General features: G+C 16.6%; 1 protein-coding gene, 1 non-coding gene and 1 pseudogene across 2 annotated transcripts; 1 reads left to right on the top strand and 2 right to left on the bottom strand.

Annotated features, from left to right (window-relative positions):
* Nucleotides 1-18,275: 18,275 nt before the first annotated feature.
* LOC125290245 (myosin IA heavy chain-like) lies at nucleotides 18,276-19,354 on the bottom strand. The gene is given in 2 exon segments (XM_048237143.1): nucleotides 18,276-18,914; nucleotides 19,349-19,354. Coding segments are annotated over 2 exon segments (645 nt in total).
* Nucleotides 19,355-49,802: 30,448 nt separating this feature from the next.
* Nucleotides 49,803-52,358, top strand: LOC125290244 (annotated as a pseudogene).
* Nucleotides 52,359-55,606: 3,248 nt separating this feature from the next.
* Nucleotides 55,607-55,687, bottom strand: trnas-uga. The gene has a single exon. It is a non-coding gene; the product is annotated as a tRNA-Ser (tRNA).
* Nucleotides 55,688-71,979: the final 16,292 nt, after the last annotated feature.

Raw genomic sequence — 71,979 nt, 5'->3', positions numbered from 1 at the left:
ATATAATGTTCAGATATAGTTTCTGGTTTAATATTTTTAATAAATATTCTTCTCATATAAACTTAAGACCTACTTTTCAATATATAGATAATTCATCTTTATATACAGAAAAATTGAATTCAAGATAATTTATTTTTTCTCTATTAATATAATAGATAGTTATTGATGAATTTTCATTATCTATTATTTTATATTTCTTTTATTGTATAAAAATACTTTTAGACTTTCATCCAAATATAATATTAACTATATTAACAATTTTTATAGAAGTATTAAATATTCTTTTATTACAGTCATATCAATATAGATATCGTTGATCAAAACTCCATTTCTAAAATATATTTAGTAGGTATATGATTTAAAGTATATATAGTAACACCCATACCTTTTCTTTTAATATTGTATATATATTAATTCCATATGATTGATTATCATTATATCAACAATATATTACTCTATCAAGAATAGCTACTCTACGTTTCTCTAATCTTTCTTTATCACGTTCAGTACTATGATTCAATGTCATGAATTTTGTTAGTCACTATAATTCTTTATTTGTTAAACTGTTGTAGATTTTTTGATTCTTATCTTTTTTATACATTTAAATTTATGTAAACTACATATAGTGTTTTCATAAATATAAATTTATGTATAAAAAATTATATTTTTGCACAGAATCAAAAACTAGACAAAAATTAATATTAAAAGAATTAAAGCATAAATATGATATTAATTTTTAATAGATTTCATTTATAAAAAATATTTCTTTAATTTAATTCTAAATTTCGCAATATTAATAATATTAAGAATTTTTATAAATAAAAAAATTAACTTTCTTAATTATTAAAAGATATATGTAATAATTTTGACCTAATATATTATAGAAAATAGTAAAGAAGAAAAATTAGAATTTGTTTTTAAAAAATAAAATATTTAAAATTAATAAATATTTAATCATAAAATTTTATAATAAGATATAATGGATATAACAAATTTAATATACTAATATTTAATTAAAAAGAAAATACTATTTAAAAAGATATAAAATTATAATTTAAGATTTATTTATTAATTATTATAACCCTAATAATATAAGTAGAAAATAACTATAAAATTCTATATTAATTAAAAATAAAATATTAAAATAAAAATACTTATAAGTATTGTTATTATAGTTTATAATTAATTAAATTAAAATAATAACAAATATAAATTAATAGCTAATAGTTAAGAATAAAATAAATATATAATTATATTTTTTATATTTATCTATAATCATTCCAATTTTTTTAAAACAATGTTAATACATAAGATAAAATTTTTATAATAAAATACTTTATATTTTTATCATAAATAATAATGAAATTAATATAGCTACTTGTATATTTAAAACTTTTAATATATAATATAATAATAAAATCATATATAATAGCATTGATTTTTATATGCTTTTTATCCTATTATTTATATTTATTTAGATACTTCTCAATATTAAATATAGATAGTTTATTTAGTTTTCCAATCAATGGTATGAAATTATAGAAAGAGAATATATATAAAACAGAAGTAAAATTAATTAGTCAAACTATAAAGAATGACAATTTACCTGATAATAATGTATTTTTTATTTTTATATTATAAAAATAGTATAGACTATAATTATTATAAAGATAATGAATTAGACTAGTCTAATTTAAAAGAAATAAATAATCAAATAAAACGTGATAATTGATTTATAATAAATAAAAATAAAAAAGAAAAAATTATAAATTTATATATTGAATAGTTGTTTAATAATCATGATATTCCATTAAAAAAATTAAATATTGCATTAGAATAGCATGATTTATGAGAATTGTTTTCTAATAATATTCATGTTAGTTTATAGATATAGATAGAAAAAATTTTATATATAAAATAGAATTTATTAATATCTTATAATGCATTATCTATTTGAAATATATATAATAATTCATATTATAGTAAAATAAAAAATGAAAAAAATAATTCTATATTATTTAAAAGTAATGCAGATGTATATTTACATTATAGAAAATAGACAATGAAAATTTTACAATTTCAAGATTTAGAGTAGAATAAAAATATAGATGATATAAGACAATTTTGATATACACAATACTCTTTAATATTTTTTTTATCACTTTATTCTATATATAGTATTTATAAATATGTAAATATAATTTATTGATCATATTTTATAAATAATTTAAAAAAATACAAGATTTTAGATTATTTAGTATCAATAGGAGTACCTTTAATATATGGTATATATTCATTATTATTTTTATTATTTTTATATTCATTGATAATATTAATAATATTAATAATATTAATAAATATATCAATTAAATCAGATATACAAATATCTTACTCTTTTTTCTTATTTATTATTTTATTTATTTATTATATTATATAGAATTATTATATTATATTATATTTTTTATGTAAAAAATCATATACAATGTTTTTTATTTAGTTATTATATTTTTTACCAATTATAAATTATTTTAAATAGATTAAATGTTTATCATTAATATTAGATTGAATAATTCCCGAATCATCTATATATTATATTTTTTATTATGTTTTAAAATAATATATGAAATAAATCATTTATCAAAAATAAATAATAAAAAGTTATATGTTAGTTTAAAATGAATATTTTTATCTATAGATGGATTTTCTTTAAGTATATTTGATTATATAATTAAATATATAGTATCAGTAATAATATTTTCATTATCTATATTATTATTAGATGATTATGAAGGTACGAAATTATATTTTGAATATATTTATTTTATATTAAAAAGAAAATATAAAAAATTATTTTTAGAAAAAAATACAGAAATATAGGAAAAATTAATTAATGAAGAATCATTATTTAAAATTAATAAAATAAGTAAAATATATTATACAGGTTGATATAATAAAATTGTAGCATTAGATAATGTATCACTTAATATAGAAAATAATACTATATGTATATTATCAGGATTTAATGGAGCTGGAAAAACTACTTTAATGGAATTAATAAATGGATCACAATGATAGAGTAGCGGAGATATTTATATTAAAGGGAAAAATATATTATATCATAAAGATCATATGTTATCAGTAGTTGGATATGCTCCATAGTTTTCAAAATATATACCTGGATGATCATTTTTAGATCATGTAAAATTATTAGCATCTTTTAAAGATTATTCATATTCTTTAGCTTTAAAAAATATTATAGAATTAGCGTATAGATTAGATATGGGAGATAAATTGAATTCACCTTTAAATAAAGTATCAGAAGGATAGTTAAAGAAGATGGCATTTATGTTAGCATATGCATGTGATCCATCAGTTGTTATATTAGATGAAGTAACTGCACCATTAGATTTAGAAACTAAAAGAAAAATAATAAATATTATTAAAGAAAAAAGTATAGATAAGGTAACTATAATAACTACTCATATAATGTCTGAGATAGAAGAATACAATGATAGTATCGCATTGATGTCAAATGGAAAATTAATAAATTATGGAAAGATACATGATGTTAAGGCTGAATATAATTTTGGTTATGATATTTTATTATATATTAACACAGAAGAAGCACGTAATAAAATAAATAATGATATAGGTAATAGTTTCAAAGATTTTATGAAATTTGATAAATATGAAGAAAATATAGATAATAAAAAAACATTTGTTTTAAAATTTGAAATACCTTTAAATATACAAGAAACAATAAAAGATTTATTTAAACTTTTAAATGAAAAATATAAAAATAATATAATAGATTGAGATATGAAAATATTAGGATTTGATAGTATATTATCGCATTTAGAATTTAATATAGAAAAACATTAGGAAAAAGAAGAATCTAAAAAATTATTAATGGATATGTTAGAAAATACTAAAAAAGAGCCTATACCTTTATGGTTATATGTTTTAAAAATTAGGTTATAGAATTGATTATATTATTTGATTATAATATTAGTAATTGGATGTTATATATTAATTTCATATCTTACATATCCTGGTAAATTAGAATTAGGTCAAATAATAAATATTATTAATAATAAAAATAATGAAATAAAAACCTATAATGAAATAAAAACCTATAATGAATTAATATCATTATTAAATAATAGATATATTGATATATATAACCCTGAAAATATTTTTAAAGAGAAAAATAATTTTTATTGTTTAATTACAATCAAAGAAGTTGGAGTTGAAATAGAAAATATTGTAGAAGATTTTAAAAAATTATTATTAAATGAAAATATATGTAAAATATATAATAAAAATTTAGACAATAAAGATTTAACTGGTGATTTATTTATATTAGATTTTATAAAATATAAAGATATTAATTTAGATTAGGATATGTGAAAATTAAATATTAAAGTACCTTTTTATTTACCTTATTCATTTGTACATATTTTTAATATTTATAAAGAATTTTTAGATAATTATAAACCTAGATAGAATATAAAATATAAAATACCTAAATTAAAAATTCATAAAAAATTAAAATATAAACAAAAATTATTTTCAGAATTATTTTATATATCTATTAATATAAATTTAATTCTTTTATGTAGTATAATAATTTCATTATAGTCATAGATTTATACAAATATACTTAAAGATAGATTAATAGATATAGCGTTAATGAATTATGGTAATATAGTATTATTTTGAATTTATAATATAATATGAGAATTTTTTATATCACTTTTGGTATTTATAGTAATAATGAATATATTTAGAATACAATATAAATATATTCCTAATTTAAAAAATACTGTTTTAATTTTTAATTATATAATATGACCTAATAATTAGTAGTTAGTTTCTAAAAAATACGAAAGGCTATCATTAGGAACAATTTTTGAATTTCAAATAAAAAAAATACCAGAAATATTAATAAATTTAATTTCTTATGTAATATGAGTACCTTTATTAGGAATATTATTTAAAAATTTATATAATAAAATATTAATTTTTTATAGTAGTATTGTTATATATTTTATTTTTTCATTTTTATATAAATTATATTATATTTTATTTTATTATGAATGAATTTTAAAAAATTATAATAAATTTTTGACATTGTTAAATAATGTATTAGTACAATTTTATAAAATACCCATATTAAATTTTATTGGATAGTTATAGATTTAGGATGAAAAAATGAATATAAATGGATGAGTTTTTTATTTTTTTAACATTTCATTTTTAATAATACAAATATTATTCTTTTATTATAAAATATTTTTTAATGATCTTTATGATTACATATTATCATATATATATAAAAATAGATTATAGAATATTATTAAAGAAAAAAATGAAAAAATGAAAAATGATAATATAATTTAGAAAATTAGAAAAGAATATTATAGAAATAAAAACGATGAAATAGAATATAATTTATAGAATAACGATATTAATAAAGGATATGTAAATATATTTGGAACATGTAAGCCAATATTAATTAATAATAATATCGGTATTGAAAAAAATAAATGTACAGTTTTATTAGGTAATAATGGTGCAGGTAAGTCAACATTAATGAATATAATAGCATCGAAATTAAATGCAACATCTGGTAGTTATAGTTATAATAATATAGATTATACAAATAGTTTAGAAATATATAATTATTTGTTTTATTTATTATAGACAGATTAGTGTTTATTAAATTTAACATGTAAAGAAATATTTATGTTTGTATCTGAATTGTTAGGATATGATTTTAAACAATAGAAAGAATTAACAAGATTATTAATAAATATATTAGATTTAGAAAAATATAAAGATAACAAAGTAAAGACATATTCAGGAGGTAATAAGCGTAAAACAAATATAGCTTTATTTCTTTTATTTAATAAAGATTTAGGTATATTAGATGAACCAACATCAAACATAGATCCATAGGGAAGAAGTACAATATGAAATTTATTAAAATTATATAAAGGAAAAGGAAAAGAAATATTATTATCAACTCATATACCAAATGAAATAGATGATTTAGTAGATAATTTGGTTATTATAGATAATGGATATACTTTAGTTAATATGAGTTTAGATAAACTAAAAATAAAATTAAGATAGAAATTATAGTTAAAGATAAAATTTAATAGTAATAAAAATAATAAGAAAATACAAAAATTAATTCGAAATAAATATAATAAGTTATTTGAAGATTATGAAATTATATTAAATACAAAATTAGAAATGATTATTATTTTTAATAAAATGAAAGTAAAATTATATGATTTATTTTTATTTTTAAATGATATATATTAGAACAATAAAATAGTTAATTATACAATTTAGAGTACTATGTTAAATTAGATATTTTATAATGTAACAAAAAGAGAAAAAGAATATAACAATAAAGAAGATTAATTAATAATATATTTTTAGAGATTTTTTAATTTTTTTCTTAAATTTAAATTTCTACTTTTCAACTATTTTTAGATTATATAGTATAATAGTATAAAATCTAATATAAAATAATTATAGATATATAGTAACAATAAATTTATATCTATATTTATTATTCTATTAATTAACAATAATATTTGTATTTTCAATTATAAAGTTATATTTAAGATATATTAGTATTATAGAATATATCAATTAATATAGATAAGTATTGTTATATATATTTGATATCTTAACAATAAAAATTTATTCAATAGTGTAAATATTTTAGAATAAATTAAAAAAAGATGAATAAAAAAATAAAGATGGAATTTGTAGAAATAGATAATATATCTATATAGTTAATATTAATAAATATAAATTTAATTTAATTAAGGTAATTCTTTTATAAAATTATTAATTGATTCCGATATTATTTTTATATTCATTATATGATTCAATTTATATTTTATATCTAATTTTTTATAACCTAAATATTTTCTATATAATCCAATACCGTTAACATAATTCACTACTATATCATTATAACCATGTATAATTAATAATTTATTATTTCCTTTCTATAATAATAAATTTGTATTAAACCAATATTTTAAATAAAAATATTTAAAATTTATTCTTTTCTATATTATATTTTCTATATTATAAATAGGTCCTATTAATACTAAAATAAAAAATTTATATCTATTTAAATATGAAGCAAAAACAGATCCTAATGAAAATCCCATTATAATAACACTATTTTCATTTATTTTTAAATTATTTTTAACATATTTAAATACTTTATCTACGGTTTTTATAATATTACTTTGACTAAAATTTTTATTTTTATATAATCCATAACCAGGATATTCTGGTATAATTAAATTCATATTCATTTCTTTTACTAATTTCTACATATAATAATTAGTTTTTTTGATACTACCATTTATTCCATAAAAAAATATAATAGTATATTTATATTTTTTATCTATTTGTATTCATAAAGGTATTTCTTTCTCAATTATATATATATTTTTATTTTCAAAATAATCTACATCTCTTATTCTCTAAAATATTTTCTAAAATATTATACTTATTATAAAAGGTAATATTACATAATATAAAAGATTATATATAGTTAATAGTATAAATATTTTTTTTATTATCATATAAAAGCACAAAATTTATAATGTTAAATGATGAAATGAATATAAAAATAAATAATATAATTAAAAAAGAAAAAGAAAATGAATTAATATTAAGATAGATATTATTAAATACCAAACAATATAAAGAAGAATTTAAAAAAGAAACCATTACTCCTCTATTTTTATTTTATATTACATGAAATAATATAAAAAATTTTAATAATTTATCAGAAGAAATTAAAAAAATTAAACCAAAATTAGATATAAATATTATAAAAACTTATATTCTTAATCAATGTGAAAGAATAAATTACGGTAATAAAATAAAAAAATCAAATCTTTTATATTTAGAAACAGAAGATGAAAAATATTTTCTTAGATGGAAAATGCTGGATTTTAATATAAATTATATAGAAGATATAGATATTATAAATAAAGTAAATACATTTATGCTTAATAGAAAAAATAATTTTAAAATTTTAAATTTATATAAAAAACAATTAATATCTAAAAATAAAAATGAATTAAATAAAATAACTAAAAAAATTTCTGAAATTGAAAATAAAATAACTAAAATATCATATTTTAAATTTAGAAAAATAAATATAAATAATAATAGTAATTGATTACATTATCAATATAAAAATATAAATTACAATATAAATAAAATACATACAGGTATAAAATTAATATAGTTTTCTACAGATAAACACCCACCGTTTTATGGTAAATATAATTTTATTAAAAAAGAATTATTTTGTAATCCATTTCTTATTATAGAAGATATAAATATTAATTATCAAGTAGATTCAAATGATGAATGAGAAGAATTAGAAGGTGAATCTTGTTTATCTTCATATGAATCAGAAAATATTTCATATACAGATTCATTAGGTAGTTTTATAACATCAGATTTTGGTACTAATAAATATGAATATCTTGATTCAACTAATACAGATCCTGTTATAATAAATAATCTTCATAATAATAAATTTATATAGAATTTTCATATTAAAAAAATTTAATTTTAATTTTTATAAAAATATCATAATGTTAAATAAAAACAAAAAAATTAATATAAAACTTTTTATAATATTCTTTTTAATATTTTTAGTACTTGTTATTGGATTAGTATGTTTATATTTATATAAAAATATTAAAAAAGGCAGTTGTGGTAGAAGTGTTCATACTTGTCCATTAATAAATAATTATGGAGGTTGTGCAAATTGTCCAAATAATGGTTGTTCATCTTCTTAGGCTGAAAATGATGGAGATAATGTTGTATTAAATCCTGAAGATGATTTACAAAATTCTAGTAATAATTTTTCATCTTCTTATATTACTAAATCTGATAGTACTACTAATAAATAGAATAAAAAAAGATGTAGTATTAAAGTTAATTCAAATAATTGTACTAACGATATAGAGGATTTTATAGGATTAAATATTTCAAATTGTACAAGTTGTCCACTTAATAATAATTGTTCCAAATCTAATACTATCACTACTAATAATAAAAATACGAAAAAATATAGAAAAATTACAATTAATAAAGATTAAATAATTAATAAGTTTTTATTTATTTTTAAAAATTTATAAATATAAAATTTAGTTTAGTTTATTTAGTTTATTTATTAATGACTAGTAAATATTTGATTTTAAAAATTCAGAATATTTTTGATCGAACTAATTATCTAACTCCTATTTTATATTACTAAACAATGATAATGAAGCATGTTTTGAATTTATAGATTTATTTATTTTTTCTAAATATTTATTAAATTTTTCTATTTTTTCTATTTCATCTAAAATATCTTCTGCTAATTCTATTCTAGATTCTTTATTGTTCAATTCATTATATTTTAATATATTTTTATATACTGATCATGATATCTATAATTCTTCATCATTATTTTCTTTTATATAATTTATAAAATATTGTTTAATAAATAAAAATGTAGTTGAATTCATTATTTCAAAAAAATTATTACTATTTTTTATTTTTTCTATATATTCATTCATATGTTCTTTACATTTTTTACTTAAACCAAGTTCCTTTATAATCTAACCCTATTCTGTTATATACTTATTAAAATCTTCGATCCAAAATATCTAAATAATATTTTTACAAAAATTTCCTCCAATTTTTTCATTACATTTAGGTAATATAAAATCTGTCTATTCATATTTTATAATATTTAATATTTCTAAAAATTCCACTTCATATTTATTATTAAAAAATATATTAATAATAAAATCTTTATTATTAAAAAATGAATTAATAAAATCAATTCTTTCTATTGTTGATTTTTTATTTAACTATTCTAATATTTTTAAAATACAATTTTTAATTGATTGAATTTGATCTAATAAATATTGTATAATTTCATCTCTTCTTTCTATTATATCTTTTGTAATATAATTCTTTTTTATCTAATCTAGTAAAATAAATAGATATGAAAAAATTAAAAAATTCCTTTTTATTTGATATATATTATCTTTCTATTCATCTAATTTTATTTTTTTCTCATCTATTCCTATTTTTAAATCTAATCCTATTTTTAATATTTTTCTTTTAATATCTTTTGCCTTTTCTTTATTATATTCTTTTGTAATAATTTCTTTTATTAACTATATAGCTTTAGTACCTTCAGTACCAATAAAATTTAATATCATTTTTCTACCAAGTTTTGTATTTACAGAAGTTTTTATTAACTTATTTGTTAATTTTGATAACATCCTTTTATTGTTTTTATTTTCTGTGTTTTTATTTTATATATAGATATTTTTTATTTACACATAAAATTATGTTAGAAGAATATGATAAATGAAAATTAAATTATATAAATAATATTAAAAATTAGTATTTATTTAAGAAAAAAATAGAAAATAATACATCAAATAATATTTATATTTAGATTAATAAATTTTTTTATTTTTATATAATAAAAATATATAAAAACTTATTTATTGAAGAAATAGAAATAGAAATAAATAATACTATAATAGAAAATAAAAAAATCATTATATTTCTATATAATACAACAAGTTTAATAAAAAGAATATATAAATTTAAAAATATAGAATTAATTTCTATTATAATATTTGATAATGATGAAATTATAAATACATATATAGATTTACTTATTAATAAACAAATAATTAAAAATAAACCAAAAATAAACAATGAAATAATTAAAAATTCTTTAAATAAACATATTAATATTTCTGAAGAAAAAATTATAGATTTTTAAAAATTCTTTTCCAAATAAAAATTTATATGAATTATTAAAAGAAATAAATACATCTAATGATAAAATACCTAAAAAATTTAAAAATTTATTATCTTATATATTTAATAATTAATATAATATAATATAATATTTATTTATTATTCTAATAATTTAATATATTTAATATGTATTGTATTTACAATACAGTTTTGATATAAATTATTTTTATAATTAATATTTGTCATATATAAATTAAAATAAACATCTGTATTATTTAATATTCCTATTATAACTTCTTCATCCTATATATTAATCTATATTTTTTTATTTATTCATTTCTATAATAATTCTAATGGTTTTAATTTTTCTTGTTCCATTTTTAATTTTTTAAACACAAATGAAATTCTATTTAATATCACTTGGCATGGGAGATATAAATCATATATCTGAAAAAAGTATTAATATTATGAAAAATAATTGCGATAAATTATATATAGATTATTATACATGTATTATTTATTTTAATATTAATGAATTAGAAGAAAAAATAAATAAAAAAATTATTATAACTGATAGAAATACTTTAGAATCATTTGAAAATATTATTATAAATGATAATATTAATATAGGTCTTTTAATTATAGGAGATGCATTTGTATCTACTACACATATTTCAATAATAAATGAATTATTATTAAAAAATATAAATTTTGAAATAATAAATAATTCATCAATTTTATCCACATTAGGATAGTTAGGATTATTAACAAATAAAATAGGTCAATATACTTCTTTAGTATTATTTAAAATAAAAAATAATTTATTAGAATCAATATATAATAAAATAGAAAATAATATAAAGAATAATTTACATACATTATTATTATTAGATTTAGAAGTTAAATCAAATATGTTTCTTTCTGTAAAAGAATCATTAAATATATTAACAAAGTTAGAAGAAAAATATAAAAGAAATATAATCCATCCAAATTTAAATATATTGATAATAAGTCAATATACATGTAAAAATTAGAAAATTATATTTGATACATTTTATAATTTAAAATAGAAAATAGATGAAATAGAAATTTTACCACTAGCTTCTATAATCATATGTAGTGATTTAGATTCAATAGAAAAAATTATATTATAGCATCAATTAAAAAATAATATAATATAATTAATTAGGTATTATAGGTATATTTACTCAATCTTTAATATCGAAAGTTAACTACTTGCAAAAATTATCTATATTTTCTTTACCTAATTTTGTTATTTTTCTACTATTGTTTTCTTGTTTTCTTGCTAAAAATCCTATTTTTTCTAAATTCTATAATATTTTTCTTATATGTCCTCTAGCTGCATTTTTCTTATGTTCACTACCTATCGTTTTTTTGTTTTTACCACCATAATATTTTGCTAATTTCTATATACTAATAATTTTTTTTAAATAACATTGTCTAATTATAGATGCTGCTCTAATATAATACCAATCTTCATCAGTAGGTGAATCTTCTTTAAAACATCCTGTTTTTATTATATCCATATTAGCTATTGGTGTAATTTTATTTGAAAGTTTCAAATATTTTCCATATTCTTTTACAAATAGATCTTGTGGAACATCATATAAAGACTATATTTTATATTTTCTTATCATGATAAAAATATTAATAAAATCAAAAATAATAATTTATTTAAGCTTATTGTTTTTCTTTAAAAGTATTATTTTTTTATCAATTTCATCCTATATTTCTTTATTTATATTTCAACTTTTAGGATAACCTAAAATTTTTCTTTTTTTCTATGTGACAATACCCTTCTTTTTATTCATTATTTTTAATTTTTTATTCTATCTTATTTTTCTTTTTTCTTTTGTTTTATTTTTTTCTTTATTAATTCTTATATATTTTCTTTCTTTCTTTTTTATATGTTTTTTCATTTATTTTTATTATGATAAAAATAATAAAATATACAAGTAATGTTTTATTCTTTTAAAAATTTTTTCATAAATTCTAATAATCTAATTTTGTATTTTTTTGGACAAATAGAACTTATTAAACTTTTTTTATATTTAAAAGTTTTAAAAAATGTTTCTATTTTTTTACTTAATGTATATTCAGATAGAATATCTATAATTCCGATATAAAAATTACATTCTTCTAATTTATCATTCCTATAAAAATTAACTTCTATTCCATTTCCTTTTAAATTAAATATAGAATTAATTATAGGTTTAAAATTAAAAGTATTATTTATATCTAATTCTTTCATAAATATTTTTACATCTCCAAATTTTTTTGTTATTTTATTTTTTTTACTTAATCCATAATTTTCTTGCTAATATTCATTGTTATCAATATCATTATTTTTAGATTCAAAATTTATTCCTATAACTAAAGAATAATCCATTAAATTACATTTTTGTAAAAATTTTGTATCATTATCTAACTATTCAATAAATTTTTTATTAAATATTTCCTTATCATTTATAAATTCTAATAAAAAATTTTCTTTTTTTGCATCTATATCTTTAAATATAGGGCATGTCTATTTTTTTTCTTCTTCCTCTGTTTCTCTACCTATTATAGATCCTTTAAAATCATATACACAATGTATAATCTAATTAGTATAAAAAACATTTGACATTATTGTAAAATAACAACTAGAATAATTCTAAATAGAAACAGAATGTAAACCTAAAAATTTTAATAAAAAACTATCAGGAGTATTCTTTAAATATTCAATATAACTAGGTAATATTTCTCTCAATTTATACGCTTCTTTTCTAGATATAGTTTTAATTATATATTTTTTATCAAACGAATAAAAAAAGAACTACCCACTTTTAGAATTTGTAATAAATTTAATATATCCAAAATCACCACATAAATTCATTAAATAATCAGATGGATCTATATTATATAAATGTCTTATTTCTTTAAACTAAAGAGTATAATAATCTCTAAATTGAAAATATCTCATATAATGAGCAGGTGTTGTTTGTGAACCTTCAGGTGGAAAATATAATTCAATTTTATTAGTTTTTTTATTATAATTTTCATCAAAAAACTAACCATTTGACATAGACACAACTGTTCTTATTCCAAGCATCATATCATATGTTAATTCAAATTCAGAATGTTTTTTTGTTACATGTGATTCTCTAGTTTTACTTAAATTATTATCCATATATAAAAAAATTTTTTTTTTTTATTTGTGTTTATAATATAATTTTTATTTAATTAATATTAAATTCATATTTTATTTTATAAAATTTCTAAAACATATTTTTCATTCATATTAAATTTATTTTTCTTTTATAAAATTCAATATTTTTAATAAAATTATAAATATTGAATTTTGCCATAAATAAAATATCATGATTTTTATATATATTTTTATATTTTTTTATATATATTTAACATTGTATTTTTATTTATATTTTTATATAATTGTTTTTATCATTTAATAATATATTCGATTCTTTTATTAATACATAAATTATTATATTATATTGTAATTCTTCTAATATTCTACTATCATAATTTCCTAATAAAATATAATAATCATATAATAATCTTAAAATTAATTCTAAATTATATATATTTTTATTTAAAATATCATTTAATAAAAATTTTAAACCATTTATCTAATTATCTAAGTATAAATATTTTTTACTATATAACATATAATAATTTAAAATATTAGAAAATGATCTATTCTCTATATATTTTTTAAAATTAATATTTAAAACTATATTATTCGCCATTAAATTTATTTATTAATTAATAAAATAAACACTAATATTAATATAAATGGAAGAAGAATAGACAACAGAACAACAAATAAAAACATATTTTTATGAAAATAAAATCGATGGTAAGTTAGAAAAAATTTTAAATATAATGGAAAATGTTAGGCCAATGAATCCTGTAGAATGGTTAGGGTATAAACTTATAGAAATACATTATATTGATATTATAAAAGAAACAACTCCATAGGATATAGAAGAAAAAATAAAAAATTGAAAATATACTGATTCTACAGAAGATACAATGAATAATTAGACAATAAGATCATATTTTGAAACAACTATAAGTCAAATATTAATTGAAAAATTAACTAAAATATTTTTAGAAAAACCATAGGATCCAATAAAAATATTGGGTGAAAAATTAATAAAACATAATAAGAAATTACAAAGCGAAAATAAAATATAAAATATAATTTTTTATTTTTTATAATTAAAAAATAATTATTTTTCTTCTTCTGATCCAGATATATCTTCTATTTTTGGTAACTGTATGTTTGTAGCTGCTTCTCCTGTATTTAGATTTGGATTTATTGGCATTTTTTGTTTTATATAATTTAAAGGTATTGTTGCATCTGACTAAGATATATTATAATGTTCTTCTTCTATCTACTAATAGATTAAATTTATAGAAGTTGATAATAAATTCTCATTACAATTAAACATATTAGGACTAGGTTCACATACATCAGATTCATATTCCTATTTTATTATTTTATTAAAATCAGATTCTTTTGGTATTTTATATGTTTGCTATTCTCTATGCGTATCTTCTACTATTTCTTTATATTGACTAGTATAATGTAATAAATAAAGATAAGTTGTTAATTCTTTGTTTTTAAACATATTTCTAATATATGCTTCTAAATATGACTAAAATTCTACACTAGGTGGAAATGTACTAATACAAATTTTTAATCCTTCTTTTGTTTTATTAAATGAATTATTATTTGGATTTTCAGTCATGTGTTTTAAAAATTGTATATATATTTCATCACGTAATTCTATATTATTTATTGCAGTAACTAAAATAAAATTCATAGCATCTATCTCCCTTACTTTTTTTACTTCTTTATCTCCTGTTCATATTCTAAGCATTTTATTACAAATAATAGCTAATTTAAAAAGATTCTTTTTTAATTTATCCTCTGTTAATAATGTTAATGATCTATGTATTGTAGATTTCTATCATTTTAAATACATCTATTGGTATGTTGATCTTCAAAAAAGTTTATATTTACTTCATTTAATAGGTCCATATAACTATTTAAAATTTGATACTTCTAACTAACTAAGTTTATTCTAAATTTCATTATTTTTAATTAATACAGTTAATCAAAATTCTCTTTTTTTATCTTTTACAGCTTTTGCTTTTTTATTCTATTCTATATGTAATATATCTTTTGGCTAATTCATTATTACGTTTATATCATCTATCAATTTACTCTAATAACTTATTTCCTATGAAGCATTAATAACCACTTCCATTACACCTTCATATAAATGCTATAATCCTAATGCACCAGTATATTCTATTTGTTTTATTCTTTCAGATAATTTTTCTAATTTTTTTGTTTCTATACAAATAAACTATATTTTTTTAGATTGTTCTAATAAATCACATATTCTTGCATTTAAATCAGTTGTATAATATTTAGAAAATATTTTTTCACTGTTTTTCTTAATCTAATCCATTGTTATATATATGTTATATCCCTCTTTTCATATAGCATTCTCCGTATAATTATATTTTTGACATTCAATTATAGCATTATATAATTCTTCATACTATCTATTTTTTATAGCATATTCTAATTCTTTATGTAAATGTTTAATTTTCTAATATAATTTCCTTAATTTATTACATTGTTTTGTTCTATATTTTTTAGCATCTATTATTTTAATAGTATCTTCCATTGTTTTTATATTTTTTGTTTCTAATGATACTTTTATCATAACTTTTGTTTCAGAATCCATTCTTTTTTCAACCGCAGATTCATATATTTCAAATGCTTTATTTATAGTATCTGATTCTATATTTAATTCTTCAGATCTTATTAAATATTTTGTCATATCTAATAATTCTTCATCTGTTGTTGGTAAAACTTTACAAAACTATTCTAATTTTTCTAATATATACTATTTTTCCATTATAACAGAATATTTTAATTCCATTATTCTATATTCATTAGATTTATAAAATACTTTTGTTAATCCTATTTTTATATTATTATTTGATAGATTAAAAAGTTTAATTAATTTTTCTACTAATGATTTATTATTAGTCTAATTAATAGTTTCATCAAAACATATTTTATATCTTGAACAGAATATATCTATTTTAAGATTAAATGGAAATCCTTTCTATCTTATATATGTTGCTTCCATTACACCTGAATATATTAACTATTCATTAATTTTTCTTTTATCAAAAATATTTGGTTTTTTCTCTTCATTTGTTTTTATACATTTAATATAATGAGGCTATGTTTTTCATAAATCATCCATTAATTGATTTACATTATTATTAAATCCTTTTATTAAATTTCTGTTACTACTTAATTTATTCTATTCTAATAATATTTTTTCTTCATTTATTAATTTCTATATTAAATTAGATTTAGATTCTGATAATAATTTTATTAAACTAGGAGCAATTCTATCTTTATTTTTTTCTATAAATCCTAAAATACAATAAGTAACTTTTCCAGCATAATGAACTATCTAAAAATTATTATATTCTTTTATAACAATATTATAAGAATTTGATTTTTTTAATTGATTATTTAATTTCTATAATAAAACAGTATCTGTACCTTTTGGTAATATAGTTTCTTCATTAACATAATAAAATATTGAATTCTATGGATTTTCTAATATATTTAATATTTCTTTATTATCATTATATCTAATTTCTATACAATCTATATTTTCCTATTTATATAAATTTATTTCTTCTTCAAATACAGTTTTATTAAATAATTTCTATAATTTTTCATTTGTATAATTTATTAATAATTGTTCTAATGAATTTAAATCAAAAATTTCAAATCCAAAAATATCTAATATTCCTATATAATTTTTATCTGTAGAATTTATTTCTTTTTCTAAATCTTTATTTAATATAGTTATTAGATAGTTGAATAAAGAATTATATAAATATTTTGCTAATGAATCTCTAAATACTACAGCTTCTTCTTTTCTTAATCCCTTTTTAAAATTATCCATACCTATTTTCTACTATATTACTGTTAATGTTTCTATTAAACTCTACTTATCAATTTGTAACAACTTAGAACACATTTCCATATCACTATCACACTATGCATTTATTTCTACTGCATCACTCTATTCACTTTTTATATTAAATTCGGCCTATCCTAAAAACAAAATACCGAATATTATAGAATAAATAGAAATTATTTCTTCTTCTGATAATCCCATATTTATAAATACACAATAGTGATCATAAAATTCTTCATCATCATTAATACCAGATACATTATATACGCTTTTATCAGATAAATAATTAAAATGCTCTTTTTTATAATCTTTATCAAATTTACATTTTGTTTTAATATTTTTTAATATTTCATCTATTTTTTTATTTTTTGAAGATGAGAATAACTAGTAAAATATATGAAAATTTCTTTCGTGATTATTTTGTTTACAGACTCTCATTTTTTCTAATAAATAGTTGAATATTTTTGCTCCTCTAATATTTAAATTATCATCAAAATATATCTTTAAATATTTACCAAATCTACTAGAATTATTATTTCTTAATGTTTTTGCATTACCAAAAGTTTCTAAAACTGGATTAGTATTTAATATTTTTTTATCTATATTTTTTGTAATATTTTTATTATCACCGTATACTTCTAAATCATTATTAGTTATATATGTTATATATTTTAATATATGTTTTGTTGTTTCTGTTTTTCCACTACCAGAATCTCCACTTATAACAACACTTTGATTTTTCTAATTTTTTCTTTCTAATGATTTCTATAAATGTCTATATGAAGAATCTGCTATAACAAATGAATGTGGATTTACATTCTCATAATTTCTTAATTTACTATAATAATCTAATATTGTTTCATCATCATATATAGGTAATTCTTTAAATGGATTTAATACTATTAATATATTACCTATATTAGTATAAATTTCATTTTTTAAAAATCTTATTCTTAAATTGTTTAAAATAAGTGGTGGATAAAGTTCATCCAATAAAACCAAATCTGATACTTCTCTTTCTAACTAATAATCTTTATACGGATAAATTTCCGTGCTTTTATCAATATTTACTATCATACCATTATATGATTCAAACTATATAATATTTTTTTCTCTTTTATTAATTCAGCTTTAATAAATCCTTCATGTTCATCAGGAATCCAATAATATTCATCTTTCTATGATGTTGCCTTCAATTCATCTGGGCATTCTCATGTTGATTCTTTAGTGTCTCTATTATAATAATAAATAAGTCCTTGTGGGGTTTTTAATTTTTGTCATTTACTATGCTATATTTTATTTCTATCATATCAATCAAAACCTTGTTCCATCTTTTATATAAAAAAATAATATTGTGATGTAGTTCTAAATAAATGCTAATTATTTATTTATTTAAAATTTTCATAATAATTCTTTACCTGCGATTAAATGAACATGTAAATATGCAACTGACTAACCACCATCTTTTCCATCATTTAATATTAATCTAAATCCATTTAAATTTTTTTCTTTTGCTATTTTTTTAGCTATATATATTAAATGGCCTATTATATCTATATCTTTTATTTCTATTGCAGATGGTCTTCATATTTTTTTCTTTGGTATAATAAGATAATGTATAGGAGCCTATGGAGAAATATCTTTAAATACTAAACATTTATCATCTTCATATATAATGTCAGTAGATATTTCTTTATTTAGTATTTTTTCAAATATAGTATATTCATCTGGTGATAACATATTATAATTATTTTTATTTTTATGTATAATATTTGAAGTTAATCAATTTTTAATATTTTTAATATTTTTATTATAAAAATTAATATTAATATCTATTTTTTCAATTGTACAACTAAATGTATTTTTATATTCATTTTTAAAATATTTATTCTATAAATTAATAATTTTATTTTTTATATTAGATGTTGATGCAATATTTAATATTTCTATAAACATTCTTAAAATAAAAATACTAACAGTATATTTTTTTTTAATTTTTGCTAATAAATTTTCTAATTCTTCATATAAATTATTTATTATATACATATTAGAAAACATTGTAAGTAATAAAATACCGAGATCAGCATATTCACATACATTAAAAGAAAACATTAAAACATCATTTATAAATTCAACATTCTAAATATTTCCTATAGCAGATAATATAAATTTTTTTTTTTATATATTAGAAGTTGTATTTGAATATTTCTAAAACATTAAATTTAAATTTTCTTTATTATTAATTACTAGCGAATTATAAATAATATATGTTAAATTTAAATTATTTTCAATATTAGTATATAATTTATTTGCTTTTTCTATAGATTTTTTATTTCCTAATTTTATTAAATAAAAAAATAAAATTTCTTTATATAAATTATTAATATCTTTATTTAAAATTATATTTTCTCAATAACTATAAATTTTATTTAATAATAATAAAATAAGTTCATTCTAATTATTTTGTTTTAATATAATTAAAAAATAATTAAAAATATTAATTAATCCTAAAAATATTAAAGAGTTTTCAATCTAATATAGATTTTCTATAATATAAAATAAATTCTAAATGTTTATATAATTTTTCTTTACAGCAAAAAGTGTATTAGAAATAATATATAAAATATACTAATATGATTTATTTTCTAATAATCTATTAATTAAATTTAATAAACATTCATTTTCATATATAATTCTACAATAAATACTAATATCTTTATTAATTATTAAATTTAATTCGTTTATTTCTAAATCATTATATATTTTATATATTTTATTATTTATATCTATCATAAAATTTCATTTATAATCTCCTAACTATTTTATAAATGTTTTATTTTGAATTTTATTTTCTTCAATTTTTAATATAGGATATCCTGAAAAATTTATAAAATCTAAGATAAATTCATATTCTTCATAATTTTCAATATATTTTTTAATAAATGTCAATCCATCTACTCTTTTATTTGAAAATGTTTGCAATACTTTATTAGTTTGTTTTTTAAATATATCTTCTCCCATTAATTTTTCTAACATTTTTAATATAGATGCACTTTTATCATATGTTAATTTATTTAATAATTCTCCTAAAGTATAAGAATTTCTATCTATTGGATTTAAACTAATTGAATTTTTATATCCATCTGTATTTAAAGCATTTAATAAAACGTCATAAACAAATCAATTATCTTTTCATTCAATTTCTTCACATAATTTATAACTAAAAAATGTAGCTGGCCCTTCTATTATTCATAAATCATTTTCAGATTTTGGTTGTAAAATATTACCAAATCATATATGCGCTAATTCATGAGCAATAATACACTACATTTTTTTAATATTAAAATAATTTTGAAATTCATCTGATTGTAATAAAAACTATATAAACTACATCAATCCTATAGTAGCCAATGCACCTGCTTCAAATTTCTATAATGCAAAAAAATATAATTTTTCAATTGGGTATTTAATAGATATATTATAAATATTCTAATATCAATTTAAATATTTTTTCATATAAACTATAGCATTTTTTGTTTTTTTATTATCATTTTCTGTTAATGAATAAATTCTTAAATTTATTTTATCTAAATTATCTTCTATATAATATTCCTTTTCTGTAACTATAAATGCTATCAATCCTAAAGATGTTGAATATATTTTTTTAAACTAAAATCATGAATATTTATCATCTTTTATATTAATTTTATTAATAATATTATTAGATAATACTAATCAATTATTAAGAGCTAAAATATTTATTTCAACAAAAAATAGACTATTATATGTATTAAAACATGGAAATAACTAATTTCAAAAATTTGGATATAATACTGTATATAAACTGTTTTTATAACTATATAAACCATAACATGATGTATTAATATTTCCACTATATTCTATCTATATATTATTATTTTTTATAATATTATCGGATATAAAAGTAATAGTTTTTGTCTCTTCATTTATAATTTTTTTATTATAATTTATATTAATATTTTTTATTATAATTTTATCTATCATTAGAATTATTTTATTTGTTTCCTATATATATTCAATTTCTATATTAATTCTTCCATTAAATGTTTTTAACTATTCATATTCAGGCTCTATATACATTTTATATGAAATAACTTTTATATTTTTCATTTTTTTATAAAAATATTTTTATAATATTTATATTTTTAATGGAAAATACAACTTTATATATGAAAACAGGTGTTGGTATATATGCATAGGAAGAATATGAAGATAATGATAAAAAAAATTATATGTTAATTAAAGATGCAATAAAAAACAATAAAAAAATACATTTTGGTATAAAAAATATTGAAAAAAAGATTGAAAATAAAGTAAAAGGATTTGTCATATTAGCTACTAATGTAACACCTTTTGATTTAATGATGCATTTACCTATATATTGTCAAGAAAATAATATTAAATATTACTATATTAGAAAAAAGGAAAAAATGAGTAAATATGCATAGTTAAAAATTATTACATCTTGTTTATTTATAGAAAAATAAATAAATAAATAAATTTTAATTTTATGATATTTTTATATTTCATTTAATGAATAAGAATAAAACATTAGAATCATTAATAGGATTAAAGAACTAGAAAGAAGCAATAAGATTAATAATAGATAAGGTTAAAGAAAATAAAATTTCATATAAATTTGTTTTTTATGGGAATGAATCTACATGCAAAACAACATCTGCAATAATTATATAGAATGAATTAGAAAAAAATAAAGATATTTCTGTTATAATTAAATCATATAACGAAATTAAATATAATATTAAAAGTTATTTAAAAAAAGCAATTAATATTTTTATAGAAGAGGAATCTCAAATAATAACAGGAGAAGTAGTAGAGATAGAAATTGAAAAATCTAATAATGATTCTATGAGTAAAATAATATTAAGAACAAGTGATATGGAATCGACATATGAATTAGGAAATAAAATGACACAAAAATTAATAGAATTAAATATATATGCAGGAGATGTTATTGAAATAGATAGAAATAACGGACATATAGAAAAAATAGGTAGAACTATTAAATATCAAAATGAAAAGGAATTATATAACTAGTTTGTTAATTTTATAAGTATACCTACTGGAGAATTATAGTAGATAAAGAAAGTAAAACAATGTTTGAATTTAGAAGAGATAGAAAAATTAAATGATTTTAAAGAAGATGAAGTATAGAATACTATTTTATAGTGGATAGAAGAAGGTAAATGTATTTTAAAAAGAGGTCTAATAATTATAAAAAATAGTGAAAATATAACATATGATGAGTGATGTATATTTAGTAAATATAATCCTTTATTACCAAATATGATATTTATTACAAAAGAAAATTTATATCATAAAAGTCTATTATATCTTAATTTTAATTATGAATATACAGAAGAAGAATATGCTCAAATATTAAGAAATGAAATGAATAATATTGAATATGATAATAAAGAAGTTAATATTATTCAATTATCAAAAGATATTAAAAATGCAAAATACAGAATATCATATATACTTAATAATTTACATGTATTAAATTATAATTTTTAAATAAAATAATATGATATTTTTATTTTTTTAAAATTACAAATGTTGAAAATAATATTTATTGTATTATATAGTATAATATATATTAAAACAAACAAAATAAAATATAAAAGAGAAATATTAAATATTGATTTTGGTAGTTATTATATTAAAACAAGTATATATGATATAGAAGCTAAAAATTTTAAAAATATAGTAGATCATAATAATAAATATCTTATAAGAAATCTTATTTCAATAAACAATGATGAAATAATATTTGGAAATGATGCAGAACATTTATCTACTAGATATCCAGAAACTATAATAGACTATTTATCTAGTAAATAGTCATTTTTCACTATAAAAGATAAAAAATATTATTTAGAAGATTTAATAGGATTAATAATAAATTATATAATAAGATTATGTGAAAATTAGAATATAAAAGTAATAGAAATTATATTAACATTATCAAGTGATTTATATTATTTAAAAGAAAATATATAGAATGTTTCAGAAAAATTAAATATACCTATAAATTATATATTACCAACTAATGTAGCTAGTTTATGTTCATTTATTATTAATTAGATACCTTTAAAATAGTTTAAATCAGAACCGGTAAATTTTTTATTAATAAATTTTGGTTATAGTTCAACAATAATAACACTAGCAGAAATAAAAAATACAAGTGAAGAATTTATAATTAGAATTATAAAAAATCAAAAAACAAATATTTTTTCAGGTAAAAAAGTAGATTAGAAATTATTTAATTATATATTAAATAATATTAAAAAAACAGATGATTTTAAAGATTGCGATTTAAATAATAAAAAAATATATAATATTTTATTAAATAATATTAGATAGTTAAAAAGAGAAAATTAGGTTAATTAGAGTAAAAAGTTTATTATAGAAGATTTATGTAAACATAATGATTTTTATAGTGAAATGATTAATAAAGAAAAATTTAATAATATTTTAAAAGAAGAATTAGATGAATTCAAAAATTTTTTGATAAATTTTAAAGAAACAATAACAGAAAAATTAAATTTTAGAGTATTATTAGGAGGTACATCTAGAATACGTGCATTACAAACTATTATGAATAATATTTTTTCAGATATTCCTATATTAAGATCTATAGATGAAGAATTAGGAGCTGTACGTGGAGTATTTTTATTTAAAAAAATATTAAATCCAATAAACAATAGTATAAATAAGAAAAATTATATTTTACAGTCTAAACATTAGATTAAAGTAAATATAAATATAGGAGAAAATAATTATAATTTATTTGAAATAGATAATTATTTACCATTATAGGATAGTATTATTATTAAATATTAGAAAGATTTAATAATTAAAGTAATAATAGATAATGAAGAATAGAAAAAATATAGTTTAGAAAATAAAGATGAATTAGTAGATAAAGAAATTAAATTAACATTTAAAATAGGTTATTCTGAAATTGTTAGATTAGTAGAATGTATATATGAAGAAAAAAAAATAAAATTTAAAAAAATAAAAGATGAAGAAAAATTAGAAAATATGAAAAAGATAATAGATATATATAATGAAAAAGAAAATAATTAGAAAATTATAAAAGATTATAGGCATAAGATAGAAGTTATGATAGATAATAATAAAAAAAAGTAGAATTATATTTAGAAGATAAAGAAAAATCTATATTAAAAGAGGTTTTGAATGATGAAATAGAAGAAATTAAATTATATGATTAGAAGATTGATGAAATAAAAAATTGATTTCTTGAATCAGAAAATATAAATGAAGTAGAATAGATTATATTCAAATATTAGGAGTATAATAATTATTTTAATAAAATAAAAAATAGAACATATATATATAATAATTTAAGTATATAGTTAAAAAAAATAAATAATAAGATGGATAGATTAAATAGAATATTAAAGAAAAAATATAATGAGGAATTATTAATTAGAATAACAGAAAATATAAAAGAATTTGAAATAGAATAGTAGAAATATTATAAGGAAATAGAAGAAAAAAAATAGATTATAGATAATTCAAAAATCTACTATGATTTAGAAGATTTATCTAAATAGTTAGATACATTAGATAAAAATATATTAAAATCTATTAAAAATTTTAATAAAAAAGTTAATAAAGAAGAATCAGAATTAAAAAAAGAAAAGAAGAAATAGGAAGAAGAAATAAAGAAAAAATAGGAAGAAGAAAAAAATATAGAAAAAGATAAACAAGAAGAGAATATAAAGAAAGATGAAAACCAAGATGAGGAATTATAATTTTTAATTTTTTTCTTAAATTTAAATTTCTACTTTTCAACTATTTTTAGATTATATAGTATAATAGTATAAAATCTAATATAAAATTATTATAGATATATAGTAACAATAAATTTATATCTATATTTATTATTCTATTAATTAACAATAATATTTGTATTTTCAATTATAAAGTTATATTTAAGATATATTAGTATTATAGAATTTATTAATTAGTATAGATAAGCATTGTTATATATATTTGATATCTTAACAATAAAAATTTATTCAATAGTGTAAATATTTTAGAATAAATTAAAAAAAGATGAATAAAAAAATGAAGATGGAATTTGTAGAAATTGATAATATATATGATATGTAATTTGATAATAATATAATGATATATGATTGTAATAAAATAAATCTCTATTTAATTAGATAATAAATTTATATTCATATTCTATTCTTTTTATTAATTTGAACACTTCATAAACTGTTTTTATTTTCACTTGAGGTTGTATAGCAACTACTATATTTTTTATATATACTGAAACAGTTTTTTCTCTTCCTGTATGTAATTCATTTCCAATTCTTCTCAAATATCTCATTACTTCTTTTATATCTTCTGTTTCTAATTGTGGTATTGGGTCTGCCATTTTATTTATTTATTTATTTTAACTTAAAAAAATTTAATATAAAAATTACTCTTTAAAAATTACTTTAAATCATTATTATAAAAAATAATAATATATAAATAAAATTATTTTATTATATTCAAAATTATAATATATATTTTTATAGAATAAAAAAATTTAATTATTATTTTAATTAAAAAAAGATAAAATTTAAATATTTTTTTTTATTATTTAAATTTAAACACTAATACTGAAATAACTATTAATTTATTATATCAAATATAAAATTAATATTTTGATGAGTTAAATATAATTAATAATTTTATAATAAATATAGAATAATTACTAATTAAATTATATTATAAAAATTATTTATTTATTTAATAATAGTTTTTTATAATAATTATTATTTTTATTATATAAATATTATTATTATTGTAAAAACTAAATGAAAAATATTATATTCTTTAATAAAATATTTAATTATTTAATTATTATTCTAATTCATATTTTATTCCTTTTTTTAACTAAAATACTTGATATAACATTTTTATTTTAACTTTAGGGTCTGTTGAAATTACTAATTTACTAATATCTACTGATAAAGTTTTTTTTTTTTCTTTCTAAATCATCTCCTACCTATTTTAAATATGCTCCAAGTTTTTCTACATCATCTGTTTCGAATATTAATTTATCTTTTGGTTTTGTCATATTCTTATTTTCTATTTTTTTAACTTACAAAAAATAGAATGAATGATAATCGAAAATAAAAAAAAATATTAAAAAATCTTAAAAAAATATTTAATAATTTTAATTAGATTATATTAATTGTTCATATTGTTCATAATGTTCATATTGTTTTTTCTTTAATAACCAAAATACTTGATATATTACTTTTTCTTTCATTGTAGGTTCTGTGACTTCTATCTTTTTAATATCTATTGAAATATGTCTTGTTTTTCTTTTCTATATCTATTTTTCTAATAATTTTAAATAACTAACAAGATCTTTTATTTTATATGTTTCAAATATTGGTATTGGTTTTGACATTTTTTATAACTACAAAATTATAAAATTAAATAATTTATATAATTTTGCGTAATATTGAATTTTAAATTATTGATATTATTTAAAAAAAATCTAAAAATTATCTAGTTATAATTTTCTTTATTCGTGTCCATAACATGATTTTTTTAATAATCAGAATACTTGATATATTACTTTGTCAGTCTTATTAGCATTATTGCTATTTACTTTTTTAATATCTATTGAAATACCTCTTCCTCTACCTTTTCCTATTTGATTTTTTAATAATTCTATATATTTACCTAAATCTTCTATATTTTTTGTTTCAAATATTGGTACTGGATCTGCCATTTTTTAACTAAAATATAACTACAATAATTAAACATATAATATTAACATCTATTTAACATTAATTATTATTATAAATCATTTTTATTAATTAAACATCTTTATAATAAATATAAATAATTAGTTAGAAAAAAAATTATATTCCTCATTATTCCAATATATTATAGTTCCATCTATAGACCCTGTAAAAAACTCTCCATTAGATATTGATGTAGGAATCATTATCTATACAATATTATTGAAATGTCTATAATCAGAAACAATAAGTTTATCTGCTTCTTGAGCTGTTAATCCTAATCTCTATTTTGCTTCAAATTTTTTAAATGCAATATTAAATGAACTTATTTTATTATCTTGATTCATATTGTTTACTATTTTAGGTTTTACATTTAATTTTTTATATAAAATTCAATTATTATCATTATTTTGTTTATATATTATAGGATATCTATCATAACCAACTGTTATTAAAAAATTATTTGTTATAAATTTTAAATCCATATAAGGCAACTAATTAGTATCTATAATAAACAAATTCTACTTAATTTCATTTTCTTTATATGTAATTTTAAAAATATATAATTTTAAACCATGGGATGCTAAAGATAAATATTTTCCATCTGGGCTAAATTTTACAGATTCAATTCACTACTTTGTTGGAAAATCTATAGTGAGTAATACAGTTCCAAACTTTTTATAATTTATCTGTAGGTTATTTCCATTTCTCATTCATTATCTATACTAGAAATTCATGTTGATATTAATCTACATTTATAATCACAACAACCAGTGGCTATTATAATATTATTAGGATGCCAATCTAACTATAATATACTAGATGTATGTTCTTTTATTATTTTTGATACATATCAATTATTATCCTTCTAATATGTACATATTGATATTTTTTTAGATGAAGATGTTACGGCAAATTTTTTACCATTATTTGATCATTTACAAAATATAGATGCTCTGTTTAATTTTAATATAACTAATGTAGGATGATATAACTTAGAAGTATAAGATTTATCGGTTTCATTTTTTTGAGCTTCATTTTTTAATTCTCAAACAAAAGAAGTTCTATCATGTGAACAAGATAATAATTTATGTTCTATTGGATGTCAATCCATACTAGATATAAATAATGTATGTGCTTTAAGTTGATCTATTTCTTTTCATGTGTTTGGCTATCTTCTATCTTCTATTTTGAATATATGTATTATATTTTCTAAATCAGCAATTGCTAAATATTCACATTTATTATCTATTGCACAGCATGTAAGGGTATTAGTTAATTTGCAATCTTTATCAGACATTTATATTAGAAATTGTGTTGTTTTTATTTAAATTTTATTTAATTAAATTTATCTTTATATGAAATAATTATTTCATTTTTTAAATATTTTCATTCTTTTAATTTTTCTTTTAATCTTTTACATATTATATCACATGTTTCAATAGGATTTGTATACAGAAAATTTTTAATTATATATAGATTTTCTTCTGTATTATATAAAGATAAAATAAGAGAATAATTATTTGTTTTTATATATGAATCAACTAATATTTTATAATTTTTAATATTATTAAATTTTATATAAAATTTAATATTTTCACATGATTTTAATAATGTTTTTGCTCTTAATAATAAAATATCCAATTTTATCATATTATTCTAAAATTCTTCTCATTTTTGATTTAACACAGTATATGCTCTTTTAGTTCTTCCTGTTTTTCAATTTCTATCAGGAATAGAAAGATATCTTCTATTTAAAATATTTCTAATATACTATGGTGTATTATAAGAATTTTTAAATCTTTCAACATACATTTTTTGATTTATTTTAATATAAGATGGTGAAATTAAATTATTTTTTGTTTTATTCTATCTTTTTATATAATTATTAAAATTATATGGATCATCTATAAATGATAAATCTTGTTTATCTATTATAAATTCTTTTATTTTATTAAAATTACTATTTGATTCAAAATATATATCATTAAAATTTTTTTGTTTTATTAAATTTTTTAATATTATAAATAAATAATGATATTTATTATTATCTGAAAAAAATAATTGATATATTAAAATAACTAATTCATATTTTGTTATCAAATCTTTATTATATATTGATATTATTTTTAATAAACATATTTTTTCATTTTCCATCATGTCTCTATTTAATTTATTCAATAATTTTATATTTGATGATTTTTTCATAACACAACAATTAATAAAAATATTCTAATGTTAGAAAAAAGAATTAAAAATTTATCAATAATGAAAATGTTTTATAATAGTATAGCTTATAAAAAAATATTAAATTATATTAAATGATTAAACTATAATATTATGTATAAAACAATACCAAAAGAATTAATAAATAATGAAAATATTAAATATATTAATATATTAAATTTAAGTCAAATTCTAATGGAAAAAATAGAGTTAGTTGATAAAAATGAATGTAGATTTGGTAATATATCATTTAGAAAATATATAGATGAATTAAAAATAATACTTTTTAATAATTATATAAATAAATTTTGTAAAGAAGAATTAGAATATTATATAGATAGTTTAGGAGAAAGATAGAGATTAGATTATGGTACTGGTCATGAGTTATCATTTTTAATTTTTATAATGATAAATGAAAATTTAAAATAGGATAAAACAGATGTTTATTTAATATTGGATCAATATTTTAGATTAGTAAGGAAAATTCAAATAAAATTTTCTTTAGAACCTGCTGGTAGTAAAGGAGTATGAGGATTAGATGATTTTTAGTTTATACCATTTTTATTAGGTACTAGCTAGTTAATATTAGATCAAAATATAAAACTCAATATATATTATAAATTGAATTGTAATTTATATGAAAAAGAATATTTTTTATTTTCAGCATTATTATATATTAAAAATACAAAAGTAGGAATTCCATTTAAAGAAGGTTCACCATTATTATATAGTTTTTCTAAATTAAAAAATTGAGAAGAATTTAATAATAAACTTATTAATTTATATGAACAATAGATATTAAAAAGTTTTGGCGTAATGCAACATTTAAAATTTGGCACTTATTTTATATTTAATATATAATTTTTGTGTTAAAAATGAATGAAATAAAAAAATCAATAGTATTATTATCACAACAAATAAAAAATAAAAATGCGTCTTATCTACAAAATTTTATTTGTACATTTAAAAAATATATTATAGTAAATTCTGTATTTACGATCATAGTTATATTTTCTGATTTTATTGATAAAATAAAAATCCCTAATAATAAAATATATGATGATATCTTTATAAAATTAGATGAAAAATTAGAAGAAACTATTATATATGAAATTTTAGAAATTAAACTTTGCGATGAAGAAGAATCTCCAATAATATATAATATTAATATAGAAATTAATGAATTAGACAGTAAAATACAAGAAGTTATTTAGAAAATAAAAGAAAAACAATTACTTATTTTATTAAAAAAATATAAAGAAAAATATAATAATATGATAATTATTAATAATGAATCTAAAATAGAAATATTAGACGAATTATTAAATATAAATGTATAGGCAATTATTCCAGACAAGTTATTAATATAGAATTATTATTTATCAAATTTAAAAAAACTATCTAAATATTATCCAGAAAATTGTTTTAATAAAGATCTAAATTTTATAGAAAAAATGATGAAACTAAAAATATATTTAATATATTATTGAAAATAAAATATTTATGAATAATAAAAATATTAGATTAGTTATATTTTGAAACTAAATAAAAATTAATTTTATTTTATATTCAATTTTTATTATTGTTATTAATTATCCTGTAAATATAGAATATTTTTATCAATATATTTAATTTAATAATGATTAAATATTTTTTAACATGTATTACTACGATAACATTATTATGAATATCATTATATTTTTATTTAGAAAATATATCTTTTTTAGAAAAAACTTTAATAAATAATTTTTTTAATAAAATAGATGAGTATATAGAAATAGTTATAAAAAATAATATAGATGCAATAAATTCTGACTCAAATATAGAATAGAAATATTTAGAATCTAATTTATTTATTAATAATATTAAAGAATTAATTATAAAAATTGGTGAAAATAATAAAATTTTTAATTGAATAAATAAATAGAAATTAAAAAAAATTATAGAATATAAAATAGAAGAATTAAATAATATATATAAAATTAATATTGATGATAATAAATTAGAATTAATTATTGATGAAATAGAAAATGATGAGGATGAGGATGAAAATAAATATTATATATAGTTATTAAAAAAAGTATATACAAATAATATTAAAAGTGAAGTTATATATAATCGATTAAAATCTATGTATTATATAGTCATACTTTCTAATTTCGAAAAAAACAATTATGAAATGTTTTAATTAATATATTTTTAAAATTATAAAAAAACAATAATATTTTTATCAATGTATTCAATTTATTTTATTAATAAATATTTTTTATCAATATTAGCATTATCAACAATATCTTTATTTTCATATTATTATTTTTTAAATCCATATGAATAGTATATTATAAATATTTTTTTTAATAAATTAGATAAAACTATTTAGAATATTATTAAAGACGATTTATTATTATTAAATAAATATAAAAATAATTTTATTATATATGAAGATAATAACTAGATTATTAATACATGATCAAGTTATGGAATATTGAAATTGAAATTGAAAAGATTGAAAAAAAAATTAATAAATAATAAAAATATTTATTTAATAAAAAAAGAAAAAATAAAATAGTTTTTTATAGAAAAAATTGTAGAAATAAAAGATACCTTAATATATATAGATAATAATAATGAAATAGTTATAGATGAAAAAAATATAGAATTTTATAAAAATATATATGAAAAATTATTGAAACAATGACAATCACGATTATTATTAAATGAAAAAAATATAGATAATAATGAAGATGAAACAATATAGAATCAAATGAAATCCATATATTATACAGTAATATTTGATAAATTAAAAGAAATACTTATTAATATATAATTAATATTATTTTAAATTAATAAAAATTATTTGATAAAAATATATTTAAAATTATAATATAATAAATAAATAATTTATGAAATCTAATAATAATTTTAAAATAAAAAATAATGTATTATTTAAAGATAAAAATATATTTTAGATAAAAAATGAGATTGATATATTTCAAGATATAGAAGAAGATATAATTAATGAAAATAATATTAATATTTATAGTCTTAAATTAAATCAAATAGAAATTAATTTTTATTCCAAAAAAAATTTTGATATTAGTCAAAATTTACCAAATAAACCACCTAAATATAATAATATTAAATAAAAAATTAAATTAAATTATTTTTATTTTTATTTTTATTTTTTGTGTTAATTTATTTTAAGATGTTATTTACAAATATTAGATCTAAACTATTTTTAATTATTCCATATATTATAATATTAATAACTATAACTATATCATGAATATATTATTTTAATGAAAATGATATGTCTGAATTAGAATATCTAAAAGATATTACATAGAAAAATTATTTTAGTTATATTGAAAATAACCAATAGAAAATAAAAAATATATATTTATATAAAATTTATATTAAAGAAAAATTAACAAATAATGAATATATGATTAAATATAAAATAAATCAATTTTATATACATATATTAACAGAATATATTCATAATACATATTTGTTATTACCTTTAAAATAGTTAAAAGAATAGATTGAAAATTATTTGATCTGAAATATAGATAAAAATATATGAATAGAAGATAATACAGATAATATTAATATTATAAATAAAAAAATTACTGATCCAATATTTAATATAAATTATGAGTTTATATTTAATAAAAATGAAACTCCTACTATAAAATTTATCTTTGATATAAATTATGAGTTTGAAAATTATGGTGTTATAGATATTAGTATTAAAAATACATTTTTTGATTTTGAAAATGAAATAAATACAAAATTAGATCTTACTAAAGAACCAACTATTATTGAAAAAAATTATAATAAAAATACAACTATATATTATTTTTATAACAAATCACTTACATCTACAAAAGAATCAGATATGTTTTTAATTTTTAAAACCGGTAATATAGAATACAATGGTCAAAATTTAGAAGATTATGAATTTTTTAATGATATTTTTAGTAAAATAAATGACAATTTATAGAATATTGATTTGCCACATAACATAAATCAATATGAATATGAAGAATGTTTTAATATAGAATTATATAATAATTAGATATGTATAAAATCTACATTTACATTAAACTATAATGTTAACTCTACTTCTAAAAAAATATAACTTTATTCAAAATTTTACTATAAATAAAAGTAATAATAATACTAATAAATATACAAAAGAAATCAAATATTTAAAATTCATATTAATTAAAAACAAAAAAATTTTATTTATAGAAGTCAACTAAGAAATTAATTTTTATTACTTATGAATTTTTTTTATTTAAAATATTTAAATTTATGTATTATAAAAAATATTAAATAGTAAATAAAAAAAATTATGTACTGTACAACATTAAAATTAATAATGTATAAAAAAGAATAATAAGTGATAATTTATTTAAAAAGAAAAGAATAATTAGAAATTTTACTATAAATATTGATTTAGGCTAGATAAATGAAGAATATGCTAAAAAAATTATGTCATATATATAGTAGATATTAGGTATTAAATATAAAGAATTTAGAAATGCTAAAATATAGTTAAAAGAAAATGTAAAGAAAAAAGAATTATTAAATTTTTCTAAAAATTAGATAGAAAAAATAAAATACGAATTTAAAGATTATATAGAAGAAATGAAAATAGCTATTGAAGTAATTAAAATTAATATTAAAGAAACATACAAAAGACATAATATATTATTAGAAAGATATAAATATTCAGAAGAAAAAATTAAACAAGATTGTTATACATTATCTTTATTAACAAAAAATTTATTTTACTCTAATATTTATAAAATAGAATATGCTAATATGATAAAATATGATTTATATAGATAGCTTGAATATTTATTAAAAACATATAAAGATAAAGATAAAAAATTTTATAAAAATTTAGCGATTGAATATTTAAATTAGATTAATAAATTTGATAATAAAGAATAGATTTATAAGAAAAAATTAGATTAGTTTAAAATAATAGATTTTAATTCTTTATCATTTGTATAGAAAAGAATATTCTGTGTTACATTAGATAGATATTAGAAACTTACAAATAATTATTAGAAATTAAAAAATAAATATAAAAAAATAAAAGATGAATATTATGATGTTAAAGAATCAACATATAAATGTATTGTATTAGAATTATAGAATAAAATATTAAATAATCAAAATAAAAAATTAAATTCATATATTATAAATATTAATAAAAATTTTGAAAAGTCTGTATTAATGTAGAAATTTTGAAAATATACTAATATGTTTGATTTAAGTCGTAGTGATATACAAGGTATAATGGAATATATAACTATAGGAATAGAAAAATGTTAGAATAATAAATTTTTTGAACTTAAAAGAACAATAGAATCAATACAGAATGAAATTATAGAAAAAAATGAAATTATAAAATAGTTAAATATTCAAATAAATGTATAGAGATAGAGAATATCAGATTTACAAAAGGAAAATTCTCAATCTTATTGTATATATTCTAAAAATAAAATGAAAAAAATAGAACAGTGATAAATAAATTATTTTTCAAATTTATGTTAATATATATGTTAATTATTTTTGTTTTTTGTTTTCTTTAGTTTAATATTTTTATATAGTTTTATTTTTTTATTTATAATATATAATATTGAAATTATTATATTTATTGTAAATATCAATATAATAAAATAAAAATAAAATCTACTATACTATTTACTAACATTTTCTTTAAATTTTATTATTTTTATTTTAGGTATTTTAGGAAATTTATAAATTCCACCATATATACATCTTCACTTCAACTTAATATTCATCTCTTTATTTACAGTTGATTTTAATTCAATTCATATAATATCATTCTTTTTCTTGAATATTAATCTTCTAGGAATTGATTTCATTTCAAATGTATTTAATATTAAAACTATATACTAATAATTTTTATCAATATCTTTTAATAATTTTATTCCTACTTTTTTACTTTTTACATTATATATAAATGGTTTATTTAATATCTATGTTGGATCTATTATTTCAAAATAATCTTTATATATATTATCAAATATCTATACAACTAAATCATCTTTCTAAACTATTTCATAATAATTAGAAGCTTCATCTAATAATTCGTTTTTTATTGTTACATAACCTATTTTATCAAATATTACTATAATTTTTTTCTATGTATCTCCATTTATACATGGATCATTTACACTATTTACATCTCATTTTAAAATTTTTGTTGTATAAATTTCTTTCTAAAAATAAATTGTAACCTTCATTTTAATGTATTTATCATTATTCGGAAATATTGGACATCTTGTTATTTTATAATATATAGATAATTTCTAATATATAAGTATCTATTTTTTAGATATTATATGTACCTATCCTCCATATAATTTAGATAATGTATATGAAAATAACTAAGGTGATAATATTTTATATTTAGTAAATGGATCTGATAAAATAATATTATAATAAATATATGGTAATTTATTTATTTCAAAATTTATAATATCTATTTTAAATTCTATTTTTTTAATTAATTTTTTATTATCGATATTATAATCTCAATATAAACAATCTTCTTTAAATATTATTGTTTTATTTAAATCCTTTAAACATAATTTTATTATTGGATGATTTTTATTTTTTTCAGGTTTTTTATTTAATAAAATCCATATACTTCTAGTTTTATATTGTATATCAAATCAAAAATCTACTTCTATAAGTTTTATTTTTAATTTATAATCATTTTCAATATATATATTTATAGGTCTAAATATAACTTCATATTCTTTATTTATAATGCAATTTTTACCAGAACTATATATTAGAATTTTTTTACTATTCTAATCCCGTTTAAAATCTATTATACTATTATTATATAAATTTGTTACTGATTGGTTTGTAAAAAATATACATTTATTATTTGTTTCTAATTTAAGACCACTTTGATATATTAATGAATTACTTAATATTAAATCAAAATTAATATATTTTTTATATGGAACCTCTATTATATCTTCTAATTTTAATATTTTTACTATTATATTTATCTTTTCTATAATCATATATTTTCTTTGTTCCAAAATATTAATAAATGGATATTTTTTTATTTTCAAAGTAAATATATATTCACCTCAATTATAGATAAAATAATCTAAATTAAAATTAAATTCTTGACTACTTATTTTTTTCTAAAAAAGAAAAACATTAGATATATTATTAATATTATTTTCTAAAAAAATAATTATATCCTATAAAAAAGAAACAGGTTCATTTTTTTCATTTTTTAATATAATTTTAACATTACATGTTTTGTTTTGTTTTATTTTTTTAGGTAATTCTCAATGTAAATTTATTTTAGGTGTTCTATATAATAATTGTATAGTAGCAACATTTGGTTCATTAATATGTTCAATATTTATATTTATTGGTGTTTTATCCTTAATATAATCTTCCATAAAAAATTCAATATTATATTCACATTTTTTCTTAGTTAATAAAATTTTTCTTTCAAATTTTAATCCTTTTACCCAATTTTCCTATAAAATTAAATGAAATTTTTTATTATCACAACATGTTGGAATTATATTAACTATTATTTTTTCTCCAGTAGTTATCTATATTTCTTTTAACTATCTATTTTTTTGATTATCATTAATTAATTTTGGTTTACATGTTTTATATTTACTAATAAAAATAATTTCTAAAAAAATATCATTTAAATTTTTATCATCTGTTGAAAAACTTAATATTATTCTTTTTTGTTTTTCAATTAATTTTTTATTTATTTTAATATGAAAATCTAATTTACAATTTTTTTTCTTTTCTAAAATAAAATAGTTTTTATTATCGGAAGATTCTTTTATAAAAATTAATTCTTGATATTTACTAAAATATTTAATCTAAATATCTTTTTTACAATAACTACTATATATCTATATCTTTTTTTCTTCATCTTCTAATTCTATATCAAAATAAATTATTTTAGGAAAAATAATCATAATATGTTTATCTTCTTTCTATTTATCTTCTTTTGTTTCTCCCATATTAAATTTTAATGTATATAATTTCTTATAAAATAATAAAATTAATAAATTCATAAAAATAATTTTCTACATAGTGGATTATTTATTTTTAATAATACAAAAAATGAGTATTTATTTAGATAAAGATGAAATAGAGGAAATAAAAGATATATTATATTATAAAGAAAAATACTATTTATATATTAATTTAAAACAAGAATCAATTCAAGAATCTTATTGAATAGAGATAAATATTGAAAATAAAATAATAAAAAATAAAATAATAAAATTTATTCAAAAAATAGCAAAATCTATAAATAATTTATTAACAACTACATATTTAGAAAAATTAAAAACACTTAGATATGAAAAATATATATGTTTTAATAATAAAAATATTTAGAATAATGAAAATGAAAATGAAACAGATATATTAGATATACAAAATTATAATGATATAGAAAAATCAAAAGATTATTTTTATTCTATATTAAATAAAATAAATATTAATTGATTTAATCAATTACCTAAAAATATATTTATTGATAAATAGTTATTAGAAACAACAATAAATTTTTATTATAGTAGAACTAATATATATCATAATACAACATTTCATTTATAGAACTATATAAAAGATCAAAATGTTGAAAGAATTTATTGTAATTGTATAGGACAATGTATTTTTGGATTATGCGAATGTATAAATAATAGTGATATAATATTTGATACAAATGGAAAAATAATAAATAGAAGAAAATTTGATGGATTAACTCCAGTAATAGTAGAATGTAATGATTTCTGTTCATGTAATATATATTAGTGTAACAATAGAGTATGTTAGAAAAGTGATATGGGAATAGATTAGTTAGGATATAATTTATAGTTTAAAATAATAAATACTAAAAATTCAGGATTAGGATTAAAAACAATATCTACAATAGAAGCAAATTCATATGTTTTAGAATATATAGGTGAAATAATTGATGATTATGAAGCAGCATTTAGAGGAACCTATTATGATAATAGAAAAAATAGTTATTTATGAAATTTAAGTCAATTATCAGGAGAAGAATATAATTTAGATATTTCATTAGATGCAACCTTTTATGGTAATGTTAGTAGATTTATTAATCATTCATGTGAAAATTATAATTTAGAAGCTATTTTATTCATATCTAATGGTATATTAGATTATTCTTATTCAAGAGTCGCACTATTTTCAAATAAAAATATTTATCCTCAAAATTAGTTATTAATAAATTATTCATATTAGATAAATAATAATAAAAATAAAGACGAAATAATCAAATGTAATTGTGGTAGTAAAAGATGTAAAAAAAGGTTATATTAAAAAATTTAAATTTAAATAAACAAAATAATTCTAATTTATTTAATTAATCTACATAAAATGTTAAAACAAAAAAATATCAAAATTTTTTCAAATTTTTATCCTATTATAAGATTATCATTAAAAGACATACAAAAAAATCATTAGTTAGATATTTAATAATATAGATATCAAAATTTATTTTTTATATTTTATTAAAATTTTTAAATAATCAAACTTTTATTTTTTTGTTATTTCAAATAGGTATTTAGATTTTAGAATCAATATTTTTATTTGTTTTTATATATTTACCATATCATAATATATTATGTTTTGGAAATAAAAATATATTTAATAATAATTTTTTTGTTCTTTAATATTATTTTTTATTTATAATTCTATGGAATTATTCTATGATACATTAATAAATTCCTTCAAATATATATTTAAAAATAAATGAACAAAAATATGAAATATTGCATTAAAAATAGAAATAATTATTTTTCTATTATCTTTAATATATTGAATTAAATTTTTTATAATAAATTTTTTATTAAATTAATTTTTAAAAGAGTGAATCAATTATATAATTAAGTATATTAGAAAAAAATCCATTATTTTTATTTTTTTCTATAGAAATTCAAGAAAATAAATTATATTCTTCACATTCTGTTTCCGTATTTATTTTTATTGATAAATTAATTTTTTTATTATTATTTTGTTTTATATTTTTCACAGAAATATTATTATTACATTTACCTTTTCCAAAAATAGTTATTATCTAATTATCTTCTAATAATTTATTACAAAATGGACAATTATATAATTTACATATATAAAATCATTTATATAAACATCGTTTACAATATAAATGTCCACATATAGTTACAACAGGATATTCTGCTAATTCAAAACATATAATACAATTAAAATTTTTATTTTCTAATTCTTTTATATTACACATTATTATTTATATCTTTTTAAAATATATAAAACATATAACATAAATTACTTTTATTTACTTATTACTATATTATATTTTCTACTATTTTTATTCCTAATATATTGGATATTTTATTATATTTCTAATATACTTCTGGTAAAATATCATCGACTTTTTTATATTCTATTTTTTCACTAAACATTCTATTTTTTTCATTTTCATTTTCTTTTATTTTTTTTTCAAGTTCATTTATTTTTTCATCTATCTAATTTATCTAAATATTATATTTTTCTAAAAAACTTGTAATTTTTTGATATCGGATATTATTCTAATTTAAATCAAATATTAACTTTTCATATATATTATATAATTTAAATAAATTATCTTCATTTTCTATTTTTTGAATATCTTTATTTTCTTCATTTTTGTTTTCATCTTCTTTTTTTATTTCTACTTTTCATTCTTTTAGTGAATTAGAATTATTAATAGTATCTAAAATTTTATTTTTATATTTTTCTCTAAAATATTTATTTAAAAAATCATGTAATTCATATTTAATATCCTATCAATTTTTATTCATTTTATATTATTTTATAATTTTAACACAAAACAAAAAAAATATCAATGATAAATACTCCTTCATATAAAAGAAAAATTAAGACAATAAGATAGATTTTTCTACTATTAATTATATTGATTATATTAATAGTTATATTTTTTGTTATTTATAAGGTAGTTACAAGAAAATCTAAACTTGAAAAACAACATTAGATTTATTCTCTCTATTTTAATTTTATTGATAAAATTATTATAGAAAATCAATTTAATACATAGTTATAGAATATATTATAGTTAAATAGTGATATAAAAAAATTATAAAAAAATAGAAATTTTAAAAAAATATTGAAGTTTAAATAAAAAAGATAATAATAAGTATGATAATAAAAAGATATTTCATTTTTTTGTATTTTATCATTTAATTTTTAAAAAAAAATTTTTTATTTTTGAGCCACACCAAAACACTTCTTTAATATGACATAATATAGACGGTATAGACGATATAGACGGTATAGACGGTATTAAGAAATGATTATTAAATTTTTCCTACTCTATAATAATAAAATATGATATAAATAAAAAGATATAGTATGATAACCGCGATTTATTAAATAATTTTGATTCTAAATATCAATATAATAAATTTGAAAATAATATAGATGAGGATACAATTGTTTTCAAAACTGAAGAAGATATTAAAATTCATTCTGATATTAAAATATCTAAAAATAACCATTATTTTTCTATTGACAAAAATATGAATAAATAGAATAAGAATAGGTATAAATATATATTAAATGAAGAATATTAGTTAACTTTAATAAATAATGATAAATCAAATAAAATATTTTTACCGGAAAAATTAACATGTTATTATTATGAAAAATTTTAGTAGGATAATTCAAATATATTATTATTAATAGTTTATTATGATATTAATTTCCAAGATGAAAAAAATATTAAAATTATTAGAAAACAATATATGACAACAACGAGTAATTATATTATTGAATCAATTAAAAATTATAATGTTAATAGAAATAATAAATTTTTATTAACATATCAAGATATTGAAAAATGTGATGGAAAATATTAGAATCAAAGAATCGAATTATTAGAATTTCAAAATAATATGAATTTTATATTTTCGTTTATACCAGAATTTATATTTAATGAACAAACAAAAGAACCTAATATTATATGATTTCATCGAAAATTAGAAAATAATACTATAATAACAATAAATTATGATATATTAGACATATACATATATTTTATAATTTTTTTATTAAATGAAAAAATTATAAAATATGATACTATATATAGTGCTTTATCTAATTTTATAAAAATTTAGGTTATAAAAAAAGAATATTATGGTATTGATATTTTAAAAATATTATCTAATAAAATAGAATTTACAAATACGATTCGTTTAATAAAAAATCAATGAATAATATTATATAATGAATTTACAAATTATGAGCCTTTATTAAAATTTTATTAGTTATATAAAAGAGATAATAATTTACAAATAAAAAAAATTTTATTAGGAGATTGTTTATATAATAATCATAATAAGAATCGTATTATTGCAACAAAAAATTATATTATATCATATAATTCAATTTTTTATCAAATTAAATTAGAAAATAATAATTGTTATAATAATAGATATGTTTTATTATTATCTCAAAAAAATGAGGAAGATATATTAAAAAACTTAGATAAATATAATAATCAAAATATTTTAAATGAAAATATAAAAATACAGTATTTAGTAAAATCGCCTATTGAATGTGAATATTGAATTGTAATTGATAAAAACGCAGAAGTTTATTTAAATGTTAAATATATAATTTATTAGGTTAATAATCAATATCATATAGAAAGAAATAGTATATTATAGACTGAAAAAATTAAATATAACAAATATAAAGAATCTTTATCTTCCTTAAAAGATAATTCTAATAAATTTTTTGTTTTATTAGATAATTTAAAAAAAGAGAAATTATGTTTTGGATATATTAATTTTCATGATAAAAAATAGAAAAAACTATATAATAATATAGATACAAATTATCCAAATAAAAATATATTTATATAGAATAATATTTTATTTATATATAATAGATTATTATTACTTAATTATTTATTTATATCTAATAGATTTTTTTTATCAAATAATATATATGATTAGATTTTTGGTCAAAATAAAAATATAAATCCTGATAATAATACTTTATTAACTTTATATAATGAAAATATTTTTTTAGAATATTCTGAAAAAAAAAATTGTATGTGTGAAATAAAATTAAAAGAAATCAATTCTGATGAAAATGAAAATTCTGGTGAAAATGAATATTATAAAAAATGTGATATAAAAATTAAATTAAATAATAATAACAATTATCCCAATATAATTAATAATGATAATAATAATTTATATAAGTATCTTAATATAGAAAAAATAAATTGTAGTAATATTATAATATTATTTGAATATTATTTAGTTAAAGATTTAGCTAATATTATTGAAAAATCAAATGATAATAAATATAATATTAATACATTTCAAACAGATAGCGTAAATTTTTCTATACATATAGATAAAAATATTAGTAATAATAACATCGATTATTTTATAAATTATGAAAAGCCTCATATTATAAAAAAAACAATAAATTTATTTTCTAAAGATTTATATTATTATAAAATATATAATTTTTCATTTAATAAAGTTGAAAATGGATATAAATTAAATTTAGTAGTACAATTTATTATAGAAAAAAAAATTAATAATAAAATCAATAATATAATTGAATTTGATTATGATAAGAATGAAAAAATGAGTTTAAAATATATAGATAATAAAATAATTGCAAAAAAAACTATAATAAATTCATAGTAGTCATAAATAATTTAGATTAGTTAGTATTTAATATTATATTTCCATCTTTAATAAGAATTTTTAATAAATCGTAACAATCAAAATAACTTACGTTTTTTATTAAATTTTTCATTTCTTCTTTAATCTCTCATTCTTTATTTCTATGACTAAAATGTGTAAAACATATTAAATTAGATTTTATATTTTTTGCTAAATTATATGCATCTATTGTTGTTTGATGTTTTCTAATATTAGCTTCATTCTAATATTTAATTAAAAATGTAGCTTCTGATATTAAAATATTGTTTAATTTTTTATTTATATTAATTTCATTTATTAATTTTATAGAATATAATGTATCTCCTGTATATATTATAGATAATTCTTTATAGTTTATTATAATAGCTTTTGAATATCTTTTATGTATCGTATTTAAAAAAATAAAATCAAAATTATCATGATTCTACTATACTTCAGATTCTATAAATTCTATTCCTTCAACTGATATATTAAAAAATTTACATGTATTAATACAGTAATTTATTATTTTCGGATTACAAAATATAAATAATTTATTTTTATTATATAATTTATAATATTTTATTATTGTTATTATACCTATAAAATGATCTGAATGTGAATGTGATATAAAAATATATTTTAAATTCTATAAAATAGATTTTGGATTATTATTAGATAATAATAATATCTAATTATAACTAAATTCTCCACAATCTAACATTATTGTTTCATTATTTACATTTAATAATATACATGATACAGTTCTTAACATACTAGGACTAGAAGAACTAGTACCTAAAAATATTATTTTAATTTTTATATCATTTAATTTTAAATATTTTAATAATATTTTAGTAGGTTCTTCAATAATTAATTTATTATCTCTATTTATTCTGTTGTTATTATTTTTTATATTATTATTTCATATAATATCATATGATGTATAAGGATAAAATGTATAATAAATATATTTATTTTTAGGAATCTAAATTTCTTTATTAATATTAGTTATATAATTATTCATATGTAAATACTTTAATTCATCTTTATCATTATTTGTAAATAAATATTGATTTTTTTTCTAATTATTTAATTTATGATTTGTAAATATATAATAGATTTCATTCTAATTATATAATATCTAATTAGGATAATCTGTAAATATAATTGTAGGACCTGTTTTTTCATTAGATAAAATAACATCTTTTAATTCTATTTTTTTATTATTTTTTATTATAAATTTATTTTCATATATATATTTATAATCTAATCCTTCTAATTTATACATTTTACATAGTTTTTGATCAAAATTGCTTTTTTTATTTATAATTTTTATTTTAAAATAAAAATCTTTTTTTATTTTGATATTAATAAATTTGTCTATAAATTTATAATCACATGAATTATAATCTATAAACTCTAAATAATTCATTCTTTTCTCATTACAAATATATATTTTAAGTAATTCATATAATTTTTCTGAATTATATGAATATATTTTTAATTTATTTTTTGGTAAATTACTACTATAAGATATTGCTAATACAAATAATCCAAATACATTTTCAAATTTTAAATCAGTTAAAAAAATATAATCAATAGCTATTGAAATACTATAATCTAATATCATTCTCTAAATACCTTCACAACTATTTATCATATATCTATAATTTTCTATTTTAATAAATATACAATTTTTTGTATCTAATTCTTTATTACATATTAAACTCAAAGAAAATACTGACATCTTTTTAATAATAATAGTAATAGGTTTTAAAAACACAAACCTATATGTTTTATTTATTATTATTATTATTTTTAATTTTACAAATATTAGGTGAAAAATATAACTTAAAAAAATATTAGTAGTGATACTATATAACAAGTCCATCTAATATAATAGATATTATTTTTATAAAATATCATTAGATATTTTTATTTATACCAATCGTTTTAGTTAAATTAATTATATTATATAAAAAATATAATAATTTTATAATTATATTTCAAAAATCTATAAAAACAATATTTAGAATTTATTCTTCTTCTTTATTACTTTTTATTATAGATTATATATTTTGAAAATCAATATTTAGAAATAATGGATATTGTAAAGTATCTAAATATAAAACATATTATAAATGTTATAAAAATAATCAGGAATGAAATGGATTTAGACCAAGTGGTCATACTTTTACTATTTTAATACTTATATATATTATATTTAATGAATCAAAATATTTAATTGAATTATTAAATTCAAAAATAAAAATATTAATTTAATAAAATATATATTATTATATATATTATTTTATTTTATTTTATTGTTGCTATTATTTTTAATAACAACATTTTATTTTCACAGATGAAATGAAAAAATAATAGGCATATTAATGAGTATACTATATAAAAAATTAATAGAAAAATTAAACTTAATTTAATTTATTTTGAATTTCATTCTATAAAATCTACTTATCTTTATTATTAATTTTATTTCATATATCATTAAATAACTAGTTATTTTCTTTATGTATAATATTTATACATGTATTAAAAATATCTAAATAATTTTTATCTTCTAATATTGTATTTATTTTTAACATTTCTAATTCATCATCTTCATAAGTAGATATAGATTCACTTTTCATATCTTCTTCATCGCCATCTATTAATCTATCATAATCTAAACAATCTTCATTATCATTTAAATTTAAAATATTTTCCAATTCGTCATCTGAACTACTTTCTTTAGTTGTTGATATTTTATCTTTCTAACTTTCTTTGTTTTCTATTTTTATTTTCTTAATAACTATTTTTAATAATTTTTCAAATAATTTTATATTACTATCATAATCTAATAATAAATAACCCTAATCTTTAAAAAACTAAGAAATAAAAAATATAAATCATATATGATAACTCATATCATATTTTATATTTTTTTCATTAATATATTCATTATCTATAACAAATTTTAAAATCTAAAATATCTATATATTATTATTCTAACAATATAATTTAAATAATTTTATATTAGAATATAAAGCTGATAATATAGCAAAAATAAATATTTTTTTATTATTATCATCTTCTTCTATTTCTTGTTTATTATTCTAAATCTATACTAAACAAGTAAAACATATATGTAATAACTACATATAAGACTATTCATTATTATTAAAATATAAAAATTCTGCTGAATTAATAAATAAAGCCTACATTATTGATCCAATATATTTATATAAAAATATTTCATTAGTTTTTAATATATTTTCTATTAATTTAAATATATGAATAATATATTGATTATTTTCTGAAAATATAATATTTCTACCATTTTTTAAATAATTTTCTAAAATTATAACAATGTCAAGTATATAATCAGATGATCAATTTATATATATCTAACAAATATATTCTAATAATAAAAATAATTTTAAATCTATTTCATTATTATAATAAACTAAATAATATATTATATCTAAAATTTCCGTAGCAAATATAGTTTCATTCTATGTAAGATAAAATAATAAACTATCAGATATAGAAATTTTAATTATATTTAATATATTTTGTTCATTTCTACAAGCAAATATTAATGATTTAATACATGTAAGTGTTTCAATTACATTATCTTCATCTTCTTCAGTTTCTATATTTTTTCCATTATTTAAATTTATTAATAATATTTCTATTATTTTATTAGTATAGGGTATTAAATCTTCTCCTATTAAATCTATTATTTCATTTAATACAGATAATATATCTAGCTCTTTATTATATTTTACAATTAAATCTATTATTTTTTCTAATACTCTTTCAATTACTAGTGAAATAATTTTTTCTTTTGTTTTTTCATCTTTTATCTTTCTTAATATATTAATTAATATATTAATAGATTCTAATATTAATTCTATATCTGAACTTAATAAATTATTATATATCTAATTTATAATTTCTTGTAATAACTAAGTACTTGTAATTCTTTTATAACAAGAAAAAAAATTTATAATAGTTATATTTAAAAAAATAAAGTTACTATTCATCTATTTTCTAATATATAATTCAAAAAATTCATCTAAAATATTGTTATATTTAATCAAATTTACTTTATAATAAATATTATCAAAAATCTATATTGCAGCATCTAAGTAAATAACATTATTTATTATATCAGAATTAATATAATTTTTACCTATATTGTTTAAAATATTAAATACTATAGGTAAAAATGTATCTGTTCTAATACGTAAACCTGAAACTATAAAATTAAAAAAAGATAATTTTATACTATAATTCTCTTCATCTTCATCTTTAATTTCTTGTATATATTCTATTATATTTTCTTGTTTTAAATCTAATTCACTTTGTTTAATTTTAATTTGTTCAATTCCTAATAATATTATTTTAGATAAATTATTTTTAGATAAATTATAAATATTTGAATTATAAAATAAATATTCACTTATATAAAATATAAAATATACTGTAAGATTATCTTTATATATATCATTATTTATCTAATTTATTAAATCGAATATTGTATCTATTATAATATTTTTATATTTATTTGTTATATATAAAGTAAATTTTTTATTTTCAGTTATATCACATACTTTTTTTCAAAGTTCTAAACTTAATTTTATTCCTGTTTTATAAAAATTATAAAATCTCATATGTTGTTCAGATCTTTTCATATTTAAATATTCAATATAAATAGGTTTTCATTCAGATACATATGGATATCTTAATATATAAATAGTTATTTCTAATAATTTTAATAATATATCTTCTTGATATAATTCTTTTATAAATATATTACCTATTATATAATATAAACATCTCATACATTCATTATAAATATTAAAATCTTCAATATTTATTTTATTATTCTAAGAACTATTATTATATAAAGTAAATAATATTTTTAATAATATAGAAATAGACTTATCCAATATATTATTTTCATTATTATTCTATTTAGAAAAAATTAGTATATGTTTTTTTAATATAAATCTAAGTATAGTTAAAGAAATTTCTATTTTATATATATCATTTTCTCTTATTACTATTTCATATATATTATTAAATAATTCTTCTATACTAGTTATATAATTTCTAGATATTAATTTTTCTATTATATTTAACAACTATAATTTTATAACATTAGTTGTTTTTAAGATAAATAAACTTTGTAATAATTTATTTTGAATTAAAATTTTAAATTTATTTTCTCATTTAGTTATTTCATTATCTTTTAATAATTTATTTTTTAATATTATTATAATCATCATTTTATTTTCTTCATTTATCTACTAATATGATATCATATCTAATAAAATAATTAAATTTTGTCTATCTTCTAATATCTTTGTTAAATTTGCATCTGCTTCATTCATTAAAGTTGGATTTCTTAATTTCAATATTAAATCTAATATTGTATTTTCCATAATTTGATTTATTTATGTTTATAAATTATTATTTTGATATTTTTATTATAATAATTTTTTTATTAAAAATAAAATTTATTATGGAAAATACAAATATATATAAGTATTAATAAAATTTAAAAATTAAAAATTAATTAAAATAAATAAAAAATATTAGTTTAATAAATTTTTAAAAATAAAAATAATATTATATTTTTTAAAATAATAATTTATATATATATAAATTTAATAAATATAAATTAACATTGGTAAAGTCAATGTTTTTAAAATAACCCTAACCTGATATGTTTAAAATTAACAATTTGGTTTTTTATATTCTTGCAAATTAAAAAAAGAATATTATGATAAAATAGAAAACTTTTTATAAATTATAATTTCTTTGTGAAATTTTGTAAAAAGGAGAGAGTTTATCATATTTAATTAAATATGATTAAACTCTTTTTTATAAAATATAAAAAAATAAATTAAAATTTAATCTTAATTAAGTTAAATTTTATAATCTAAAATTATTTTATAATTTAAATAATAAAAAATTTATAAATTAATTTAATAATTCAAAATTATTTTTTTAATAAAAATATCATAAATAAATAAACATAAAATATGAGTAAACTTAATAAAAGTTATGATAGTATTTATCAAAGAAAAACACCTATAGAACATGTATTATTAAGACCAGATTCATATGTAGGTTCTGTGATACCAGAAGATATTGAAACATATATACCTACTATAACTCTAAAAACAATAGAAGATATTAATGAAATATAGTTTAAAGATATAAAAATGATTAAAAAACAAGTTAATTTTCCTCCTGCGTTTATTAAAATATTTGATGAAATATTAGTAAATGCTGCAGATAATAAACAACGAGATAAATCAATGTCATATATTAAAATTAATTTAAATGTATCAGAGAAATATATATCTATAGAAAATGATGGTAAATCAATTCCTATAAAAATTCATAAAAAAGAAAATATTTACATACCAGAATTGATATTTGGATTTTTATTAACATCTTCAAATTATAATGATCAAGAGAAAAAAGTAACAGGTGGACGTAATGGATATGGTGCAAAATTAACAAATATATTTTCTAAAAAATTTCAAATAGAAATAAACAATAAATTAGATAAAAAATATTATAAATAGATATGAGAATAGAATATGTCAAAATCAAATGAAGCTCTTATTGAAAAATCTGATAATAAATCTAATTATACAAAAGTTACATTTTGACCAGATTTTGAAAGATTTTCTTTAGAAAATTTTACACCAGATATTTTATTAATAATTTTAAAAAGAATATTGGATTTAGCAGGTGTTACCGATAATAGTTGTAAAATATATTTTAATAATAATTTATTAGAACATTAGAATTTTAATCAATATATTAAAATGTATCTAAAAGAAGATACTCCTAAATTTTATTATAAAAATAATAGATGAGAAGTTGGTATTGCAGCTTCTGATGGACATTTCCAACAAGTATCTTTTGTTAATTCAATATGAACTATTAAAGGTGGAAAACACGTAGATTATATAGGTAATCAATTAATAAATAAAATAACAGAATATTTAAATAAAAAAATTAAAAAAGCTGAAATAAAAAAACAATATATTAAAAATCATATCTTTATTTTTGTTAATTGTTTAATAGAAAATCCAGCATTTAAATCTCAAACTAAAGAAGTATTATCAACTAATTCAGCAGATTTTGGTTCTTTTTGTGAATTACCTGAAAAATTAATTAAAGAAATTATTGCATCTCCTATTATAGAAAATATTAGAAAGTATTTAGAATATAGAGAATAGAAAGTATTAGAAGATTCTGATAAAAAAAATACTTAGAATAGAAAATTTATTTCTGTGCCTAAATTAGAAGATGCACATTAGGCAGGAACAAAAAATTCTTATTTATGTTCTCTTATTTTAACAGAAGGAGATTCAGCAAAAGCATTAGCTATGGCTGGTTTATCTATTGTAGGTCATTCATATTATGGAGTATTTCCATTAAAAGGTAAATTATTAAATGTTAGAGAAGTTAGTACTAAAGATTTATTAAATAATCAAGAAATAGAAAATATTAAAAAAATTTTAAATTTAAGAACTGGAATCGATTACAGTAATGAAAAAGAATATAAAACTTTGAGATATGGTAAAATTATTATAATGGCAGATTAGGATCATGACGGTAGTCATATTAAAGGTCTTGTAATAAATTTTATATAGTATTTTTGGTCTTCATTATTAAAAAGAGGAAAATTTTTATATCAACTTATTACACCTATAGTAGTGTGTACTAAGTAGAAAATAAAAAAAGAATTTTTTACATTAGTATAGTATAAAGAATTTATAAATAGTATGCCAGTAGAAGAAAGAAAAAAATGAATACAAAAATACTATAAAGGATTAGGTACATCTACTACTGCAGAAGGTAAAGAATATTTTAAAAATTTAGATCGATTTTTAAAAGAATTTATATGAGAAAATTAGGAAGATGAAGATAAAATTATTATGGCATTTGATAAAAAACAAGCTAAAGAAAGAAGAGAATGACTTACTACTTTATATAGAGAAGATTTGTTTATAGATTTATCTAAATCAACTGTAAGATATAAATCATTTATAGATGAAGAATTAATATTATTTTCATTAAATAATAATATAAGAACAATACCTTCATATATAGATGGATTTAAACCTGTATAGAGAAAAATACTATATACTATGTTAAAATAGAATATTGTTAAAGAAGTAAAACTTTCTACATTAGGTTCAGTTGTTTCATCGTTTACATCTTATCATCATGGAGATGTTAGTATGTAGAATTCAATAATTACAATGGCTCAAGATTTTACTGGATCCAATAATATTAATTTTCTATATCCAGCAGGTTAGTTTGGTACAAGACATGAAGGAGGTAAAGATTCCGCATCTCCTAGATATATACATACTATGTTAAGTAATATAACAAAATTTATATTTAATAAAGATGATATGGATTTATTAGAACAATAGGAAGATGATGGTTAGATTATAGAACCTAAATTTTTAATACCTGTTATACCAACTCTATTATTAAATGGAGCAGATGGAATAGGTACAGGATGAAGAACATTTATACCTAATTATAATTTAAAAGATTTAATATAGTATATAAAAAATAAATTAGAATCTAAAGAAACAAAAGATATTCATCCATGATATAGAAAATTTTAGGGTACTATAGGGTTTAAAGATTCTAATACTTATATAGTTTATGGAGAATTTAAACATGATTATTATCATAAAAAAATATATATCACCGAAATACCTATTAAAAGAACAACATCACAAGTTAAAGAAGGATTAGATAAGTTTGTATAGTAGGGTAAAATATTAGATATAATACAAAGTCATACAGAAGAATTAATAAGATATGAATTAAGATTAAGTGAAGAATATAATATGTATTTTAGTAAAATATCAGAAGAAAATCAATATAAAGAATTAAAACTTAGTTTATCTTTAAATTTATAGTTAGCTACTATAAGAAATGGATATGAAATTAAAGTATATGAAAATGTTAGATAGATATTAAATGATTTTTATGATATAAGATTATTTTATTATGAAAAAAGAAAAGAAAAATTAATATATAATATAGAAAATGAAATTAAAAAATTAGATTCTATTTGTTAGTTTATAATTTTAGTTATAGAAGAAAAAATTATTGTTAATAATAGAAAAAAAGATGATATATTTAAATAGATTAAATCTTTTAATTTATTAGAAATAGATGAAGGAGAAGGAAAAGGATATAATTATTTACTAAATATGAAATTATGAAGTTTAACATATGAAAAAATAGAAGAATTAAAGAAAAAAATATCTAATATGAAAAAAGAATTAAATATAATAAAAAATAAAACTATTAAAGAATTTTGGTTAGATGATTTAGATAAATTATTAGAAGAATATGAAAAAATATTAAGTGAAGATGAAAGTAATAGAGGTAAACAAATGAAAATTAAAATAATTCAAGAAAATACAAAAATTAAAAAACCAAGAATGAAAAAAGATGAAAACAATACTAAAATAAATAAACCTAAATCTAATAAAGAAATTAAAGAAAAAATAAAAGAAGATGAAAACAATACTAAAATAAATAAAAAGTAGAAAATAGTAAAAAATAAATTAAAAAAGAAAAAAGATATTACTATAAGTAGTAGTGATAATGAATTATCTGAAACTAATATTAATAATATTAGTGAACAAGATAAAGAAATAGATATTACAATAATTGATGAAAATAAAGAAAATATAAAATAGAAATCAGTAAAAAGAAAAAGTTTATTATCTAGAATAGGAAAAGAGAAAAAAGTATTTTATGATGCATTAGATGATATTGAATAACTAAATATTTATTTAAAAATTATTTTTATAAATATTAAAATTTTAAAAAATTATGAAAAAATTTATAGTAGATGAAATACATTTAGAGGAAGATAAAGAAGTATTTATTGATTTTTTATAGAAAACAAAAATAAATAAAGATGAATTATAGAATCTTATTAATTCATTAACAATAAATAGATAGAATGAATTAATATTTTTAAAAAATGAATATAACTTTATTGATATAGTAGAAGAGGAAGAAATTATAGAAAATGAAATAAGTGATTCATTTTTAGATGATATGATAGATAGTAAAAAAGATGAAAATGAATAGTTAGTTAATGAATGTATAGAATAGAATAATATGAAAAAATTATATGAATTAAAAACTAATAATATTATAATAGAAAATAAAAACAATGAGAATAAATATAATAATAGATATAATAAAAAAGAAATAGAAATAAAATCAAAAAATATTGATGATATATTATTTAAACAATGAAAAAATAAATAAATAATTTAGTTTATTTTAATTATTTTTTTTATATTTCTTTATTCTATTCTATTATACTATTCATTATTTCATCTTTATTAAATAATATCTATAATGCTTCATAATTAATTTTACTATTTTTTCTTTTTAAATTTTGATATAAAGTATCAACAATATTTAAATTTTCAGTTGATTTTATTACTTTCTATCTTTTATTTTCTACATTAATTTTATTATTTAACATAGATTTCTATTTTTCATTTTCTATTCAATCATAATGTATTTTATTTCACTAAAGAGTTTTCAATTCTGTTTCCTATTTATCTAATATTAATTCATCAATATTTATCTCTTTTTCTTCATATAAATTATTTCTTTTAATTTTAATTAAATATTCATTTTTATTTATTTCACTTTCATTTAATTTATATATTTCTTTTAAATTTTCTATTTGTTCTGATAACAAAGAGACAATATTTTTAATTTTATTATTATATGATGGTGGTAATGTATTTTCATATGTATTATATAGTATATCATATGCATTATTAAATTCAATAACTGTAATATCTCCTAATTTTGTTTTTGATATTTCTATTAATCTTTTAAATATAGTATTTGGACATGTTTTACTAATCTACATTATTTTTTCTATACTTGGATAAATACCATGTATAAAACATGAAATATATATTGCTGCTCCACATAAACCATTTGGTATTCTACCTGTTGATATTCCATCTTTTTTGATTAATTTTATTAATTTACCAGTAGTTAAAGTTATTTCCAATATTTTATCTTTATCTTCTATATTTAACTAAGAAATAAATCTAGGAATTAATGTGCATGGATCTATTAAAGGAATTGTTAAGCATAATTCTTTTATTACTTTCTAACATATTTTATAAATTTTAGATAGATTAACTTTAATTATATTAACAAAATCTATAAGTATATGTGGAGTTTTATTTCTTCTACATGTTAAATATAAACATGCTACGGTCATATTTAATGAATTTATTCCATAATTTATTCTATGCTATAATACCAATTGTAATAATAATTTACAAGATTCTTTTATTTTATCATCTAAACCTAATAATATCTATAATTTATTTAAATATTTTCTATACTATAACATTATAATTTTTTTACTATCACAGGTATATATTTTAGTTGTATTATTATTAGAAGAAGACATATACATCTATGGCATCTAAGAATCAATTATTTTTCCTACTAAAACATGTTCATTATTATTAAATTCTGTAAATTGTATATTAGAATCAAATATTTTATCATTTACAACTGTACCACAATTATAACATACTAAACAATTCGACTATATATCCTAATCTTGTGATATATCTTCATAACAATTATTACATTTCATTATAATATTTTTGTGTAGTATTTATACAAATATTTTTTATTTTTTATTTATTTTTTATTTTAATATTTATTTTTTAATATTTAATGTTGTTTAATTTATTTATTTTAAATTAAGAATAATTTTATTTCAAAAAAACGACACAAGCAGGATTCGAACCTACGCGGGTTTCCCCATTAGTTTTCAAGACTAACACCTTAACCACTCAGTCATCGTGCCTTAAAATTATATAATAAAATATAAAATATATATATTATTTAATTTCATTTTATTATATAATTTTTGTGTTTATTTTTTTATATTATAAATATGTTAAAAATAAAAAACTTTTTTATTAATAAAAATGATATTAAACATATATATAATATTGATAAAAATGTGTTAGGTATTCTTAAAGAAAATATGGAAATAGAAATATGAAATAATATATAGAAACCAGAAATATATTCTTTAAAAAAATTTAGATACGAAATTAAAAAAATATATTTTAATAATAATGTAGATAATATATTAATAATTACATAGAATAGTTTAGAAATATATAATATACATTTAGAATTTATAAATAATATTAAAATATCTAATATTTTAAAAATTAGATAGAAAAAAATAGATAATATACAAATTTATCTTATATTAACATCTAATAATTATTTATATTTATTTGCTGATTGTTATGAAATATTTAAATTATAGTTAAAATATAATGTTTATAATATATATTGATCAGATAAATATATATTTAATATATTATTAGAAAATGAAAATTATTATAGTATTTGAAAATATAATTGTAAATAGATATTAGATAATAAAATAGAATTAGGATATGAAGTAAATTTTTTAGATTTTATTTTTTTAATAAATAAATTAAAAAATAATATATTTAATATAAAAGAAAATTTAAATAAAATACAAAAAATTATTTATAATGAATTTTCTTTTTAATAATATTTCAAAATATATTGATAATATTAATGATAATGAAAATATTTTTTTTATTTTACAATCTTATATTTTAAAAAATTTATATGTAGAAGAAATATAGGAATTTTTTAAAAATGATTTTTCTAATAAAAATAAAATAAAATTAAGTTATAGAGTTAATAAAAAAAGACAAGAAGTATTACATATTGAAATATTAGAATTATATAGTTTATATGATAAATTATATAAACTATATAATGAAAATTAGAAAATTAGAATAATTAGAATAAATGAATAGATAAATATATAAAAGAATGTGTATTAGAATTATCTAATTTATTAATATTTTTTAATAAATATAATGAAAATATAAAATATTTTTATTCATGATTAAATAAAGAATTAGAATAGTTTAATTTATCTTTTATAGAAGAAGATAATACTTTATTACCTATGAATAGATATAAAATTTTAAATTTTTTAGAATAGCTTTTATTAAAAAATAAATATAAATTTAATATAGAATATAATAATAATATTATAAATAGTATATATTCAAAAGAAAATAATTTATTTAATATAGAAATAAATAATTTTATAAAAATATGTGATAGAAATATATATACATATAATAAAAACAAGATAATAATATTATATTTAAAAATAATACTACTAATGAATATATTATACATAATTTAATATTTCATAATAATACAAATATTAAAATAAATTAGAATTTTTTAGAATTTTATTATTATAATAATATATTGCATTATATAATTAATAAAAACAATAAATTATTGTTATGTTATTAGAATAAATAGAAACTATTATATTAGATAAATAACAATGAAAATATCATAAAAATTAAAACATATAATAATAATTTTATATTATATATCAAAGAAAACAATAAATTTAAAATTATTTATAAATGTAATTCATAATAATATAATAATATATAGAATTTAAATTAAATATTATTTTTTTATTAATTTCTAGTGATAAATAGTGATTTAAATCTATTTCATAATCCTTTATTTTTTTCTGAATCACTTGATTCTGTTTCATATATTCCAGTTACATATTTAAAATATTTTTCTTTTAATGCCATTGTACCAAAAATGGATTCTTTCTTTATTTTTTCTAATAAAGAAATTATTTCTAATTGATATGAAGAAGGAGGTATATATGTAAATCCTTTTATTTTTCAATTAAAATCAGTTGGAATTTTTGTATTTTTTATTTCTTGTTTTTCATTTATATAATGTTTCTATGTAGATATTTCCTCTAAATCAGGTAATAATTCTGGTGAAATTTTCTTTAATCCATATTCTAATCCTACAAAATCAAATGAAGAAAATCATTCATGTTTCATTATTTCTTCACTACCTCCTTTACTTCCTAATCTTTTTTTAGGATCTTTTTCTAATAATCCCTTTAATAATGAAACAGCGCTATTAGTAAATAAAGCTTTTGGAAAAACAGGATCATATAAAACAACATTTCTATCAATATTATTACTAAATATAATATCATTTGTTGTTTTATATATAATATTATTACTTAAATTTTTTATTTCAAATGGTTTTTTACCTGATAGCATTCTATATATAATAACTCCTAATGCAAAAAAATCAACTCTATTATCATAAAACTAATTTTTTATTATTTCTGGAGCAATATATCCGGGTGTTCCGCAATATCCTATTACAGACATTTTATTTTTTTGCATCTATACAGATAATCCTAAATCAGATATTTTACAATTACCATCAGAATCAATTAATATATTTTCTAATTTTAAATCTCTATATATTATATTATGATTATGTAAATATTTTAACCCTAACAAAATACGAGCAGCATAAAATCTAGCCTAAGATTCTTCAAAATAAACAGATTTACATAAATGATATTTTAAATCACCACCGCACATTAAATCCATTACAAAATAAACATTATGTTTATCATAAAATGTATATTTTAATGAAACTATAAATGAACTATTAACAATAGATCATAAATTTCTTTCATCCATTATATTTTTATATGATTTATTTTGTGAAATTCTTTTTTTAGATATACTTTTTAATGCATATAAAGTACCTGTATCTTTTTTTATACATACTCTAACTATTCCATATGCACCTTTACCTATTAATTTTAAAGGAACAAATGATTTTATATCAACTTTTAAAGATTCTAATTTTTTAAATCTTGTATACTATAAAAAATAAACAGATTCCATAAATCTAAAAAATATATCTCCTTTTAAATCCGAATTTATTAATTTATAGGCCTTTTTAAATAAATTATGTGTAATATTACGACAATATAATTTATCTTTTATATTATTTATTATTTCAGAATATACTCCTAAATTATTAATACTTTTTATAGATTCTACATCTGTTTTTTTATTAGGTAACATGAAAACCATACCATCTTTATAGTTATTTGTTTCTTTTTCTTTTATTTTTCATTCTTTTCCTTTTTCTTTATCTAATAAATTCTCGTCAAATAATTCATCTTTATCATTTATTTCATTATCTTTCAATATTGCTAAATTCTTAGTAAATTCTATAAATTTATTTAATGGATTATTTTTAAAAACAGAATTGGAAACTAAATAATATGTACTTTTTTTTGAAAAATATCTTTTATATATTAATTTAGCACATCTATATAAAATTTCACTATTATTAATTTTTACATATTCTTCTACATCTTTACAAAAATTAATTTTTTCTAATCCTCTAATAGTATGTAAAAATCTTTTAAATAAATATGATCCCAATAAATCATCATGTAGTTTATCATATGTTAATGTCTATTTTATATTTTTAATAAATTTATCATTTACTGATACTTTTTTTAATTTTAAAAATATATCAAAATTCTTTATTTCTTTATAATTTATAACTTTATCGGCTTTATAGTAATTACTATATAAAAATGGAGCAATATTCTTAAACATAATTTTGTGTTTTTATTAATCAATATTTTTAATTTTATAAATAAAGAAGCTTATTTTATTTATTGAAAATTTTATTTATTTAAATATTAAATTAAAAAATATTTATATTATATTTTTAATTTTTGTGTGTTAACTAATTAACTTCATAAATAAATTTATGAAAATAAAAATAATAACAAAATTAATAATGTAAAAAAATTATAATGTATGGAATAAATTTATTAATTCTAAAAAAATATCTAAAACTAGATTACATCATATATTATATAAATATAATATTCCAGAAAAAATGTTAGAAAATATTTGTATATATTTAATAACAGATATTTTAAATAATAAAATAGAAATATTTGAATAGAGTCATTGTAAAAATATTAATTGTAAAATTTTAGAAGAAATAAATAAAGATATAAAAAGAACATATTCAACACATGGATCTTTTATAAAAATGATGAAACTATATTAAAAAATATTTTACATCATTTTTCTTGTTTTTTATTTAAAAATATAGGATATTTATAGGGAATGAATTTTATATTTGCATTTTTACTTCAAAATTTTTCATATAATACTTCTTTATTTATATTTTATAGTTTAATAAATGACAAAGAAGATAAATATAAAATAAAGGAATTATATATTAATATATATGAAAAAATTAATGAATTCAAATGAATTTTTAAAAAAATGATTAAATATTACAATTATAAAACATATGTTTTTTTAGAAAAAAATAAAATAGATCCTATATATTTTTTACCGAAATGAATAATACCTTTATTTACAAATATATTAAAAATTAATATATTAAATAAAGTATGAGTTTTGTTTTTATATAAAGGTATTAAAATATTATTTAGAGTTTCTTTTACTTTAATAATAATATTTAGAAAAAAAAACTTATAATAAAAACAATCTGAAATTTTATCTGCATTATCTAGTATAAATATGATAATAGAAGATGAAATATTTTGAAATATATTTAATAAAATAAATTTCAAAACATCAACATTATTAAATTATATAAAGAAATATAAAATAGATAAAAATAAAAATTAATATAAATAATTTTTATTTTCCATATTATGTATAAACAATTCATAATTTTTTAGCACTGTATCTATTATATTTTTTAAACTATCTTTTGTATAATATGCTATATGTGGGGTTATTATTACATTCTCTTGTTCTAATAATTTTTTTAATGTATCATTTTTTATTTCAACATTTTCTTCAAATAACATTTTATTATCATCTGGAAATACATCTAAAGCCACGCCTTTAAATTTTTTAATATATTTTAATAATGCTTCATTATCTATTATTTCTGATCTAGAACTATTAATTAATATCGTATTATTTCTAATTTTAATTATCTTTTCTTCATTAAAAAAATTTTTTGTTTCTTCACATAAATTAATATGTAATGTTATTATATCAGAATTTTCTAATAAATAATCTAACTCTACATAATTATAATTTTCTTTTTTATTCTTATCATAACATATTATTTTACATCCCATTCTAGAAAATAAATTAGATACATTACTACCTATAATTCCAGTACCTATAATTCCCACAGTAAAATTATTAAAAATTACAGTAGATAGTAAATTACTCTATGTAAAATTTCTATTTTTTATTTGTTTATTTATTAAGAAAAAATTTCTATTTATTGTATAAGAAATACCAAAAACATATTCTGCTATAGATATTGGACTATATGATGGAACTCTACTTACTTTTATATTAAATTTTTTACATAATTCTATATTTATATTATTAAATCCTGCAGATGCTAATAAAACATGTTTATAATTTTTACTTTTTAATTTTTCTATATCTTCATCAGATATAATATCAGAAACAAAAATACATATTGCATGATAGTTTTCTGGAACAAAAGATATATTAAATTTTTTATTTATATACATTATTTTATATTTTTTATTCTATCTCTTCATTTCTTCTTTAAATTTTTCATTTAAAGTAAAAAATACAATATCACCCATTTTTATAAAATTTATATAAAAATTAATTTTAAGTTTATTTATTTAATAACAAATATAATAATATTTTCTATTTATTTTTTTTAAAAATTTTTTAATTTTGTCTCTTTTAATATATAAATTGTTTTCATCTAATGATATTATAAAATTTCTTATTATAGATATAAAATATTTTAATTTTTTTTTTCAACATATATTAATATTTTTATATTGTTCATTTGATAATACATTTTTACTTCTATTTATAATATCTGTTATATTCTAATTAAGATTAGATAAAAGACTATCATATTTTATTAATTCTTTTGATAAATTATTTAATTGTAATTCTATATTTTTCTATTGTATTATCATATTTACTTGATATATATCATTAATAGAATCAATAAAATCTTGTATTATATATAGTAATTCATCACACTATAAATTTTCTTCTATTATACTATTATAACTAGAAATTAATATATTATTATTAGAAGATAGATTTCAGACATGTATAAAAAAGAAAAAATATATTAAAATATTCATTACAGAAATTTAAAATTTTTTTATAAAAAAATTAATTATTTTTTATCGTTTTTGACTATTATGATTTTATCTACTATAAGTAATTCTTGAGTAAAATATATTGCCATATTATATAAATCTTCTTTACTTCTAACATTATCATAATAATTTTCTTTTATAACATCTATAAAATATTGATCTTCATTAAAACAATCAATACCATATTTCTTATTGTCTTTATTTATTCTTATTAATTTAGGTATAGAATTAAGAAGACTAAAACCAGAATTTTGCAATATTAATTTTGGAAATAACAACAACGATTCTTTCATTATTTGATATCCATATATATTTTGATCATAAATATTTTCTTCTTGTTCTTGTAAATAATTATAACAACCTAATTCAAAACTACAACAACCAGGTAATACATATTTATCATCCTATATTCAATTTCTTAGAGTATATAATGATTTTTTAATACTATTCATAACAATTTCTCTAATTATTCTATTAGGTCCTTTAATAACAAATGTACATGTCTTTGGATTTTTAACACCTTCTATAAATACATATACATCATCATTCAATTCATATTCATAAACTAGATCAGCATGCCCTAAACAATCTATTGAAATTTCATCTATATTATGTATAGGTTTTCCACCTAATATCATAGAAAATCTTTCTAAATTTCTTCTTTTAGCTCTTCTAATACCTCCTATACCATTTTTATATAAAATATCTAATGCTTCAGGATCCATACCTCCCTATGTAATAACTATTAAATTTTTATTAATTTTCTTTTTTAATTCTATTATTTTATTTAATTTATTATATAAATGTATTTTTTCACTTTCTACTAATTTTTTCTTTTCTTCTGCATTACTATATGAAAAATTTGAATTAATTTCTGATTTTTCAAATTCAAATCCTATATTACAATATAATATAAAAACATCTTCATATCTTTTTTGAGATAAAGGATGTCTAAATCCATGATCAAGAACTATACCTTTAATTAATTTTGTATCTAAATCATTATCTGTCTTTATTTTAATAAATTCTAATAATTTTAAATCTATTTCTTTATTTGTTTTAATAATTTCATAACATTCTTTAATAATAATTGTTAAGTGATTAACTAACTCTTTATTATATAAAATTTTAGTATTTAATGCATTTCTTATTAATGATAATATAGTTGTTTCTTCATCTTTTGGTTTTAATTTTGTAATATTTATATATTTTATTATATTTTCTTTTGCTTTTTCTATTCCTTTTAATATATCCCATGGATGTACGTTTTGTTCCTATATTATTCTATTTGATTTTATTAAAATTTCTGATAATAACAATAATACAGATATAGTAGAATCTTGACAAGAATCATAAATAGAAAGAGATACTCTTATTATTGTTGTAGCTATTGGATTAATTATTTGCATATTTTTAAGTAAAGAATAACCATCTTTACTTAAAGATATATCTAATGCTCCATCAGATATCATTTTATACTAACCACTTGGACCAAAACATGTTTTTATAAAATTTTGTAATTGTTGACATATTTCTGATAATACTATTCTAATATATTTTTTATCTTGTTGTTCTTGCATATTTTTAATTTTTGATATTTTTATAAAGATATAAAAAAATAAAAAATAATTTAAATTAAATTAAGTAAATTTATTTTTATTTTTATATACTTTATTTTTTATTGTTGATTTTATTTTTATATCTTTTAATTAATGTATTTTGCGCACAAAATTATAACACAAAATGAAATTATTAACAATAATATACTTAATAATAAGAACTTTATAGAATCCAAGTGTTCATGATATAAAAGTAGAGGATTATATCGCATCAGATAATGATGATATGGATATTATGAATGGAGGAATGGGGCCAGAGATATTTTTAGAAAAAATTCCATATAAAAATGTAGCGGGACAAGGATCTCAATTTATAATGTTAAAAGATCCCATTGATAATGAAATAATGCGTAGATGTATAAGATATGTAACTGCTTATATAAGTACAGAAAATATTGATATGAAAAATGAGCTTATAGCTAATTATTATTTAATTAGAAATGTATCAAAGAAAAAAATGGAAGAATTTTTAAACGGTATAGATAAAGATAAATATATGACAGGAACTGTTAGTAATGTAAATTAGATCAAAACATATAATCCAGATAATGGAGTTGGAGATTTTGAATTCGCATAGAAACATTATTGAAATTTAAAGTATAATTTAAATGAAGAAGATAAAGAATATAAAATAGGATATGAAAAAATAACTAAAATATTAGATGATGCTACTATTGTTTTTATGTCATCTAGACAAATTTTATATATTTTAAGATAGACTTAGTCTAAAAAATATTAGTAGTATACATATGATTTTATAGCAAGAGCAGGTAATGGGGAAAAAATAGATGAAATTATAGATAATTTAGAATTTCCGATAAGATTAGGACATTATTATTATAAAAAAAATATAGATTTATCATAGAATCCACATGAAACATGAGAAAGTTTTAGACCAAATACAGTACAGCCATATGAAGGTATGAAACCATGAAAGGAGGAAGAAGCAAAAAGAAAAAAGACGGATGAATTATGATGAAGTGATAATACTCCTGATTTTAAGGATTTTTTTGTAATGTATTAGCTACCGGAATCTATATCAGCATCATATGATAAATTACATCAAGAAATTACATATATAATGGGATGAAAAGGAGAAAAAATAGATATAGATAGGGAAAATATTGGAAGAACATCAAATAAAGAAATAAAAATTTTTATGTATTCTCCTATACATATAATAAAAACAAGAGGAATATTAAAAGAATTTTTATTAGGACAAAAGAAAATAAATCAAATAAAATTTGTTTAGAATATTAAGGATAAGACGGAAAATAAAAATGAAACACGTGATAATGATTCAAAAAATGAATAGAAAAAAGAAAAAGAAAAAATATGAGAATATACTAATAATGAAGTAGAATTATTATATAAAGGTAAAGAATTATTTTATTTAGTATAGAAATTATTAGATAAAACAACTTTTATAAAAATTGATTATAGCGATTCTTTAACTACATTAGATGGATTTAATATATTAGAAAATAAAATAAATAATAAATTATTAGAAAATAAAAAATTATTAGATAAAATTTATAAATGATATAAAAATCCATTATATAGAATTTATTATAAATCTGAATTATCTTTTAGTATAGATTTTGATTAGGAATATACAACTATACTTTCATTAGAATATAGAAAAAGAAGTGATATATACAGTAGTATTTTAAAGGGACCATATATAAAATATGATAAAATATATATTGAACATGAATATGTAAAAAAAGCAGAAAATAATTTATTTAAAGGTGTTTAGATAGAAGTATAGAAAAATATTTTTATTACGGTAATAGAAAATAAATACTAGAAATTTAATAAAGACATGTTAGGTTATTAGGAAATATATTATTTATTAAATAAAATGACAAGTGGTTATGAAAATGGATATGTATTATTACCTAAAATAGATAATTTAACTTTTAAATGTAGATTAGATAGTTGACCTTATAAATTAGAAGATGATTTTATTGAAATAATTACAAATAGAGAATAGAATGAATTTCCTGTTGCTCTCATACAATTAACAATTGATAATACTGGAATACATTTTAGTCAAAAAATAAAATATGAGAAAAAAGAATTATTTTAGTCATATGTATTAAAAGATGGAGAAAATGAAAAACTAATATTTAGTATGGGAGAAATAAAAATAATTTTATCTACAAAAATAGATGATGAGCCTATGTTATTTACATTATTTGATATGACTTTAAAAAGAAATGATTTTATATAGTTAATATCTGAAGAGTGATTAAATATAGAAATAGAAGAAATAAAAATTATGGATACAGCAATAGATATTAAAAAATTTTATTTTTTATGAATATAGATATATGGATTTTTTTATTATTTTATAGGATTTATAATGTCTTTATCCATAATTTTTATGATACACACATATTTTTCAATAAAATATTATGATTTTATTGATTCCAAAATAGTTTTAAAAATAAAAAAAACTTTTGTCCTTAAATAAATAATTCTTTTTTTATTTTACTTAATTAATAAAGAATATATTCAATTTAGTTATATAATATTATATTAATAATTATTAAACACCGAAACAATATAATAAAATTAAATTTAAGAAAAATAAAATAAATAATTATATATATAATAGAATAGAAAAATAATATTTATTTATTTTTAGAATACATATATTTTATATCTTTTTATAATAGCAGATTTATTTATTTTTATATCTTTTGTATTAATTTGTGTTTATTATAGATAGATGTATAAATATAATTATTATATATCTATTACTCTATTGTTATTTTTATGCTAATTATTTCTTAAAAATCTTATAAAATTATTTATTTAATATATTACAACTATTTATATTGTTATTATATATAAAAATTATTCTAAATTTTATATATAATAAAAAAATAAAAGATAGCAATTATATATTTGATAATATTACATAATAAATGTAATCTATTATAATATTAATTAAATTAAACTGTTTCTATTTATTATTTATATATGATTTATCATAATTATATTATAATATTGATATTTTTTCTTAAATTAAAATTATTAAAATAAAATAGAATCAATTTTTTATTTCTTTATAAATTGTTTATTAGAATTCTATTATCAGAATATATAATAACTTCCTGTTTTTGTATAATAAACTTTTTAAAATAAATTTTTATTAATATATATATATATATTAGATCTAATATTCTTTTTTAATATTTAAGATCTAAATATATATTATATAAGATAATTTAATATATTTTTTCTATAAATCTTATTTTAATACAGTTACTAATAATATTTATTGTAACTACTAACTATTAATAAGTATATAATTTTATACTTTAATAACTTATTATCTAATAATTTTTTATTAATATAATTAATAAATTGTCATATTTTTCATTATTTATTATTTTATATATCATTTTATTATATAAAAAATATTTTTTAATTTTTATCTAAATATAATTTAATATATTTAAATTTTATTGATATATTGATATTTTCTTATTATCATATCAATAAATATATGTCTAATCAAAACTTTTCTATGAATTTAATTTAAATATAAATAATTTCAAATATATATATATTTTTATTTTTAATTTTTAAAAATTAAATTATTTAATGTTTCTAATGGCCGCCTTATGCACCTTTACTCCGCCAGACGATATCTAATGTTCCACGGATTGCTCTGTGGACCACCTACTTGCCTATGTTGGCAGGTATGACCTCTGAAATCAGACGATTGAAGTTCTTTGTAACAGCGCCAAAGGCACCTATAGCTACTGGAACAACAATAGTCTTCACATCTCAGAGTAGACCCAGCTCAGTTGCCAATGGAAGGTACCTCTTTTTTAGCTCTTTCCTTTAAGGCAACGTACCTATCACTACAGACCGTAATCTCAATGATTCAGCACGTTTTCTTACTCTTATCCAGGACTACAATATCAGGAACATTATGTGATATAAACTATTCATCTGATAATCTCTTATCAGTCTAAATAGGTGTATCTCATAATATTTTCACATTACCATTCACTGACTATAGGACAGATTCCGGATAATGATCAAATTCAGTACGAGCAGTTGCAAGATGATATTTCTTTGCTAGATTAAAATGAATTAATCTAGCAACATCATTATGCCTCTTCTTATACTGATTTCCTGTACGAGCGGTGCATCTGACAGCAATCGCCTCTATGGTTTGAGGATGATTACTACAATTACACCTTTTCTAGTATAGTCGTTTACCTAATGTATCCTAAGCAAGGGTTATTAAAGCCTCTTCCCTAGGACCATTTTTCGGTTGATGTAAGTATCCTATAGACGTCTTAAAATCATTAGCAGCCGATAAGGCTACCTCCCTTAAGTACTCTATTTTCTACATTACACCTTGACTATACTACTATAAAGGTTGAGGTTGATACCATTGAGATATTTCATAAGTTTTCTTAGGGATAGCCTATAACATACTCAAGAGAAATTCCTTTCGGATTTCTCCATCCTAGTATGTCTCTATCTCCTAATTAATCTTATGAACTAGTCTCTAACTAGAACCATTTCATCTCTATTGAATAGAGACTAAACCACGACCACCAAATCTTCTCTTTAAATACAACCGCTCTATTGAAGCAGTTTGGTAATGGAACTTACATTCCATTAATATCTTCCTAGTCTAAACATCTATCTTCTTAAGATCCGACTCATTCCAATTAACTATACCGAATGAATACTAGAAAAGGCTTCCAGCTAAGGTATTTATGGCTTTAACCATATTCCTACCATTAAGTTTAGTTAATGTAAGCTTCCTCACTCTTTTAAAATATTCATCGGTTAGTTGAATTTTAATGGCCTTATCCTATATAGTAGGGCTTTCCTACATGCCTAGATATTTATACTAGGAGGATATTGGTAGATCCTTTAGGGCCTACCACCGTGTATTTAAAGATGGATTTTCTTTAAGAGTAGTCTAGTAGCTACATTTGTCCTTGTTAATAACAAGTCCAATAGTTGCAGCTTCTTCTATAAATACAGAGGATAGATTATTTAACTATTCTGCGCTGTCTGACATGATTTTCATGTCATCCATGAAGAGGAAATGATTCTATCATTTTCACCCTTCAGGTGCTGCTAGATTCATTTTTCTACTCACTGCATTCATGCCACTGACAAATAACAGTGGAGATAATAAATTACTCATCTTGTAACAACTCTATATTCTAGTTTAATCTATTCTACTGAAACAGAACTTTTAATGTTAACTTCTGAATTTCTTCTTCATTAACATCCTAAAGAGTTTTTAAGTTACCTTGACGTACGTTAGTACGGTAAAATAAACCCTCTTTAGTCTCGAAAAGGTGGTTTTGAGCATAGAATTCCCTACAAGAGTTCTTCCTATGCTCCCTTTTCGAGTGTGATTGGATCTTCTACCTTACACATTCAATTTCTCGCTAAATCACACTACGATCATCAGCAGCTTCTTCATTGGAGGTCAATGTCCTCCAATGATTCAGTCTGCGTGATTCTCTCTTAGTGAGTTTAACTTTATTGAGTGTCTTTTGTAAGGAGTTGAGATAACGACCCAATTCACTGACAAAGGATCTCTTGGTGGGTTTGGTCTACGCACCAACAACCTAAATAGATGACCTGGACTTAGTACCATTTACAATATCCTTGTAAATGATACCACCGATGTAAGTTAGATAATTAATAACTTCTATAGAAAAGTTATCCTTATCTAAAGCCTTAATCTCATCAGAGGCTAATAGAGAGGTCATGGCATCATTTATCTTTGAAATGATGTCATACCTTCCACTGAGCTTGTCAAGCCTTAATAGATTTTCACGAGCTTCGATGTCAGACATCTAATCTCATGAGTTCTCTATCTTAGCAAGGAGTCTAAGACGTACGTCGGAGTTGGATGTTGATATTCGGACATCAACACCCACATGTGATTTTTGATTAGTACCACATGGCCGGATGTGTTCTGGCTGATTGGGGATAGACTAATCACTATCCCTATCAGTTTTTCTCCTTTTATTGGAGGAGGTTCGAACTGCGCCTTTCCCGTCATCATATGAGGATGACATAGGGTAGAGTTTTATAGGGCTTGATTCCACCACCCCCTATTTAGGAAAGGTCGCACAAGAGTTTTGAGGATCCTACTCGTAATTAGTGGTGGAACTGCCATTAGAAACATTTAAAACTGATGTCTTAAAAATATTAGTAGTAATAAGGGGTTGATCAGATTCGAACCCCTTATTACTATCAGTTAAAATAAAGGAGTGATCTGTCTCAATTCCTTTATTCTTCTAGTCAGGCTTAGACTAGGACTATCCTCCTGATGGAGGTCCCTTCACTTCCTTCTTCCCATTTCTGGGTCGAAGGAAGTGCTTTTTATTTTATAGAAAATTTTCGAATTAATATTCTAATCATTTTCCATGTTTGTGTTATTTCAAATATAATATATAAAAAATAAAAGAATCAAAATTGTAATTAATAATAAATAAATAAATTAAATATCCGAAAAATATATAATTATTATTAATGTTCAAAATCAAAAATATAATATAGTTATTTGTATTATTTGGATTAATAAAAAATACAATGAATATTAAAGAAGAAAATAATAAAATATTATGTGAGTATATAGAATATTATTATAATTTTTATTATATTAATAACATACTTTTAAATATTATAAAAAGCAATGAAGATTTAATAAAAAATGGGGAAAAGTTTTTTAATAGTGAAACAAATTTTAGTTTATTTTTAAAAAATGCATATCATGTTTTAAATTATTTATTTTTATACAAAGAAGATTTTATTATTAAAAAAAGAATAAAAAAGAAAGATTATAACAAAATAATAGAAATTATACTAAAACTATTAAATAATAGATTTGTTATTTTAGATAAATATAAATAGATAATATATATTATTAATTATGAAAAAATTATAAGAAAATTAAAAAATAAATTAAACAAAATATTTTTATATACAAATAAACTTATTGATTTAATATTTAATAATAAAACAAAAGTAGTTAGAAAATAGTTAGAAGATTATTATGAAAATAAAAAAACAGAAGATGATTTAAAAAACATATCTTTTTTAATAAAACATAAACATAATAGAAAAAATATATTAATAAATGATATAAATGTATATATTGGATGACATGAAAAATTAAAGAAAATAATAGAGGAAATAAAATCTAAGAATTATATTAAAAATAATAAATTTAGAGTTATTAATATTATAAATAATAATAATTCTGGATATTATAATTCTATAAAGAAAGTATAGAAAGCATGAAATATACTTTTGAAAAAATATATATCTCCAGGACAACAATATTTAACTTTATTAATATTATTTGAAAATTCTTTAGTTTTTTATATAAAAAATAGTGTATTAAATGAAAATAATATATGAAAATTTTATAATTTTAATAAATATTATATAAATGAAATTTATTCTTCAAAAAAGTATATATGAAAATTATAATAAAATAAAAAATTGAGATGATTTAAATAATTTATTAGATATATTAAAAATTGATATGGATAAAATATATGAAATAATGGAAAAAATTCTGTATGAATTAAATATAAAAAATGAAGATTATGAAAAAGTAGAAGTATTAAATAATGAAAATATTGATATAACATATAATGTCTCTATAATGATAGAAAATAAAGAACCAAATAAAAAAGAAGATAAAGAATCAAAAAATTCTATAATATAGCAAAATGAAAATTTAAAAATAAGTGATAATGAAAATAAAAATAAAATTATAAATAAAAAATATACTTAGTCGATAAAAGTAATGTGAATTTTATTTATAATAATATTTATTATAATTACAATAGTATTATATTTTTTTTGTTATAAAAACTATTTTAAAAAGAAAAATCATAAATAAAAAATTGATATTATTTATCTAAAAATTAAATAAATATGTATTTTATATTTTGATAATAAAATAAAAAAACATTTGTGTATTTTTATAAAGTTAATAATGATTTATAAATTATTATTTAATCATAAAATATATTTTTTCTTAAATTTAAATTTCTACTTTTCAACTATTTTTAGATTATATAGTATAATAGTATAAAATCTAATATAAAATAATTATAGATATGTAGTAACAATAAAAATTTATATCTATATTTATTATTCTATTAATTAACAATAATATTTGTATTTTCAATTATAAAGTTATATTTAAGATATATTAGTATTATAGAATATATCAATTAATATAGATGAGCATTATTATATATATTTGATATCTTAACAATAAAAATTTATTCAATAGTGTAAATATTTTAGAATAAATTAAAAAGATGAATAAAAAAAAAAGATGAAATTTGTAGAAATAGATAATATATATATGATATATTACTTAATTAATATTTAAAAATTTAT

The sequence above is a fragment of the Alosa alosa genome, unplaced genomic scaffold, assembly GCF_017589495.1.
Source record: "Alosa alosa isolate M-15738 ecotype Scorff River unplaced genomic scaffold, AALO_Geno_1.1 AALO_1.0_unplaced_3, whole genome shotgun sequence".
NCBI lineage: Eukaryota > Metazoa > Chordata > Actinopteri > Clupeiformes > Clupeidae > Alosa > Alosa alosa.
The sequence above is the reverse complement of the archived record's forward strand: the minus strand, read 5'-3'. Positions and strand labels throughout refer to the sequence as shown.